Source organism: Telopea speciosissima, chromosome 4 (assembly GCF_018873765.1).
Source record: "Telopea speciosissima isolate NSW1024214 ecotype Mountain lineage chromosome 4, Tspe_v1, whole genome shotgun sequence".
In the NCBI taxonomy this organism is placed as follows: Eukaryota; Viridiplantae; Streptophyta; class Magnoliopsida; order Proteales; family Proteaceae; genus Telopea; species Telopea speciosissima.
In genome coordinates, this window is record NC_057919.1 from 53,346,639 (window position 1) to 53,418,727 (window position 72,089).

General features: G+C 38.8%; 3 protein-coding genes and 1 long non-coding RNA gene across 4 annotated transcripts in view; 2 read left to right on the forward strand and 2 right to left on the reverse strand.

The window, feature by feature from the left end:
* LOC122659663 (heat stress transcription factor A-5-like) overlaps window positions 1–2,514 on the forward strand; it is a 19,960-nt gene extending 17,446 nt beyond the window's left edge. The window contains exon 3 of the transcript XR_006332524.1: window positions 2,085–2,514. The gene's annotated coding sequence lies outside the window, so the exon portion shown is untranslated. The remainder of the gene's footprint in view (window positions 1–2,084) is intronic.
* Window positions 2,515–10,081: 7,567 nt separating this feature from the next.
* LOC122657866 lies at window positions 10,082–29,927 on the forward strand. Its single transcript, XR_006332379.1, has 2 exons — window positions 10,082–10,467; window positions 29,750–29,927. It is a non-coding gene; the product is annotated as an uncharacterized LOC122657866 (long non-coding RNA).
* On the reverse strand, window positions 23,398–24,416 carry LOC122657864 (adenosylhomocysteinase 1-like). Its single transcript, XM_043852659.1, has one exon. It carries the CDS (start codon window positions 24,341–24,343, stop codon window positions 23,642–23,644), a length of 702 nt encoding a protein of 233 aa, XP_043708594.1. The 5' UTR covers window positions 24,344–24,416; the 3' UTR covers window positions 23,398–23,641.
* A 15,488-nt stretch (window positions 29,928–45,415) lies between the features above and the next one.
* Window positions 45,416–48,234, reverse strand: LOC122657863 (adenosylhomocysteinase-like). Its single transcript, XM_043852658.1, has 3 exons — window positions 48,220–48,234; window positions 47,427–48,142; window positions 45,416–46,417 (listed from the first exon to the last, which is right to left on the reverse strand). The coding sequence occupies exons 2-3, from the start codon at window positions 48,138–48,140 to the stop codon at window positions 45,671–45,673; spliced, it is 1,461 nt and encodes a 486-aa protein (XP_043708593.1). The 5' UTR covers window positions 48,141–48,142; window positions 48,220–48,234; the 3' UTR covers window positions 45,416–45,670.
* Window positions 48,235–72,089: the final 23,855 nt, after the last annotated feature.

A 72,089-nucleotide genomic window follows, 5' to 3' on the forward strand; every position in this document is an offset into this window, starting at 1 on the left:
AATCCAATCGTAGGGTCACGTCGGTGAAGGAATTCTTCCTTCTCCATGGGTGAAGGAAAAACTTAATCCATAGGGCAATATGAAACTAAAAGTTCACATTTTTGTACGTAGATGGTGATCTTGTGAGTAATGGGCTTTGATCTCACACTTCTTGCCTCCATTGACTCAGGTAGTCTCATTTGAATTTTTCTAACCAATAGGCACAATAATTTTGGTTTAAAACTGTGACAGTCTAATTGTGTCAAAGATTTAAGTCTATAATAGTCTAATTGTGTCAAAGATTTAAGTTTACGTCATCCATACAAGCTGATGTGGTAGATCTTTTAATGAGACTTGAAGGACATGCTTTTGTAATCTACAAGTTCCTATGTCAATCTGAATAAACAACTGTGCAAGCTCAGCAGCTTTAGAGCTCGATTTCCTTTTCTGTTCTAATTTTGTTTGGTAACCTGGAACTAAACTTGTGAAGTGCAATATTCTGAACTTATTGCCTTTTCTTTTCATCATTTCTGCTTCAAACTCTTATGGTTAAAGGTTAATTGGTTAGTGCATTGAGAAAAGAATGCTTTTGTTTAAATACCTTCTGTCTGTGTTGCAATTTTATGTCTTCTTGGGGTTTGTATCAGGTATAATTTGTAATAGAAGCCCTGACATTACCACAATACAACTCAATTCAACTCATCTAAGCCTTATCCCTAGTAAAAGGGGTCGGCTATATGAATCCTGTTTCACCATTCAACTCCATTATTGCCACACTCACCATCATTTTTCTTGTTCTTAATATTGAAACCATAGTAGTTTTAGGATTACAGTTCATAGTATTATTTGGGCAATCCCCTATTTATCAGTTCAATCCTGTGGTGTACTCGGGGTCTCTAGTCTGACCAGAATTCTTATATTAAACTTGGGAAAGAAACTAAGATATGCTTTGGATGAGAGACTGAGCATCACTTTCCCTTTTTTCATTTACATGACCTGTTAGATATTACTGCTCTCTTGTAACCGATCAGTTCAAGTGCGGTAAATATAGAAGATAGTGCTGACACCTGTTTTAAATGAATTTACAGGCAAACCCATAACTTATTATTATCTCATATTTTGAATTTCACCAGAGAACGAGCTCGTATTTTATTCTTATGGAACCAAGTTTGTGCCACAACATAAGATCACCACTGTTGCAAGTAATTCATGGACCATTGACTACCTTGGAAATTATGAACTCATGACCTAGTAGTCTTACTGTATCATTCCTGTGCTCCAATTGTCTTTCCAATGTACAGAGATCACCAGTACTGGAAGTGATTGATGAATTGGGAATTCAATTGCTGGTTGTGAAGTTTTGAGTGGCTGCCGAGTCATGGTACCAACTGAAATAAACAAGTTGTGTTATTTGCCATGATGTTTCTACTCTGAGTTGACATAATTCTACCAGCTAGGAAAGAGGCTACAGTTTTGTTTTGCAATTGTCTCTGCATAAGTAGCTTCATGCCTTAAAGATTATGACAATCCACTTCCTCTTCCCTGTGATGGAAAAAGGGAAGACAAGAAAATTCTCTTCTTCTTCAGAAGCCTATAATGTTCTAGTAGATCTATTAAATGAATATTCAATAGTTTGATAGTTTTAAAGCACCACTGCCCACCTAGTTAAAAGACAAGTTAGATTGTTTTATTGCCATTTCATAGGGTTCCTTTTGTTCTTTCCCTTGTTTATGTTCCTGTATACAATAGTTGCTTTTGTTTGGTATGAATGTGTTGTCAGGAAACAGATTCAAGTGTCTAAGCATATGTCTTCTCATTGGCATGTAAAGATCATGGTTATAGAGGTTTGACTTTACCTTCACTACAATGTGATGTAAGACCCAAGAAATGGCAGGCTATGTATGCACTGGTAGGAACTCATGCACTTAAATGGCTCTGCACAATTTGCTTGTTTGTTTCCTTTTAACAAAGGAAAAGTTTCCATTGCATATTATTCATCTGTGATAGTGATCAGTTGCATTTATGGATTGCATTTAGTTTCTCAAGAATATGGCCATAATCTTTGTTGTATCATGTGAATAACTTTTTGCATCGATTTCCTACAGTGGGCTGTTGCTATTCTTCATTCAAGGATTAAAGTATATTTACCTATCGCAACATATGTTTATCTTAGGACAGCTGCATAATTATATCCTACCACATTTTGATCACTATACCAGTTTAAGAATTGGGCTGAAGATTGAATTGGAGATGGGACTGAGGAGCTCTTACCAGGTAGCAAGCAGGTTAAGCCTAAAGACCTGCCCAGTTTATCATAACTATTTGTATTTACAAGCCATTATACAGTTCATAAAAAAAACCTGTAGTTGATGAGCACAGCACTGCTTGAAAGTGATGAATGATTCTTTTGTGATAAAACTGAACTCATTTTGGAGTTATGAGAGAGCAAACCTTCAGGTTATATGCACTTGGGATGTGTGGAGCCTCACTCTCCAGTAGGGCATCTACTCCTAAGACTGGCTGAAGCATATTCCAAAATCAGCATGGCAACATTTCCCTCCTTGCCAAATATGGTGGGTGGGAGAAGAAGAAAAAGAAAAAAAAAGATGAACAGACCAATTGAAACCCATCGGCTGCACAGTGTATCAAACCAATTCTTTCACAATCACTGAGGCAAGTTTGAGGGAGTAAAATTGAGTAACAATGTGTACATGGACTGCTCAATGGTTAATATATAAGCCTACTTTTGATGTGGTATGAGAACTTCAAAGAATCACAGAGCACATTAACTACAATCTACTGTACCTATTTTTCTTTTTTTTAGCTCTTTGTTATATTGTTATGTAACTTTTGGTTGTACTGCTGTGTACAATCGTTATATGGACTCAAATCTCAAAGTCATATACTGCACTTATTCAATGTAGGAACATGCTGTCTTTTGCATGGCTGACCAAGGAATTGCAAATCTCATTTAGAAAATGAGAAAACACCATCTCTCAAGAGTCATATTTGAATCAATGTCATCTATTCTGGTATCTTTGGAACAATCAATGGATAAAGACAACATCAACTACAGCAAACAGTGAACAGTACATAAGATCTCCTTTCTGATGATTTACTCTCTCTCTCTCTCTCTCTCTACTGCTATAGCCATGGGAGTCTGCTGGCCCCAGCTCCATGTGCAATGCTGACCTTGTTAATTCACATAAAAACCAATGTCATATGGGAGCTGACCGTGAAAACTAACATATGTTGGACTCAAAGGAAGGAGGATGGGCATCTATTCTATATATCACTAGGGATTCACTCTTAGTCACTTTTGATTATGGATTTGTAGAAAATGCTGATGAAGCAGAAGGACAAGCAATCGCACAAGGCATCCGATCAGCGAAAGAAAAAGGCATCAAGCACTTGACTGTGTGGACTGATTCGGCAAATTTAGCTTTTTGGCTCCAAAAGGATCAATATGCGAACTGGCCATGGAGACTCTTTCATCTCCTTTTTGACATAGTGTCTTTGTACAGTTCTTTTGATAATATTGTAATTAAAAAAGTGGGCAGGGATGTTGTAACGCTCTCAAAACCACCCTAGCGGTTTAGGGACATTGACGGTCCACAAGATCGTTTATGTCAAGGAGATATAAATTGGAGTAGAAACAAAACACAAACACATGTCTAAAATATATAGATTAAGACTTCAACTAAAGTAGGGTAGTTAAATTAAGCTATTACAATTTTCAAATTAAACTTAAAATTCTGAAATAAATGTTACAATCTCCAAAATTAAATTAAACTCAAACAAATAATAAGTTCTTTTAAAATTGAAAGAAAGTGTAAAGTTTCTAATAGTAGTTGTCCTCTTCTAATCCAAACGCTTCGTCCTCTTGGATCTCCTCTTCTAGTACATCCTCACATCCAAATTCGCATTCATAAAGTTGTTCATCTGAAAAGTGGTGAGGGTAAGCTTCGGGAAAAGCTTAGCAAGTAAATCCACAACAACTATACAGGTATGAAAACATGCACAAGTAATACAAAATGTAAAGACTTACAATAATATGTATATATATAGATCCGAAAAAAAACAAAACAAAATGATCATAACTATATTTGCTTATCACCATTAACGTAATGAAAAGTACATTTGACAACAATCAACAAAAGATATATCGAAAGAACATAAAATAACAAACACATCACTCCCTAATGGACTAGTGTGAACAACCTACCATACACTGGTCAAGGCCCTCATGATAGCGGCGTATGAACCCCAGTTATAATCAACTACAACACTGCTATCCCCTCTCAACATCAAAAAATTAATGGAGAAACTAATGATCAAACTTGCCGCAGACCGAGTCAAAGCCCCCGAAGGTTTTACGAACAATGCCCTCCTGGAGAGTTTTTTATCATCACCCCTCTTTCTAGTAGTCCATATAGCTCCAATAAGGGTAAACCCGTACCTCAAAAACTCGTCAACTTATCCTTACCCCAACATATTCACCAATGCCGGTTAGATAAACGACAAAAAAAATAATCAAGGGTTTACTCATAATTTAAAGCTATACATCTAAGTTCGGAACTTAGGGTTAGCAACTCCCCAATTCCACTCCAACACATGCTATTGAAAAGAATAAAAATAAAGTGTGAAAACAGTAACTTTCATCAACATATCAATACATAATGTGAAGAACAATAATAGGGAAGATTGAGTAAAATCTTCGCAATCACTTATCCAACAATAACATCAATGAAAATTAAAAGTAAACCCTAAACAAAATCAGATTTTTATGCATCATCAAAAACATCATGCATTAGGTTATAATCATGAAGAATCATTCATAGACCTTCATCATACTATCAACAAATAAGCTGGATTCATTAGTCTATAAACATGACATTATTAAAATTCTATTCACACATATGTGAATTAAATCATAAGGAAATCATCATTCCTTGTAAGCAATCATGTGTGAACAATTTATTTGAGTAAAAGCATGAATGAAATATGTTTTTTTGCATGATAAATTTCAATCTAAAACTAAATTTCAGATTTAAAACAATATTTCAAAATAAATTTTATATGTAAGAAAAATATCAAGTATAATGGTTGAAGATCTACTCACCTTGTGCGAAGCAATTAGGGTTTCTATAAGTGACCTCAAATCAATGCTTCAATGATGTTGATATATCTCTTCCTAATTCAGAGTCATTTTAATGGAGTTCTATGATTAAGGTAATGATGAAATCAACATCAAGGTATTGCTTAAACTCGGATTTGAGAAACACAGATTTTTGACAGAATGACCTACCTTCAGTAAATCAGTGATATCTCTCTGTTCAAATCTACATTTGGGCTGATTTAAGTTGGGTTGCGAAGATAAGAGATGACACTACGTTTTATTGTGAAATAAGATTTTTTCAATTCGGCTCCGAAAAGGGTCGAAATTAGACATCAAGTGCCTGGTTTCTTCACAGTCCGAATCTCATTCTTCTCCTTCTCCGTCTCTCTTCTTCTTCTTCTCTTCCTCTCTATATAGTCCACGAATTTTCCTCTCTTCCTCTCTCTCTCTCTCAAATTTATGATAAAGGGAATGAGGATTGGGATTTATAGTTATGGGGATTTAATCCTAACAAGAAAGAAGGTGGGAAGAATCCAATTTTGTCTCTAACTACATCTATTTACTTGCCATCGCACCTCTAAATAATAGAACCTTAGACCTCTAATAAATTAAATTAAATGTCTAAGCACTAGGCTAGGTTACTAACTATGAATTATTTTCCAAATCAAATTATATATGTTATAAATAAAACCTTAATTCTATACTTGGGGGTGTTACACTAGGAGACGCTACTTACCATGCATGCATGTGTGCACCTCTAGCTAGTCCAAGTTCCTACACTTCAGTTGCCCTAATCTTGCATTAGGTAAAAGATAAAATTACCCCTAGTCCTAAAATTAGGGTATTATAATTCTCCACCCCTTAACAAAATTTTGTCCTTGAAATTTACATATTTGGATCTCCCCATTATGTCGGGATGTTACAGATGTAGTAAGGCCAGTTCATATTTTGGCAAATAGGGCTAGACTATCTAAGTCTGTTAAATAAAACCCTAATTCTATACTTGGGCAAGGAATAAACTCAAAATAAGGGTGTTACACTAGGACACACTACTTACCATGCATGCATGCGTGCACCTCCAGCTAGTCTAAGTTTCTACACTTCAGCTTGCCCTAATCCTGCATTAGGTAAAAAGATCAAATTACCCCTAGTCCTAAAATCAGGGTATTACAATTCCCCACCCCTTAACAAAATTTCATCCTCAAAATTTACATATTCGAATCTCCCCATTATGTCGGGATGTTACAGATGTAGTAAGGCCAGCTCATATTTTGGCAAATAGGGCTAGACTATCCTTGTGGAAAACCCTCTTCCCCATTTTGTGGATCCTTTTCGGATTACTGTACTTTGATTTGCTCTTAATGCAATTTTCTTTATTTCATCAAAAAAAAAAAAAAACTAACATATGAAATTACATTGAGTTAAGACTAATATGATTATTTCATTAAAAAAAAAAAGATAAACTAATTTGATCATGGAAGAAAGAACACTAACCGGTTGTGCGCCTAGTGTGGCTCCCATGCCTAAACACAGAAATCGCCCTACCGCCTAGAAATGATTGCCTTGCACCCATGGGATTTCCACCTTTTCAAGGGGGTAAGGTGGTCATTTTCAGGCGACAAGGCAATTTCTATGTCTAGGTGTGGGAGCCACACTAGGCGCGCGACTGGTTAGCATTCTCTCACCCTTTGATTATATTGGGTGAAAATAAAGCACTATTAAGTTGGGGAAGAGGGTTTTCCACAAGGACAGTGTAAGAAAGAATCTGCACGCTATACCAATGAGGGTGTCAATGTAGGCCCCGCTATTTATAATGTGAGAACTATATATTTTTGTTTTTTGGTAATGGAAAGTTTTATTTCAAAAGGGGGCAAGAGGAGTACAAGGCATCCTGATTACAAAGATCAAGAAACCAAGGAATGGAATTGGGCCAGCCTATCTTACTTGCCAAAGATAGGGCCTTCCAGGCTAGAGAGTCAGCGACCAAGTTCGCTTCCCCAGGAATCCCAACAACGGATGAAACACAAAAACGGTTATTCAAAACCCGAATATCGTTGACAACGTTTGAGGCAGCAGCCGGGCAAGGCAGAGTGTTATCGTGAAGAATGGACACCAGGCTGAGGTTGTCCGATTCAATCACAATAGACATGATCCCAGTATCCAAGGCGGCTTCAAGCCCAACACGCATTGCAAGGGCCTCCCCTACAAAGACATCACTGAAGCAATCAGGCATGTGAGGAGTATATTGGAATCTGCACAAGGATGGTGCATGTTTCATTCTCCCTTAACTTAGAGATTTGTAATATGTATTTACTTGAAGGCTTCTTTGTTATTCCTTTTCTTCTCCTTAAAACTCTTAATTAAATTTTCCCCTTAAAATAAAGGTTGTAATATTCACATATTGTACCATATTTTTTAATTTGAGTCGTCTGCATGGAAGATATTCCTTGCATTGCCTTGACCCATCATCCCAATATTGAACCCTACCCATATTGGTTTAAAAAAAAAAATTGGATAGGATTCGGAGGAATCACCCACCGTAACTACAATTAAGCTTGATTCTACAAAATAATGGATCAGCCATAAATGCACAGATCTTTCTTTTCGGAGCTATTACGGGGTAAAGGGCGAGCATGAGCATGAACAGCCAAAGAAGTTTTTCCCTAAGAGACTCATGGGAAGCATTTTATTTATTGATTTTTCTTTTTGAGGGAGGGGGTGGGGGATAGGGTGCTACAACTCAGGGAAGCACATATGATAGAAGGGGTGTAATTGCCAGGCCCGGCCCGTTAGGCCCAATCGAGCCCACCCGGTTCAAGCCCGGCCCGATTACTAAATGTGTTGGGCTTAAGCCCGACACGTTTAGTAATCGGGCGGTCCCGGTGTGGGGTCCTAGCCCGTTGGGCACCCGATCGGACCAACCGATTCCAAGCCCAACCTAGACCACTCGGTTACAGCCCGACCCTTTAACTTATAAACGTCCCCTCCCCTTCGCTCCAAATTTTCTTTTTTTGTTTGTTTCTTTGTTGGTCTTTGACATTTATTGGTTAGATACACTTAATGTAGATGAGATGAGACTTTTAGTTTTTAGATCTTACTTTGTTAGATGTGCTTCTATTTGGTGTTGTGCTGCAATTTTTTTATTCCCGTCTACTTACTTTGTTAGATGTGTTTCTATTCGATGTTGTACTGCTATTATTTTTCCCTCTACTTACTTTGTTAGATGAGCTTATATTCGGTGTTGTGCTGCTATTTTAGTTGGGAGAAGCTTTATTTGAATTTGAGCTGAGGTATACCGTGACTGCCCAACGATGTGATGGTTTAAACTTAAAGTTCTGGTTGCATGTCAATTAGTAAGTCCACACCGTTTAGAGACCGATTAGAGTTAAACGGCTCATTAACCTGAATAAGGCTGCCCCGATTAAAGACCGAACACCGACCGACCGAAATAAAATCGTACCATGCCCGCCTAAGGCAAGCCCGAATGCCTAAACGGTCAGATATGGTGCAGCCTGTAAAATTGGTGAGGCCCGGCTAGGCCCGACCGAGACCAACCGAGCCCAACCGACCGAGCCCGACCGGTTGACACCCCTATGATAGATGGCAAGCTGAACTAAAATCACACCACAAAACACAACACCAAAACTTAGAGATCCTCCAACACTACCACGTGTGTAAATATGTCTTATACAGTTATATATATGCCATTCTATTTAGATAAATCATGAATTCAAATCAGGCCCAAGTTGGGCGGAGCAATTCATTCCATTTATTGTCTGCCTTAAATTTTAACAAATACTATTAAAGGTTGCTCAATTGTGATCAAGAGGTCACGGGGTCGAGTCTGGAAACAATCTCTCTGTGAAAGCATTGATAAGGTTGAATATTTTATGACCCTCCCGGATCCTACAATGACGGGAGTCTCGTGCATTGAGTACGCCCTTCTACTATCTAATCCAATAAACTGTTGTTTCTACTATGCTTAGAGTAAGAATTATCTAGTTTACATATTAGTTGTGCCATATGGAAAGCTGATGTAGCAATTTTAACCATATATCTAAGAAATTTTGTTGATTGATCAAGTGTAAAATTTCATATGGAGGGTCTTGGTGCAATGGCAAGATTGCTCCATTATGATCAAGAAATCATGGGTTCATGTTACGATTCTAGAATCTGAGAAAGGGATTCAAGAACCCCAACAGAGAAAATCTCACTATTAGAGTCAGTGAGGGACTCTAAGAAGAGGAACTGAGAGAGACAAACTAAACTAATTTCTTCATTCTTTTCATACTCCTGAATACAAGGAATTCCGGCCCTTTATGGGTAATACAACCAACCATTTGTAACAACAACCTAACTAATCACTAAACAACCTAATTAATCTAATCAACTAATCTAATCATATCCTCTAATTCCACATTCATAACAGTTCAAGTCTAGAAAAAATCTTCATGCGAAAACAGGGCTAAGACTGCTTCGTAGACCCTGCAGTGACAGGAAACTATTAATTTCAATTAAGATTTTTTTTTTAAAACAATTAAGCTGAAATATGATCTGTATATTCACAAAATTTAGCAGTATATGACCCACCACGTGGCATGAAATGTTTGTCCAGGAGTTGATAAAACCTACCAAAGTCAAAATGATTTCCAAACTTGCCAAAGGAAAGTGTATGCTCTTCTTTAATACATTAGTATGCGGTGCCTGACAAGCTTGCGGACTGCAGTAACCTTTCATGGTGGTGGTTGGCCTGACTGGTCATTATCTAATAACCCCAATAAAGCACACAAAGCCCATTAGGTAGTTGATACTGTAAGTCTGTGACCCTTTTCTTATTGAGCCCTAAACTTCCCAAAGAGAAAGAGTGGCAGAGCAAAACCAAATTATTCTCGGAAAAGGATCTTATCCCGCCGTGGCGGGAGCTGCACCTGTGCAGTATTACTAAACGACAAGAAAAATAGGAGTAAGGTAGTCATTTACTACTTCATATTACTTCTGTTGGTGACCCATTTCGTGTTCTGCAATTCTATTCACATTTTAGGATCCAATTGGTTCAGAAACACAGAATTGGGTGTAATGCCGAGGAGGGTTTGCTCTGGAACGATCGTGGAGTGCCTCTCTGCGACAGAGATGGAGATGGAGATGGACTCGGAGTCTAATCGACGAGTTCTGGCAATGCAGAAGAGGTATATCAGTTACGAGACCCTGAAGAAGGACATGATACCGTGTACAAGACCTGAGGCTTCCTACTACGACTGCCATGCCTTGAGACAGGCGAATCCCTACTCCAGAGGATGTGAAGTCATTACGCGCTGTAGAGATACTCAGGAGACGCCATGAGCCTTAAAATGGAAAATCTGTTAAATAAGGTGAGTGAGATGCTTCTGATCCTTGAATTTGATATTTGTTTTTTATTTGGTAAAAAACCTTTTCCTTGTATTCTTTATGCAATTTCAAGCTCGATCTTGGTGAAAAGTTGGGTTTTCTTACTAGAATGGTGGAGTTTTCCCCTGTTTTGCATTTATTTTTTGTGCTTCATGTAGAGGCTACTTTGTTCCATATGATTGGGCTCTTTCTGCATCTAGGTTCGGGAAACCAATTCATGGTTATTATAGTTGCTCTGATTCCAAATGGAGACTCCTTGTTAAGAATCCATCAAGAACATAGAGCAGTCACTCACCAGATGAGGCGCCTGGTGGGCATGGATTAGACTAGAATCCAACATGAATGGGCCAATGATAGGGATCCATGGAGTGGATTGATGTGTGATCTGCTCAGATTTTTGAGCTTAGTGAGTTGCCTGGCATTTTTTGGGTAGAAGAGGTTCTCATATGCATTCTAAACTTAGCTGCTGATGCAGGGTTCTTTGTATCAGGCAATTTATGTCAAGCTGTGGATTGCAGAAGGGCTTCTCTCAGCCATTAGCATTGATATAAAAATTGAGTGGAATGGGAAGAATTGGCTAAATCAGCTGTTCCTTCCGATTAATGTCAATTCCCAAAACCCATTTTGGGATCGCCACCAATGCATTTAGATCCATTTTTGCCTCCTTTAAGTCGGTAAAATATCAGAAAATCAATGGAACATAGTAGCTAGGTATACAAGACTTTTGAATATAAGTTATGGAAATGCTTGCTTCTTTTGATTTCCATTTTCTAGGGCTTTGGCTGATTCTGACCGACTCCTAATTCCTAACTGATTCTGATCCAATTCAAATCGAAATCAATGGAGGCTGATTCTGATTCCAAATTTTAAAAACCTTGGCCATTAGGCTCAATAGCACCCAAGAAATTCCCTTTGTCTAGGCTCCAGGGCTCATTTGCAGACCTAAAACCCTGGTTAGTGTCTCTGCTCTGTCTTGGGACTTCAATTTATGACTTGCCCAGCGGACTACTGAATGTGCAAGCTTTGAGAAAAGCTCAATCTGGGTCTGGGCATGCTTAGAGAAAAGTTTAATGGATGGTTTACTTGCAAAGTTTAAAGGTATAATACTCACAACAGTTGCCCAAGTGATGCATTAGGAGAAAAGCGAGCATGATGAAATGATGAATTGTGATCTTCAAAGAGCCATCGGGTTTGGCCCCTTTTATGGCCTCTATGTAGCTCCACCACTCAGGATCTAATTCTTAAGAATTAGATGGCCAAGTGGATGGGAAAGAGTGTTTTTAATAAGGGGAACAAACTGAGGTTCAGCTCTAATTGCAATATCAATCTATTGTGTTTGGACTTTGGAGTGGTAAAAAATAATCATCTACTCCTGAGATTGATGAAGTGTTTGTCTTATGACAGAAGAACATCTCATTGCAGAAGAAGCTTCAGGAGGAAGGCAGAATTAAGGACTTGTTTTCAGTCATTTCTAGCAAGGTAGTGATGGATACAGATGCAGCAGATATTCCAGGGGCACTCATCAGGAACATGAATCTCCATTTAACAAGTTTGGCATCTTATGAAGGTGGTTTTTATTGGTTTTTTTTTTTAAAATATATCAAAATGTACTCTCATGTTAAAGGAACCTCCAGTACAATAACCTTAAGCATGGAATTGTTATGGTTTTTGTTATCTCAGCAAAGACAAAATTAGTACATGTTTTCATGTTTTCATGTGTTGTTGAGCTCTTGCTTTGAAACCCATGCACACCATTAGACAAAATAATGCTTAGAAAGATTGTTGACCAATCAATATATGGAACAAAAATGCATCTAATCTTAAATCTTATCTATATATCTAAGAGTTGGAATGGCCAAACTAGTTCACCATGTAGAGAAAAATAGATCCACCCATCCAAACTTAGCTGAAGCTTGGTTACTCAGACTATAGTCTTATCACAGTGCAGTTGATTACACTCAAGAGTGCAGTTAACCAATTAATGTATATATTGAAGTGGCATTCACATTTCAGAGCAGGTAATGCACTTGGCAAGGATTTGAGACTAAAATTCCTACTGATACCAACATAATAATAACTGAGTTGGTGGTAAATACAGAATAACACACAAACTGACCTAAGCTGGACCAGTCCAGTGGATTTGAATGGCCCTGAACTGGGCAAGTTTCAGATCATCTTCTTCCCCATGTCTATGGTGACTGCTTCAGCTGAGATGAATGAATCCGAAGATCAAGGACAAACGGAAGGAATGTAAAGATTTCAAACAGTTTGGAATATTCAATAGGTTTGTGCCAAAAATTAGATTTGTATGAGCTACTTTGTGTCAAGTGTCAACCCATTTCATTTCTTGGATAGTAAAAGGAAAGTCCATGCCTTTTGTGGGGGACCCTACCAAGAAATTGAATGACTGATGCTCCTTGAGGGCTTATCAAGACTATCTTGAGAGGAAATATTAGTTATACACAACACAATGAAACCCCAAGAAGGCCTGATTGTTGTTTCTAGATTCGTCCTTGTCAATTAGTTTCTAATAAACATCTTCAAGGTCAAAAACCTATCTTCTAAAAAACCTATCTTCCAGGTCTCCAGAGAAAAATTTTCAGTTTACGAGTAGAACCAAAAAAAAAAGGTAAATATCATCCTCCTCCCCTCTAAGTATTCATAATATCAAATCCCTCCCCCAAGTTTTGAATAATGATAATGCACTCCTTACTTTTGAAAGATTCTATCAACCATACCCTAATCGTTAAGTATTTATAAATTTTTTAAAACCCCATATTACACTTAATATAATTTTATTTCAATTTTTGCCCTCTTCAACCCCAAATAAGTAAACCTTAGATAGGCAACACGAGGTACACACAATACTGACAACTTTTGTTATCTTCTTCTTTTTCCCTTATTATTATTATTTTTTGGGTTTTTTACAATTACCATCCCAAAAACTTTAATATTTATAATTACCCCCTCCAAAACTTTCAAACAACTGTTACCCTCCCCTGTTGTATACTAATCACTAAGTGACCCCCACCATTACAGACCCATAACGGAGGGGGTTAGTAGTGATACTGTGCCGTTGTCATGGATTTTCTAGGACCAAAATGCCTTTTTGGGGTGGTAATTGTAAAAAACCCCCCACCCCATCACCGTGCCTTCTCCTCCTTCTCTTTCTTCTTCCTGCTCACATTAACCGTACAAACCTCCAAGTCATCTATGGGGGGAACTCCATGCTTTTAAGAAAGGAGAGATTCCAAAAAGAAGCTAGTGAAGTGAAAACCAAATTGTCTGTTATGAAGAACGTCGTTGGTCCCTTGAGAAATCCTCCTTGACATGCTGTTTCATGCGTTGGAGACTTGGGTTTTACAAATTGTAATAGTGAAATATACCCTGATTCATATGTATTCCTATTAGGCTTCTCAATAGACAGGTAACCGGTATAATTGTGTCCATTTGCATAACTTCTACACCACAAGGAAGGAGGAGGCTGTTCAGACTCTTTTACTCCAAGTGGGTTGCTCCTACAACCAAAACCACTGCAGAGCACGGGTTTCAGCAGCAGGTTCCTTAGACTATCATCCCTTGTAGTTCCTGAACATTGCACGCTTTTGTAAATATTGTCCATGGATCCCAGTGTTGAATTCCCACCCAAGAGTTGTAAAATGGATCCACTGCAGACCTCAAGGAAGACTGAAACGCATCTCCCATCTCAAATTTTAAACCTTCATCAGATGTAAATCCTTGTTAATTGATCAGGAAAAAATGGTGGAACCGGCAGTGAATGGGACCAAATACATAGTGAATGAGACGAAGGAAGCCGGAGTACGTCAGGTGGTGATGGCGTCATCGATCGGGGTGGTTGGGGTTGCAGAGGAGGAAGAAGAAGAAGGAGAAGAAGAAGGAGAAGGAGCAGGAGAAGGGACGGTGATGAGGTGGGAGTTTTTTACAATTACCACCCCAAAAGGGCATTTTGGTCCTAGAAATTCGTGACAACGGCACAGTATCACTACTAACCCCCTACGTTACGGGTTTGTAACGGTGGGGGTCACTTAGTGATTAGCATGCAACAGGAGAGGGTAACAGTTGTTTGGAAATTTTTGGGAGGGTAATAATAAATATTAAAGTTTTTGGGATGGTAATTGTAAAAAACCCTTTTTTTTAATTTTTCAATGAAAAGAGTGGGACCCACCTTTTCTTTATTCTTCTTCTTCTCGCTCTGAAGTCTCAACCGGTCGGGACTCCCATGACCCATGCGTCATGACCACCACCCCGTCTGTGAACCCCTCCCTCCATATTCATTGCCCAACCCTGAATCCCCGCATTTTGCAAAGTGGCCAAGCATTTTCGTGGAAACCCTATCGCCGGTCATGGAAAGTGACCATGATTCCGGTGCCAGAAACAGAAGCCCTCTTGTGTGATTCGATTTCCCACTGCAAACCAAGAAATGGACGCCTTCTTGTCCAATGAAATTAATTAATATGGGGCAAATGTTAATAATATCGAAATTCCTTTCTCCTTCGACCGGCAACCGACCAAATTATAGATACAAGCGATCGACCAAGTTATAGATACAAGCGTTCCAAAGAAGAATGAATGGAACACTTTGAAAGCAAGTGGAAGAATGTTACATGCACGCATGCACGTGCATCATACACGCAAGATATAGGAGGCGTTATACTTTTGAATTTAAATATGCAGTTATTATATTTAAGTAGTAGAAATATTCAGTTATTATATTATTTAGGGGAAATTTCACGGATACCACCTCTAAGTATTCAATATGTCACAAACTTACCAAACTTGTTCAAAATGTCACAGACACCCCCTATTTTATGATTTTATTTCAACTTAGTCCACTCTGTTAGTCTCTGTAGTTAAGTAGGGATGTAAATGAATAGTTGAAATCCGTTTCCATATCTGTGTCCGTATCTGTTTAGAACTATCCGAATCCGTCCAAAAGCTAAACGGATATGGATACGGATACGGATAGGCTATAGCTATCCCAAAAGCTATATTTACATGTAAACGGATAAAATATCCGATCCGTATCCGTGTCCGTATCCGTTTAGCACTATCCGAATCCGTCCAAAAGCTAATCGGATGCAAATGCGGATATAGCACTATCCGAACCGAATCCGATCCGTTTACATCCCTACAGTTAAGTGGCTGTTAACTCTTTTTAAATGGTGAAATTACCCTTACCTGTGAACTCCCCATAATACCCTTAAGGGTAAAATCCCAAATACAAACCATTCTCTTCATGGGACCCACCATTTCTTCTTCTTCTTCGTTTCTTTCTGCTTCACCGCTGCAACCTCCGACCACCATCAATGTCAATGACTTTCATGGCAGCACCTAGACAGACCATCATAATCGATGCCCAGGCTCACATGTCTATCAACCTATAAATACACTTTACATAGCTCCATCTTCTTCTACTCATCGATTCCTCTTTTATTTTCATTCAATTTCTCTGTTCCTGTTTTGAGTTTTAGTTTCTCGAATCTCAATTCGATTGTTCCAAGCTCAAAGAAGAAGAAGAAGATCTTGGCTATCTTAACAAGACAGTAGCTCATCCACCAAAGGAGCTGCACCCCTGATTCTTCAAGGAGTGCTGAAAAGACTAATCTAATTCCAGAGGAGATTCTCAAGGAGTTCATCTCTTCCCATCCCGGTAATGCCTTTTCCATGGCGTTCAATAGTGCGCTCGCTAATGTTCATCCTGACCAAATCTACGCCCTCCACAACCAAAGGTACCCGTATTGTGCGATTTTATTTGTTGCTTTTGAATTTCTTCCAGTTTAGATCAAAAATCAAATAGATTATTAGAGATAAGAATGAAGCAATATTGAAGACCATTTTGTTTTTTCTGTTTACCTGTTCACAGCCGCCGTCCAACCACAGTCTCTTTCCCCTTCTTCTTCTTCTTATTCTTATTATTCTCCATACACCATAACCGAACCCATCTCTCCACTGAACTTCAAAATTCATCTCTATTTCCCTTACATTAACCAAATATCCATCATCATCGTTACCCACTGCCTTTCCAAAACCCCCAAAACGAAACCCATCTTCCTCACTTCATTCTTTACCCCAACTCAAAACCCCTGCCACCACTTCTTTCCCTGGTTTTTGCAAGTTAAATGATGTTAACGACCTCATTTTGTTTTTCTTAACGTTATTTGATCGGATCAATTTGCAAATTGTATGAAATCCAAACTCTAGGTCTTCCAACAGTTTCAACGGGAAAAATCAGGTGAAATTTGGGGAAATTTGGGGATTGGAGGTTATTTCTTACAATGGACTATGATGATTTTAGATTGATTTTGAGGAATTCAAGGGGTGGATGTCTGGAATTTCTTGGACACGGCAATCTATGTTGACTCTTTGGATTACGGAAACAAATTGAAGGATCGAAGGGATGGAATCGAAGAGCGGCTTTACGGAAACGAATAAACAAATCATGGACACGGCAATTTTGGTTGGGCGGGCGTCACGAGTAGTCGAGGGGGCGGGCCGTTGGAGCAGGTGGTGGGGTGGTGGTGGTCGTGCGGGAAGACGAGGATGTGGTGGTGGCGGCGGCAGTGGTGAATGGTGATGGTTTAGTACCTTAAACATAATTTGTCAAACATTGGATACCCAACATATAATTTTATCAAAAGTTAGGTACCTTAAGTGTCATTTATCCATTTTTTATTTAAATAACCAAGAGAGTAAAATTGATATTTTAACTTTGGGTGGTAACCCTGCTTAACGTGAGGGGGAAAGGTTGCCATTTTAACCAAGTTTGGTAAGTCCGTGACATATTGAATACTTAGAAGGGGTGTCTATGAAATTTTCCCTATTATTTAAGTGGTAGAAGTTGTAACTATATTAGTAGTTGGATGGAAATGGGAATCGTGGGTAATGGGTAGGAGTTGTAGATAACTACTTTGTAGTTACGGATGTTTTCCTATTTATTCTCTATTAGTAAATATGAAATCAAAGTTTTAACCCCCTTAATTTGTTTACTTGAAAGAGGCAGAGCTTCGTCGATAGACCTCATCCTATTATCTCTTAGCCAACACATCCTTCCCTACAAAATAGGTAACAAGAAGAAGGAAACCGTGTATGTACCAGACTAGTATCAGAGCAAGGGAATGGACGACAGAGTCGATCGTCTAGAAGAAGATGTTAAATCACTCAATGAGGGACAGAAGCAAATTTATCCAAAATCGATGGGAAGCAACAAATCCTCAATAAACTCTCCGAGTTTTTTGAGAAAATGGTTTCGGCAGGACCCAACATGAGTACACTTGAGTTGGAAGGAAGCTCAAGACCGGCCAGTGAATTCCCAGGTTTGAATCGTTCTCCCTCTTTGAATCATGTTCAAAGACCTACTTCTACCCAACAGTCGTTTGAACCTAAGCTGGTAAAATTGGATTTTCCCCATTACAACGGCGAGGAGGATACAACTAGCTGGACTTGTCGGGTCGATCAGTTCTTCTGGTTCCATCAGACCCCTGAAGAAGAGAAGGTGGCCTTAGCGTCCTTCCATCTCGATGGATGCTCAATTGTGGTACCAGTTGTATAAACAGAATAACGTTGACACATCCTGACAAGGAATTTGTGATGGGCTACACGTTAGGTTTGGCCCTACACAATTCCAAGATTTTTTTGATAAACTAGCAAAGCTACAACAGACAGGATCGTTACGAGAATACCAATCGAAGTTCGAGAAGACGTTGGCGAAGGTGGGATCCCTACCATCGAGTCAAAAAGTTAGCCTTTTGTTAGTGGCTTGAAGGATAACATTAAGGTTGATGTGCTTGCAAGTCGCCCTTCCACCTTATCGGAACCCATTGGTTTGGCTCGACTGTACGAGGCCCACGACCATTCACTAGAGAGAAAGAGCATACCTCTTGACATAGAACCTATTGATCAAGGTTCCACCTTACCGGTTCGCCGATTCACTTCAACGGAGATGCAAGAGAGACGTGCGAAATGACCATGTTATAATTGCAATGAACGGTTTGTGCAAGGTCACCGTTGTAAGAAATTGTTTTTGATTGAAGGGAACTATGAGGACGAAGAAGATGTCACAGCTATGGCACATCAGCTTCAAGACTTTGGCCTTGAGGACTAGGCACCTCCTTAGGAGGGAGGAATTGTTACATGCATGCATGCATGTGCATCATACACACAGGATATAGGAGGCGGTTATACTTTTGAATTTAAATATGCAGTTATTATATTTAAGTGGTAGAAATATGCGATTAATATATTATTTAAGTGATAGAAGTTGTAACTATATTAGCAGTTGGATGGAAATGGGAATCGTAGGAGTTAGGAGTTGTAGATAACTTCTTCTTTTTATTTTTTTTTATATTTTTTATATTTTTTTTTTTTTGGGAGTTGTAGATAACTACTTTGTAGTTACAGGTGTTACCCTATTTATTCTCTATTAGTAAATATGAAATCAGAGTTTTAACCCCCTTAATTTGCTTATGCGAAAGAGGCAGAGCTTCCTCGATAGAGCTCATCCTATTATCTCTCTCTCAACTTATCTCTTAGCCAACACATCCTTCCCTACAAAATAGGAAACAAGAAGAAGGAAATTGTGTATGTACCAAAGAATACGAGAGGAGAATGAAAGAAGAAAGAAGAAAGCAGTAATTTAATTTGGAAGGAAAACAAAAAATAAGGTCAGGGATTTGATCTTTATTTCTTGCCAGATTAGAATTCTTTCTCTAATCAAGTGGATCGATCTGGGTCAATTCTACAGGTGCTGCTGATGAGATTTATTATCCATTACCTGGTTTTTTTTTTTGATCAAAAAAGAGAAAAATTAGAAATGGGTGAATGGAAGGTAGGGGTGGTAGTGTACCTCTTGTAAGACAACAGAGGGAGGTGATGTATAGTTGGTCATCAGTCCGGTGATGAAAACGGCAACAAAATTCTTTTCTGGGAACTGCTCCATTGCTAGAGACATACCAAAGCCTTCAAGGGGTTCGCAGAGGGGGGTGGTGGTCGTAACGTATGGGAGTCCTGGCCGGTTGTGGCGACTGTGGAGTGAGGGGTTAGCAGAGGGGGTGGTGGTCGTGACGGATGGGTCATGGGAGTCACGGTCAAATGAGAGCAAGAAGGAGAAGGAGAATAAAGAAGGGGTGGTAGGGCATTATCATTATTTAAAACTTGGGGAAAGGATTTGATATTATGGATACTTAGAGGGGAATGAAGGGATGATATTTACCAAAAAAAAAGAGAATTCAAATTAAGTAGCTCACATGCGTTGAAGGGGGATCGTTTGTTGTAAACCACTCAATTCACATGAGATTGGGTGTTATGTGATACCTAAGCTGCTAATTTGGGGTGTTATGATTTTTTTCTTTTGATGAAAAGAAAAGATTATATAACCTAGGAAGGAGAGTACAGAGGAGTCACACAGACTAAGAACTGGGTGTTATGATTAATCATTGATTCATTTCCATTGTTAAATAAATGCAGATGTCAAAGTGCATCACTCGATGGAATTCACAGAAACCTTAATGGGATCTCAGCTTTTTATCCCATCTTCTCCCTATGGAGCGCTTGTCCAAATCCTAATTGTCGATATTCCACAACACTTTAATTCTTTGGTGGGGATCCAACACTTTAGTTTTTGCCAATTTGAGACAATTCTCAACCTTTTGGCTCCCTTCCAATCATGGTTTGAGGAATCAGAATCAGAAGGGTATTGAACTAGAATCGGCTGAGCCAAATCCTAAATCTGACTGATGCAATCCTTGGGTTCCAAAACCCTGTTTGGGTTCTCTATGGGTTCACTCAGATAACAAATAGCTTAAATTTAAGGGTTTTTGCGAAACGCTCCCCTTAAATTGCCCATTTGCACAAATACACCCTTGAAATTTTACTAATTCCAAGCCTAAGATATGTCTTGTAACACATAAAGTAAAACTCGAGTTATTCAAGATGCGAATTACATATTCATTGGAATCATAAAGATTGTTTCTCTAGTGAGCCTGTGCCACTTACAGAAGAGAAATTTTGGACTGACAAAAGGATAATACATAAGAAATCACTATGTAAGTATTATCTCGTTGCCACACTACCACATTACATCCATGTTAGTAAAGTTAAGGGCTCTCGTGACCATGGAAGGCTCTGTGTCGTTTGATCATAGTTGCAGTTACCGCCATGAATCAGTTTCTAAAACTCTATGGGACAGGATTGATTTTCTAATACGACCTCTAGACCAATTTGTTTTAAAAAATTGTGCACATAAAGTTTTCCTAAAAGATTATTAGCCTGTGATTTGTTTTGGTCAAAACTGTTTTTGAATCTCTTTAAAAATAAGGAATTTAATATAAGTTCAAGTGAGAGAATGTTAGAATTTTAATCCTATAGGAATTAATATTTTAATATTATATAGACTAACAGTAAATATCTTAAACCAGGCTAATTAGAGTTTTGGTCTAATTAGGGAGGTCATTAAGTTGTATTACAAGTCTAATGTGGACTGGCTTAGTGTAGGCCAGATAGATTCCTACTAGGATTATGATGAGAGAGGCCCTCTAGGAATTACTATATAAAGAGAGCTAAGTCCCCCCCCCTTTACCCATCACAACTAATTATTCTCAATCTCTATTGAGTAGTGCATTCTAGAAAGAGGGGGGGATATTCAGTGTTCACCTTCCTTGTGCATACGGTATTTTCATCAAGCCAGTTACTTTGGGAATAGAGGGGAAGCACCTAGATCTTTGGTCTTTATTTTTCGTTGCAATCATCGACACTATGGATGCGAAACATGGTTAGTGGTTCTATCCCTGTTTTCTGTTATTTATTTGATTGTATCTTTGAACACCCTATGGAGATCTTGGCTTTTGGAGTTTTGTTCCTATTCGGATCAAATTAATCTATCATAGACTACCATCTTTCCCATTAATTTTCTCTTTTATTAATTTACAAAATCACATGCAATTAGAGAAACATTACTAAAACATGAGTTCTCAATTCAAGCAAAATATTTCATCCATTTCAGATAAAATTTTAATGGAATGAATACCCTCCCAATCTCTTCCACTGCAATCTCCTCCCATTACTTCCATTTCAACACTAAAACACATTGATCTTGCCAAATTCAAATCAGAAATAGTGAAACTTCCAAATAACAGTTGCAGATAAATCCAAAAAGGGGGAAAGTTGTTGGTAGATATAGGGGACCCTCACCCACATGAGTAAATGGGATCTTCCCTCTCAAGAACAGTAGTAGCACTTCACCACCCAATGTATGCACATGGAATGAAGGTCCCTTACAGTAGTAGCACTTCCTCTGAATACTAAATTCACTAAGTTTGACCTTTTATAGGGTGTAGCATACTCTATGAACATGCTGAATTACTCTTGCAAATCTTTATGTTAAAAATCAAGCTGGAGCTAATAAAATTTAGGTGGTCGGCAAATTGATTCAAAATCTTTCTTATTTCCAAACTCTTTAACATCCCAAAATTGAAACCATTCATTCTCTATCTACATTATTAGCGGTGGTGATCTTTCAGTTATGGCCTTACTAAAAGACAGTGAAAGTTTAATTAATGACACCAAATTTCTCAATGGTGCATTGCTCTTTAAGTCTTTCACAAGTATAGTTAACTGACATATAACTCTTTGGTTAATGGTCTTTGTTTAGTTGAGGTTAGTATTGGATGATAGACCTGACAATGCTTCAAATAGATGATGCCTCTCCTTGATGAGGACTTTTAGTATTGTAAATTCTTCATAGACAATATAAAAATGTCTACTTTTGGTGAAGGCACGTGCTGGTCATCATGGTGGATCACTGGAATACATACGTAATGTTGAGTGAATTTGCTACAACACTGCTAATTTATTTGGATAGGTGTTGACGAAATTCTGTTGCTTCCATTGGATTACCACTTGTGATCTATTATTGCTTGTATTGTGATAGTCTTTTCTTTTATTTGTTTATTCTACCTTTGTTTGACATGTAGAATGAAATGGTTGATTGTGTTTGGTATTATCATTGAAGCATAATCTGTGGCATGGTCTCATGGTTACTTGTAAATTTCAAATTTTACTTGTTGGATCTTTAACTCAAATTGGAAGAGCACTTGGACCATGAGGATGTCTTAAGCATGTTCCAAGGGGATGATGATTCGAATTCACCAAGACGGATTTTTATCCTCTCAATTACACTGCCCGTACTTGACGTCAAGTACATCTAATAGAGGGAGGTAGACCCCATGTGGACCCCACCTCGGGCAGTGTGTTCGAGCAGGGGTTAGGATAGTCATTTCTACCTCCTCTGTTAGATGTACTTGACATCAAGTACGGGCACTGTAATTGAGAGGATAAAGATCCCACCAAGACCCTTTTTATTCAACAGTTCAAAGAAGACAATCATGAGCATCATACAATGTTTGCTTCTCTATGTTTTGAAGATGCAAAAATGAATAAAACATTTCCTATTTGTATTCTTTAAAAATTCTGTATTTCTAATCGATCCATAGACTTTTGTAATTTATAGTGTTAATAACATTTTTATAATTTATAGTAACCTATCAGTGCATCTATGTCTTTTTTTTTAATATACATTTTATATAAATTTTTAATAATTTTTAATGTCCTAACATCAGTGACTTCATATGGATTATAATATTATTGGTATTTTTGTAATTTATAGTAACCATTACAAAATGCCGTAGAAACAGGTTTTATCAAACACCTTTACTATACTAAAAGTGGTCTGGATATGTTCTTGAAACAGATTTATCAAACACCATTTTACAAATTATTCTACAAACAAAAACACCAAAATAAGTTTTTAGTTTTTGATGAAAAACGGAACAGAAACATGCGTAATATCAAACGGTACCGAAAAGTACTGAAACGCAGCTTTTCATTCTTTGAATATCATATCCATCCAAACAAACCCACAACCATCTCACCCTTATTCAAAACCCAAGGTCTTCTAGTTAACTATTCTAACAGAGACCAACTTGTTAACTATTCTAAAAGAGACCAATTCACACCCCCCCCCCCCCGGCTTTCTCCTCCCATCTCCAGCCATCACAAAACTACCTTGATAAACTAGAAATATTTAAATTAAAAATAAAAAACAAAATAATCAATGCTTTGAATCTTCGGCTCTCTCTCCAGATCTTAGTACCTGTAGTGTGGAGGCTTGTATGGACCCTCAACAGGCACACTAATGTACTCTGCTTGGTCAGGAGAAAGCTTGGTGAGATTGGCCCCGAGTTTTCCAAGGTGAAGTGCTGCGACCTTCTCATCAAGGTGCTTGGGTAGAACGTAGATCTTCTTCTCATACTTGCTAGTGTTCTTTTCCTTCCAGAGCTCAAGCTGAGCAATAACCTGGTTGGTAAACGAGCAAGACATCACAAAGCTGGGGTGGCCAGTGGCACATCCAAGGTTCATCAGACGCCCCTCAGCCAATATGATGATGCCCGATTTGGTGTCAGGGAAGACCCACCTGTCTGTTTGGGGCTTGATTGTGATCCTCTTCACGCCGGAGAATGTCTCGAGACCCAGCATGTCGATCTCATTGTCAAAGTGACCAATGTTGCAGACAATGGCATTGTTCTTCATCTTCCTCATGTGGTTGACCATGATAATGTCCTTGTTTCCAGTGGTGGTAACAAAGATGTCAGCTTCTGATAGCACATCTTCAAGGGTCAGAACCTGAATACCTTCCATCAAAGCCTGGAGGGCACAGATAGGGTCAATCTCAGTCACAATGACACGGGCACCAGCCTGCTTGAGGGCAGCAGCACAGCCCTTGCCAACATCTCCATAACCACAGACCACAGCAACCTTACCGGCAATCATAACATCGGTGGCCCTCATCAAGCCATCAGGGAGGGAGTGGCGGCATCCATAGAGGTTGTCAAACTGTCAAACAGGAAAGACAAAAGATGATTTTAGGGCAGAAAACTGAATATTTGCGTGCCACTTGCAGCAAAACACAAACAAAATTGTTGGGGAGCTCATTATATCAAAGCAAGCAAGAAATTAGTATATATTAAAATTAAAGAATTGAAGTGCAGAAAATTAAAACCCCTGACAAGTAAAAAAGATAACTCTTGTTGAATAGCATTGTAAATCAAAAGAAAAAAAAAACAGATTAGCAGATAGCCAGAACTACACATGTAGACAAGCGAGAACAATACAACTCGCTGTAGGGGGAACCCAAACTTCTAAAAATCAAGTTCTTTGCAGAGTCAAAGCTAGATCTTAGATATCCCAATTAAACTATTAATCTACTTTTGCAATTCAGCCATTCCAGCAATCGAGAGACTTCAGAAACAACTAAAAGAACAGTTAGACAACCACCACCACAAGAAGTTAAATTAAAACGCGGCACAAGAAATACATGAGATCTTCAAATCAGATCACAAGCAAGAAATTATTTTTCTTGGCAAGGTTATACAATCAACACAAAACTCCTTGTAGGTTCCCCTCCTCCAATGTATAGGAAATATTGTGGTGGAATCGAACTGCCTGCAACTTGTTAAGCTCCTTGTAGGTTCCCCTCTTCCACAACCCCCTCTGCATGTAGCTTGTATTGTGGAGGATATTCTCCACCTGGCTTCTTCCTATTTCACTTCGGTTAGTTTTAGCCATATATCCAGGGAGATTAATAACGTGGCTGACTCCCTGGCTTGGAAAGCCTTGTCCTGTGTGCGTGAGACAGTTTGGCACCCTTCCACTCACTGGTTATCTGAAGTTTGTAATTCGGATATCTCGTGCTTTTCACGCTTGCATAAATAAAATCTCTTTCTACCAAAAAAAAATGTAGGAATATGCTGTCTTGCATGGCTGACCAAGGAATTGCAAATCTCATTTAGAAAATGAGAAAACATCATCTCTCAAGAGTCATATTTGAATCAATGTCATCTCTTCTGGCACCTTTGGAACAATCAATGGATAAAGACAGCATCAAGTACAGCAAACAGTGAACAGTACAGAAGATCTCCTTTCTGATGATTTACTTACTCTCTCTCTCTCTCTCTCTCTCTCTCTCTCTCTCTCTCTCTCTCTCTCTCTCTCTCTCTCTCTCTATACTGCTATAGCCAAGGGAGTCTGCTGGCCCCAGCTCTATGTGCAATGCTGACCTTGTTAATTCACATAAAAACCAATGTCATACGGGAGCTGACCATGTAAACTACCATATGAGATTAAATTTGAGTGAAGACTAACTAATTTGGTCATGGGAGAAAGAACACTAACTGGTTGTGCGCCTAGTGTGGCTCCCATGCCTAGACACAAAAATCGCCCTACCGCCTAGAAATGGCTGCTTTTGCACCCATTGGATTTCTACCTTTTCAAGGGGGGGTAAGATGGTCATTTTTCAGGCGACAAGGCAATTTCTGTGTCTAGGCGTGGGAGCCACACTAGGCGTGCGACTGGTTAGCTTTCTCTCACCCTTTGATTATATTGAGTGAAAATAGAGCACTATTAAGTTAGGAGAGCGTTTCCCACAAGGACAGTGTAAGAAAGAATCTGCACACTATACCAATGAGGGTATGAAGAAGGGTATCATCTATATGAGTCTACATGGTCAGAATAGGAGAGAGTGTCAGTGTAAGCCTCTTTGTTTATAATGTGAGAAGTATATTGGAATCTGCACAAGGATGGTGCATGTTTCTTTCTCCCTTAACTTAAAGATTTGTAATATTTATTTACTTCAAGTCTTCTTTGTCATCCCTTTTCTTCTACTTAAAACTCTTAATAACATTTCCCCCTTAAAATAAAGGTTGTAATATTCACATATTGTACCATATTTTTATGGAGTTTTTTCCTTGCAGTGCCTTGACCCCATCATCTCAACATTGAACCTCACCCATATTTGTTTAAAAAAAAAAAAAATTGGATAGGATTCGGAGGAATCACCCACCGTAACTACAATTAAGCTTCATTCTCAAAAATAATGGATCAACTATAAATGCACAGATCTTTCTTTTCAGAGAGATTACGGGCCGTAAAGGGCGCGCGTGAGCATGAGCATGAATAGCCAAGAAGTTCTTCCCCCAGAGAGACTCATGGGAAGCATTTTATTTATTGATTTTTTTTTTTGAGGGAAGGGGTGGGGGATACAATTTTTATCCTCTTCTGTTACAGCACAGTGCTGTAGCGCATCGTGCGATGGCTGAAAAGCCATGTGCACCATATGGGGCCCGCTATGTTACATGGCCTCTGCAGTACTGTACGATGCATTACAGCACCGTGCTATAACAGGAGAGGATAACGATTCATGAATAGGGTGCTAAAACTCAAGGAAGCACATATGATAGATGGCAAGCTGAACTAAAATCACACCATAAAACACAACACCAAAACTTAGAGATCCTCCAACACTACCATGTGAATATGTCTTATAAAGTTATATATATGCCATTCTATTTAGATAAACCATGAATTCAAATCATGGCCAAGTTGGGAGGAGCAATTCATTCCATTTATTATTTGTCTTGAAGTTTAACAAATACTATTAAAGGTTGCTCCATTGTGATCAAGAGGTCACGGGGTCGAGTTTGGAAACAATCTATCTGTGAAAACATTTTGATAAGGCTGAATACTTTAGACCCTCCCGGATCCTGCAGTGGTGGAAGCCTCGGGCACTGAATACACCCTTCTACTATCTAATCCAATGTACTATTGTTTCTACTATGCTTAAAGTAAGAACTTATCTAGCTTACATGTTAGTTATGCCATATGGAAAGCTGATGTAGTAATTTTAACCATATATTTAAGAAATATCGTTGATCAATCAAGTGTTAAATTTTAGAGGAAGGGTCTTGGTGCAATGGCAAGATTGCTCCATTGTGATCAAAAGATCATGGGTTCAAGTTTAGAAACAACTTTCATGCAAAAACAGGAATAAAACTGTGTACATTATGATCCTCCCCAGACCCCTACAGTGACAAGAGGCTATTAATTTCAAGTAAGATGAAATATGATTTATGGGAGAAAGTTCTCTGTCCGGAAGTGTGGCCTATGTCAGCACTCCCATGAGTTTATCTCTTTCTTTTCCATAAGAAAAGATATATTTGCCCCCTTATTTTGAAGAGGAGAGAGATAGACACATGGAAGTGCTGACGTAGACCACATTCTCAGACAGAGAACTACTTCCCATGATTATATATTCACAAAATTTTATCGCATATGAGTATATGACCCATCACGTGGCATGAAATGTTTGTGCAGGAGATGATAAAACCTGTCAAAGACAAAATGATTTCCAAACTTGCCAAAAGGAAGTGTATGCTATACTCCATTAGTGTGCGGGGCCTGACAAGCTTGCACACTGCAGTAACCTTTCATGGTGGTGGTTGGCCTGACTGGTCCTTATCTAATAACCCCAATAAAGCACACAAAGCCCATTAGGTGGTTGATACTGTAACTCTGTGACCCTTTTCTTATTGAGCCCTAAACTTCCCAAAGAGAAAGAGTAGCAGAGCAAAACCAAATTATTCTCCATGAAGAAGAAGCTTTACTACATCATATTACTTCTGTTGGTGACCCATTTCGTGTTTTGCAATTCTGTTCAAATTTTAGGATCCAATTCGTTCAGAAACACAGAATTGGGTGTAATGCCGAGGAGGGTTTGCTCTGGAACGATCGTGGAGTGCCTCTCTGCGACAGAGATGGAGATGGAGATGGACTCGGAGTCTAATCGACGAGTTCTGGCAATGCAGAAGAGGTATATCAGTTACGAGACCCTGAAGAAGGACATGATACCATGTACAAGACCTGGGGCTTCCTACTACGACTGCCATGCCTTGAGACAGGCGAATCCCTACTCTAGAGGATGTGAAGTCATTACGCGCTGTAGAGATACTCAAGAGACTCCATGAGCCTTAAAATGGAAAATCGGTTAGATCAGGTGAGTGAGATGCTTCTGATCCTTGAATTTGATATTTGTTTTTTATTTGGTAAAAAACCTTTCCCTTGTAAAATTAGTATTTTTTATGCAATTTCAAGCTTGATCTTGGTGAAGAGTTGGGTTTTCTTACTTGAATGGTTGAGTTTTCCCCTGTTTCTCTTTCTGCATCTCGGTTCGGGAAACCAATTCATTGTTATTATAGTTGCTCTGATTCCATATGGAGACTCCTTGTTAAGAATCCATCAAGAACATAGAGCAGTCACTCACCAGATGAGGCGCCTGGTGGGCATGGATTAGACTAGAATCCGACATGAATGGGCCAATGATGGGATCCATGGAGTGGATTGATGTGTGCTATGCTCAGATTTTTGAGCTTTGTGAGTTGCCTGGCATTTTTTTGGGTAGAAGAGGTTTTCATATGCATTCTAAACGTAGCTGCTGATGCAGGGTTCTCTGTATCAGGCAATTTATGTCAAGCTGTGGATTGCAGAAGGGCTTCTCTCAGCCATTAGCATTGATATAAAAATTGAGTGGAATGGGAAGAATTGGCTAAATCAGCTGTTCATTCCGATTAATGTCAATTCCCAAAGCCCATTTTGGGATCGCCACCAATGCATTTAGATCCATTTTTGCCTCCTTTAAGTCAGTAAAATATCAGAAAATCAATGGAACATAGTAGCTAGTTCTACAAGACTTTTGAATATAAGTTATGGAAATGCTTGCTTCTTTTGATTTCCATTTTCTAGGGTTTCGGTTGATTCTGACCGACTCCTAATTCCTAACTGATTTTGATCCAATTCAAATCGAAATCAAGGGAGGCTGATTCTGATTCCAAATTTTAAAAACCTTGGCCATTAGGCTCAATAGCACCCAAGAAATTCCTTTGTCTAGGCTCCAGGGCTCATTTGCGGACCTAAAACCCTGGTTAGTGTCTCTGCTCCATCTTGGGACTTCAATTTATGACTTGCCCAGCGGACTACTGAATGTGCAAGCTTTGAGAAAAGCTCAATCTGGGTCTGGACATGCTTAAAGAAAAGTTTAATGGATGGTTTACTTACAAAGTTAAAAGGTAGAATACTCACAACAGTTGTCCAATTGATGCATTAGGAGAAAAGCGAGAATGATGAATTGTGATCTTTAAAGAGCCATCGGGTTTGGCCCCTTTTATGGTCTCTACGTAGCTCCACCACTCAGGATCTAATTCTTAAGAATTAGATGGCCAAGTGGATGGGAAAGAGTGTTTTTAATAAGGGGAACAAACTGAGGTTCAGCTCTAATTGCAATATCAATCTATTGTGTTTGGACTTTGGAGTGGTAAAAAATAATCATCTACTCCAGAGATTGATGAAGTGTTTGTCTTATGACAGAAGAACATCTCATTATGCAGAAGAAGCTTCAGGAGGAAGGCAGAATTAAGGACTTGTTTTCAACCATTTCTAGCAGGGTAGTGATGGATACAGATGCAGCAGATATTCCAGGGGCACTCATCAGGAACATGAATCACCATTTAACAAGTTTGGCATCTTTTGCAGGTGGTTTTTATTGGTTTATTTTTTTATATATCAAAATGTACTCTCATGTTAAAGGAACCTCAAGTACAATAACCTTAAGCATGGAATTGTTATGGCTTTTGTTATCTCTGCAAAGACAAAATTAGTACATGTTTTCATGGTTTCATGTGTTGTTCAGCTGTTGCTTTGAAACCCATGCACACCATTAGACAAAATAATGCTTAGAAAGATTGTTGACCAATCAATATATGGAACAAAAATGCATCTAATCTTAAATCTTATCTATGTATCTAAGAGTTGGAATGGCCAAACCAGTTCACTATGTAGAGAAAAATAGATCCACCCATCCAAACTTAGCTGAAGCTTGGTTACTCAGACTATAGTCTTGTCACAGTGCAGTTGATTACACTCAAGAGTGCAGTTAACCAATTAATGTATATATTGAAGTGGCATTCAGATTTCAGAGCAGGTAATGCACATGGCAAGGATTTGAGACTAAAATTCCATCTGATACCAACATAAAAATAACTGAGTTGGTGGTAAATACAGAATAACACACAAACTGACCTAAGCTGGACCAGTCCAGTGGATTTGAATGGCCCTGAACTGGTCTAGTTTCAGATCATCTTCTTGCCCATGTCTATGGTGACTGCTTCAGCTGAGATGAATGAGTCCGAAGATCAAAGACAAACGGTATGAATGTGAAGATTTCAAACAGTTTGGTATATTCAATAGGTTTGTGCCAAATATTAGATTTGTATGAGCTACTTTGTGTTAAGTGTCAACCCATTTCATTTCTTGGATGGTAAAAGGAAAGTCCATGCCTTTTGTTGGGGACTCTACCAAGAAACTGAATGACTGATGCTCCTTGAGGGTTCATCAAGACTATCTTGAGAGGAAATATTAGTTATACACGACACAATGAAACCCCAAGTAGGCCTGATTGTTTCTATGATTCGTCCTTGTCAATTAGTTTCTAATAAACATCTTCAAGGTAAAATTCCTATCTTCTTAAAAACCTATCTTCCAGGTATCCAAGAAAATTTTCAGTCTACCAGTAGAACAAAAAAACAAAGGTAAATGTCATCCCCTCCCCAAATTTTGAATAATGATAATGCATTCCTTATTTTTGAAAGATTCTATCAACCATACCCTAATCGTTAAGTATTTATAAATTTTCTAAAACCCCATATTACCGTTAATATAATTTTATGTCAATTTTGCTTCTTCAACCCCAAATAAGTAAACCTTAGATAGACAACACGTGGCACACACAACATCGGTAACGTTTGTTATCTTCTTCTTCTTTCTTTTATTATTATTTTTTTAAATTTTCAATCAAAGGAGTAGGACCCACCCTTTCTTTATTCTTCTTCTTCTGTTCGACTGACGGTCTCCCATGACCCAAGCGTCATGCCCGTGTCCATAGTCGTCGCCCAGCCCTGTATCACCGCATTTTGCAAAGTGGTCAAGCATTTTCGTGGAAACCCTATCGCCGGTCATGGAAAGTGACCATGATTCCGGTGTCAGAAGTAGAAGCCCTCTTGTGTGATTCGATTTCCCACTGCAAACCAGGAAATGGACGCCTTCTTGTCCAATGAAATTAATTAATATGGGACAAATGTGAATAATATCGAAATTCTTCTTCTCCTTCGACCGGCAACCAACCATGTTATAGATACAAGCGTTCCAGAGAAGAATGAATTGAAAACTCTGAAAGCAAGTGAAAGAATGTTACATGCACGCATTCACGTGCATCATACACGAAATATGCACGGTTATACTTTTGAATTTAAATATGCAGTTATTATATTTAAGTGATAGAAATATGTGATTGTTATATTATTTAAGTGGTAGAAGTTCCCTATTTATTCTCTATTAGTAAATATGAAATCAGAGTTTTAACCCCCTTAATTTGCTTATGCGAAAGAGGCAGAGCTTCCTCGATAGAGCTCATCCTATTATCTCTCTCACAACTTATCTCTTAGCCAACAACACATCCTTCCCTACAAAATAGGTAACAAGAAGAAGAAAATCGTGTATGTACCAAAGAATACGAGAGGAGAACGAAAGAAGAAAGTAATAATTTAATTTGGAAGAAAAACAAAAAATAATGTCAGGGATTTGATCTTTATTTCTTGCCAGATTAGAATTCTTTCTCTAATCAAGTGGATCGATCTGGGTCAATTCTACGGGTGCCGCTGATAAGATTGATTATCCATTACTGGGTGTTTTTTTTCCCGATCAAAAAAGAGAAAAATTAGAAATGGGTGAATGGAAGATAGGGGTGGTAGTGTACCTCTTGTATGACAACAGAGGGAGGTGATGTATAGTTGGTCATCAGTCTGGTGACGAAAACGGCAATGGAGTTATTTTCCGGGAACTGCTCCATTGCTAGAGACCTACCAAAGCCTTTGAGGGGTTCGTAGAGGGGGGTGGTGGTCGTAACCTATGGGAGTCCCGACCAGGTTGCGGTGACTGTGGAGTGAGGGGTTTGTAGAGGGGTGGTGGTGGTCGTGACGGATGGGTCATGGGAGTCACGATCGAATGAGAACGAGAAGGAGGAGAATAAAGAAGGGGTGGGTCCCACTCCAAAAGCCTTTTTTTTAAACTCCAATTAAAGCACAATATTGTCTTTTGAATTACTATTTTAACACTGTTAGCCACCTAGGATATGGTTGATAGAATCTTTCAAAAGTTGGGGAGAGCATTATCATTATTCAAAACTTGGGGAAAAGATTTGATATTATGGGTACTTAGAGGGGAGGGGATGATATTTACTAAAAAAAAAAAAGAGAATTTAAATTAAGTAGCTCACATGCTTGGAAGGGGATCCTTTGTTGTAAACCACTCAATTCACATGAGATTGGGTGTTATGTGATACCTAAGCTGCTAATTTGGGTTGTTACGATTTTTTTTTTTATTTTGATGAAAAGAAAAGATTATATAACCTAGAAAGGAGAGTACAGAAGAGTTACACAGACTAAGAACGGGGTGTTATGGTTAATCATTGATTCATTTTCATTGTTAAATAAACGCAGCTGTCAATGTGCATCACTCGATGGAATTCACAAAAACCCTAATGGGATCTCAGCTTTGTATCCTATAAATTGAACACAGACCAGGTTTGGTTCAAGCCACCCACAAGGGACAGGTCAGACCTGACCCAACCCTGGTGCGCATGGGAAGAACCAATTGGGCCTTTTCCTCCCTCTTAGATAGATTCCCAGTGGGAGTCTAAAAGGGGCAGGGGTCTTAGGGTTTTGGCTTTAAATAAAAAGTCTGTTCTTTTCCCGCCTCGTCCTCCATGGAACGACCTGGTCGAATGCTCCTACCATCCTCTTCCCTGAGGGGATACACATGTCAGAACTCTATTAGGTGCCGGTTTTTTGATGTATTAGTTGCCAAGTAGTTGAATCGGACATTCTTACGATTTCTTTATTTGATTTTATATGTTTGATTTTTTTCTAACTATATAATTCTGGTTTTTGAGAATCAACTTCATTTATGCTTTCTGATGTATAATGTTTGTTCAATTGTTGAATCTGTTTTTCATAATGTATGCTTCCTATGTTTCTCTTCTTTGCCAAGCAGTTCAAGTGTTGAACAGAAGATGATTTTTGTATGTATTTAGTTGAGAATTACTTGAATTATTACATCTATACGATTTTTTTTCTCTCTAATTTTTTCTTTCTCATGTATATGACTTTTAGTTTATTTTAGAAGTTAGCTAAGTAGGGTATTTGATTTCCCAATCATTCTTAGTTTCCTTATTTGAATAAGTTTCATAGTTAGAAAGTTAGTCTTTATTTTTGGGAGTCTTTTATTTTTCTTTATATATATATATATATATATATATATATATATTGGGAGTCTTTTATCTCTCTCTCTCTCTCTCTCTCTCTCTCTCTCTCTCTCTCTCTCTCTCTATATATAAATATATATATATATATATATATATATATATATATATGATGTAATTCCCCAGTGTTGGAGGCAGATTTGAAGAATGAATTGAATTTATGATTTGAGTAGCCTGTGTGCAACGGAAGGTTGCTCCATTATGACCAAGTGGTCACGCGTTTGAATTTAGAAACAGCCTCTTTGAGAATGTAAGGGTAAAGTTGTATACGTTATGACCCTCCCTAGACCCCGCAGTGGTGGGAGCCTTGTGCACTGGGCAACCCTTTTAGTAGCATGTGTGCGTATTTTCTTCCCCCCCCCCCCCACCCCCCACCCTCCACCCTTTTTTCTTATGTGATTTCTTCCCTCTCCCCTTGCAACTGTGATTCTTCCCAGCTTCCCCTCTTCTACTAACTAGCCCTCCACCAACTTGGTATCAGAGACGAAGGATCCATCTCCTTCCCCATCACCCTCTCTCATTCCCCTCCCTATCAATTTCTCTCACCTCATTTTTTCTTGTTTCCCGTTAGTGTTTTGCCCTACGACCAGCAACAGTTAAAAAGAAGAAAAAAAAAAACTTGGCAATATCATTCCCTGTGATATTGGAAACCAATCCTCTCCAATTCCCTAAAAGTGTGCAGTGCAATAGTACCTGGTGGAGATGTCGACACTTGGCAGGTCGAACATCCAACGGTGCCGAGCTCAAGAAGAAAGAAAAAAAAAGTCAATGAGCTCGGACCGTTGGATGTCCGAGCTGCCAGGTGTCGACATCTCCACCTAGCATTGCCGCATTGCACACTTTTAAGAATTGGAGAGGATTAAAATCCCATTCTCCCTGACCTCTATAGCACCTCCTCCCTCTATAATCCCACAATAGTTTTCTTCCCATTCTTTTTTATTCCATGGAAACCCTACCCCAACAATCTCCTGTTGTCAAACCTTCACGATTCTCTTAATACCCCCATCCACTTGATTCCTACCATCAAACCCCACTGCTTCCTTCGATCCCCAGCAACAACTTTTCCCTGGTGCCCTCCTTTATCTTCTTTGACTTTGCTCAACATGGTTCAACGAGTGCAGAGAAAAAAAAAGAAACAAAAGAAAAAAAAAACATTACATACCAAGTTCAAAGCTTTCCATCGCAAGTTACCCTCCATCGAGGTTAACTTTCTTTGTTGAAGTTGAAGACCAGAATCCACGTAGAAGCCAAACTCCTCGGTGTCGAACTCCCAAGTCTGGTCCGACTTTAACTCCACCCGTGAGTCTTCCGCTGGTAGAAGATAGTGCCGACATGATAACACTTCTGTTTCTGGGAAACTTTTTGTATTCGAATTTCTGGGGAAAAAACTTGTTTGGTAACTTGTTTGGTAACGCATAGTAAATTCTATTTCTAGGCTAGAAAAGAAATAGAAATGTTTTTGTTATGTGCAGTAATTTCTATTTCTAGAACATTGATAAATTTTCAAAAATGCTATTGAATACCCTAAAATTCGTTGGCATGAGGTGGTGGTGGTGATGTGGTGGTGGTGGTGGTGGTGGTGGTGGAGGTGGCGGTGGAGGTGGCGGTGGTGGTGGTGGTGGTGGTGGTGGATGAAGTGGCGGTGGAAGTGGTGGTGGTGGTAGTGGCGGTGACAGTGACAATGACGATGGAAGTGGTGGCGGTGGCGGCGACGGTGGCAGTGGTAACGACAGTGGCAGTGGTGACGGTGGTGGATGTGGCAATAGTGGTGGTGGCAGTGGAGGGAGGAGGCTGGTGGTGGAGGACGTGATGGCGGTGGTGATGGTGGCGGTGGAATCTCGCAAAGATGAGAGTCGTGGAGATAGGTTGAACACCCCCACCCCCTTATTTTTGGAATAAAGAAGTTCCAAATTGGAGCTTCTTTTTTTCTATTTCTCAGCTACTTTTTTTGTCCTGTTTCATTCCCAGGAACAAAAAAATGAACCGGTGTTAACAAACAAATTTCTTCTATGTTTTTTGTTTCCAGGAACAAAAAGGCAGAGAAATAGAGAAACATAAGTGTTATCATGCATGCCCTTGTCCCCCTCTTTTGTTCGATTAACTTAATATCCCCTTTTCCCCTTTTGTTCGATAAACTTAATACCCCCTTTTGCCCCTTTCTTTTATTATCTTCTAATTTTACACCCACTCCCACCTTTTAAGACGTAATTGATTTTCTGGTTATTATTATTTTTTATTTTCCATAGTGCCCTACCCCACTCTTTATTTCGTTTAAACTCTTATTCTCATATTTTTCCAAGTTTACCCTTTCCCACCCATTGTTACACCTACCTTTCTTTTCTTCTCTAGTTTGCAGTCTAATAAATTTCAATTTTTCCATTGTTATCATACAGCCATTGTGTCATGGAGATTGATCAATATAATTTACTCTTTCAATTAGTGATAGGTTTCATAAATTGCAGACAAAACTTTCTTATTTGAAGATAGGTTTTTAGGAGCTTGCCAGTATTAACAACAACTTCTATGATAAGATGTCAAGCATGATACAATCTCTAGAAGGAGGATCAGAAGTGGAAGAAATTGTGGACAACAAAAGCAACGATCAAACTAAAATACATAGTCTGATCCAGGTTGCAATTGAACAATTTATTGATGGTCTGATTTCAGTTGTGCAACTCCACGATCAGATTCCCATCAAAGAAATGTCGTTTGCCAACGACCATCAGATGATCGTGACAGTTGATCATGAGATGCGCAGTATCATAAGCCCATCAATGTTGATTGGATGGTGTTGATTCTCTCATTTTACAAAACTCGTGGACAAGTTTTTCTCAACAGTGGGGGAATTGATGCAGATACACTACCTTAGACGGTCCCAAACCTAGTTGCGTATCTAGAAAAAGATGAACCAGATCCAATTTGAGTTTTTGGAGTCTAGTAGAATTTTAAGAATTTATCTTATAGAGCGCGGGCCTTGGTGCAATGGTAAGGTTGCTCCATTGCGACCAAATAATCACGAGTTCGAGTCTGGAAACATCCTCTCTCTGAAAACAGAGGTAAGGCTGCGTACATTATACCCTCCCTAAATCCCGCAGTGGTGGGAGCCTCATGCACTAGGTATGGCCTTTTTATGTTATTTGGGGAACTAATGTATTTTAGTTTATTTTATTCTATTTTTTTTAGAAGGTAGCTACATAGGGTATTTGGTTTCCCAATTATTCTTAGTTTCCTTATTTGAATAAATTTCCTAGTTAGAGAGTTAATTTTTATTTTTAGGAGTCTTTTATTTCTCTTTATATATATGATGTAATTCCCCATCATTGGAGATAGATTTGATGAATGAATTGAGTTTGTGATTTGAGTAGTTTACGGGGGCTATGTGCGAGTTTTCAAATCTGGGAAAGTTTGTGGAGGGCCGGTTAGGAGAAGAGGGGAAGCTGGGAAGAATCAGAGTTGCAGGAGGAGAGAGAATAAATCACATAAGAAGAATGGGGAGGGGAGGAAAACTCACACACAGCCCGCAGGTTACTCAAATTACTAATTCAATTCCTCTCTTACTAGGAAGTTTATTCAAATAAGGAAACTAGGAATTATTGGGAAACGAAATATCCTACGTATCTAACTTAAAAAATAAACAGATTAAAATAAACTAAAAGACATTATTTCCCCAAATAAAATAAATTCCTAAAATTCTACTAGATTCCAAAAACTCAAACTAGACTCGGTTCATCTTCGTTTGGATACCCAACTGGGTTTGGGTTGGTCCAATGTAGGGTATCTTCATTAGTAGCAAGCCCATGCAAATTCTCTTCCAAACCAAATATGGGGTATGATGTCCAGATCTATGAGTTGATGTTGATGGCAATGATGCATCTCTATTGTCCAACCGACTACATAACATATGGTATGCCGTTTTAATGGAGAAAATACCATTTCTTGCTCCCCCCCCCCCCCCCGAATTTTTATCCTCCCAGGTTCCCTGACCGGTCAGGTTCATAGGTTCCTCTCATAGGGAGGGCAGAAATGACGACTTCACCCCACCCGATCAGTGTGTTCAGGCAGGGGGTGAGGTCGTCATTTTCGACCCCCTATGAGAGGAACCTACGAACCTGACTGGGCAAGGAACCTGAGAGGAGTAAAGTCACCCCTCCCCCCGCGTAATCATTATGAGGAAATAATGCTAGCTTGATCATCAAGATCACACTTCTATCAATTGGATGAAAATTGCTATTAAGAAGTTCCACATTCAACACTCTATTTGCATGATCAATGAGCTTCGACACAAGCTGAATATTGTGGTTTCCTTCAATAGGGTATTGGATCTTGAAGTTTGGTGAGGTAGGTAACCAACAATCCTCCCATATATGGATGTTTTCTTCTATACCGAGAACCCACAATAGGCCAGCTTTAAGGACTTTTCTTCCCTCCGATAAACTATGCTAGGCCCATGAGCTGCATGAGCCTAGGAAGGCCTTCATGAAATCTCGATTAGGAAAATAGATTTGTTTAATGAACTTATGCCAAAGTGAAATCCAAGGCTGGCCTTTTCTTTTGATCTACAAATACTATTATGATTATCTTTCTCCCTCCAAAACAAATGCGTTAATGCTTATTTAAGTTTAGCATGGTGGGAAGCGAAAAAAACGTTCATAGTGAGGGCCACTAATTTTAGCATGACTTCCTTCCCTAGATGGGATAAGAACTGTTGCTTCCACCCATGCAATTTGTTCAGAACCTTGTCGTTAATTGATCTATATAACTCAAGTTTAGAGGTTCCAAAGTTGGTTGGTAAGATGAGATACTTATTGGGTCATTCTCCATGTGGGATATGAAGGATTCGCGAGAACCATCTTTTGAATCTCGTGGCAATGTTTGGGCTGAAGGTTAAAGCATGATTTCTAATAATTTATTTGTTGGCTGTTAGCTTTACAGTATAGCTCCAAGCTCGCCTTATGATTGTGCACCACTTGTAAATTAACCTCCAAGAACAAAAGGATATCATCGGCAAATAATAAATGGGTCATAGGGGAAGATCTATTACGCACCTTAATACCATGAATCAACCCATTTGCTTGGATAGGACAGTAGTAAGGGCTTGTGAACATAGAAAAAAACAGGTGGGGAGAGCGAGTCACCTTGTTGGATGCCCCTTTGATGGAGAAAATAAACCACGAATAGCCCAATTAACTAGTACTTTATATGTAACTGATGAAATTCATGACATAACCATTGATATCCTTGCATTGGATAAACCCATACGCCGAAGGACTTGATCCATAAACAATCATTGAGGCGATCATATGCCTTTTTCATATCAAGCTTCATCACTATGAATTTTTTCTTCTCCTTTTTCTTATGCTTTATATAGTGAAATACTTCATGGGCGATTAGGATGCTAGCAGATATTGATCGGTCCAAGATAAAAGCTGATTGGGTGGAGAAATCACTTTGTCTAAAACCATCTTCAATCGGTTAGCAATGATTTTTGAGGCAATTTGAACAGATACATTTCCCAAACTAATCGATCAGTATTGGTCCACGGTTTTTGGCTGGTCCACCTTTGGTATGAGGTATATATAAGTTTCATTTGACAAATTTGGTAATTTACCAAAAAAAAATTTTCTTGGATAAAATTTATAATTTCAGCACTCACAATATCCCAAAATTGTTGAAAAAAATTTGGAGGAGTCCATCTGGTCCCAAAGATTTCAGCAGCTCCATTGAGAAAACATCATTTTTATTTAATCTCTTGAAGATCTACTACATAGAGGAAAGAGCATTTTTAAGTTCAACTTATGAAATTTTTATAGAGATCCTCATTGGTAGCAACAACTATCATTGGGTAGATTGATTGCATACCAACTTCACTATCAACACCTTCAGAAGCGTATATAGATTGATACTGGCGCAGAACTTCATTGAACACCTCTCCTTCGAACCTAGACCATCGGCTTGAAGCAAGCTTTAATCTTCGAATTTTATTTCTTGCTCTCTTATGCAACACCGAAGCATGAAAAAACTTGGTATTTTTATCTTCACTTTTTAACCACAAGAGTCTTGATTTTTGTTGCCATAGAGGCTCCTCAGGATGCAACTCAACCTCCAAGAGCTTGGAAATCTCTTGTCATATAGTTCTGATTTATAGTAGATTGTGGTTGGACTTGTAAAAGCTCCATCTCCTTAAAGAGCGCTTCAATTTTGTATTGCACATGACCAAACATTTCCTTGTTCCACTTGCAGAAGGTGGGGTTACAATTTGACACCTTTTGGTAGAGAACTTCACTAGCAAACCCCGAAGGATAGACAATGCCTTGGCCGCAATATTTTCGCATCCCGGATGGGTAAGCCACATAGCTTCAAATCTAAATGGTTGCTTTCCTCAAGATTTACCCCCTTCTATATCCACCATAATAGGGAAATTATCTGAACCCACCTTTGCTCTTACAATAGCAATGGCATCACCGAATTCTCTCCTCCAAGCCTAGTTTAGATGACTATAAACTTTGTTATACTAGGAATAAAAGTAATAGAAGTAGGCTAGGGATAGTGGTGGACAAAGATTAAAAAAAATGATGTTGTGGATGTTAAAAGAATTGGTAATAAGATTATATTCTTTAAGCTTATTTTGGAGAAAGTTTAATTATCAATATAAGTAGTGCTTACGCATCTCAAATAAGAGTGGATGAAAATAGTAAGCTACGATTTTAGGAACACGTGAATAGATTAGTTCAATGGTTTAGCCAATGAGAAAAGATTGTTATAGAGCGAGATATAAATGGACTTGTTGGAAGAGATCGTAGAGGTTATCAAAGAGTCCATGGAGGATATGGTTTTGGAGAAAGAAATGAGGAGGAGACTTCAGTTTTAGATTCTGCTGTGACTTGTGATTTATCCACAGTAAACACATAACTTGAAAAGAGAGATGGATATTAAGGAACATTCAAAAGTGGGCGAAATAGTAGCCAAATAGATTTTGCTAACTAGAATGACCATTAAGATCCTAACCACACAACATAGATTAGTGGTCATAGATGTGTCTCAAAACGCCGAATTGGAATAAAGGTTAGATTATTTGCCCTAGGATAAGATGGTGGAGCTTAAAAGGGGAAAGCTTTAAAACATTTGTTAATAAATTGATCAAAAAAGGAAAATTGGAATTTGATAGTGACATTAATACGATGTTGAACAAGATGAGTATTTGTATTGAGAATGTTGCAAAAGAAGTCCTAGGGGAATCTAAAGAAAAACAAAATTCATCTAGGGAAACTTGGTGATTGGAAGATGAGGTTCAAGTAGCTATTAATGCTAAATGAAAATCAAATTCATCTAGTTTTAAGATATGGCAAAGGACTAAAGACGAAGAGTGTTAAAAAGGTATAAATTTTTTAGAAAGGAAGCTAAGAAAATTGTGGGAAAAGGAAGCATTTTTAAATATGAGGATCTTTATAACAATTTGAGTACCAAGTAAGGGGAAACGGATCTATAAAATAGCCAAAATGAGGGAAAGGAAGAATAAATCAACCATGCTAGACGCATTAAACTAAAGATGATAAAATTTTGATATGTAATGAGAATACTAAAGAGAGATGGAGAAACTACTTCTACAACTTACCAAATGAACACATTTTCAAGTAATAGTGTTTTGGAAGGTTGCAATAACCATCAAGATAACACATGCCTTAAATATATATGAAAAATTAGGGTCCTTAAAGTAAAAGAAGCTTTAAGGAGGATGAATACAAGTAAGTAGGGCTGTAAATGGATAATCGAAAATCCGAATTCAATCAGCATCCATATCCGTTTAGGGGCATCCGTATTCGATTAGAGATTTTTGAAGATTCAACATACTGAATCCAAATACTTAATTATAAAAAATTAAGTAAATAACTCCATCAAAAAAAAAAAAAAAAGTAAATAACGATCTTGAGGATTTTTGAAGATTCAACAGGTTCTAGAATATGAGGAAAAGATAATCATGATCTAAAACTATGGATTGAGAGTGAATTGTATCCACTAGGGGGAGGAAGGTTTGGGTTACACAAGGCAAAGGTGTAAATGGATGGTCGAAAATCCGAATTCGATCCGCATCCGAATCCGTTTAGAGGTATCCGTATTCGACTAGGAAATATCCAAATCCAATTACATCCGAGCCGTATCCGAGCCGAATCCGATCCGTTTACAGGCCTACAAGTAAGACAACATGTTTGGATGGGGTTCCAATAGAGGTGTGGAAGAGCTTAGGAATCTGTGGCTTTCGTGGTTAATAACGTTGTTGTCCCTCCATCGTCTAGGTACTCTATAATCTCTATGACCCTTTATTCTCTGCAACACTCTCTTCTCTACAACTCTATCTCTCTCTGTCTCTGGTTTGATATTCTTCAACAGAAGCCTGCTTGTTGATTTTGGCCGCCCTTATTGGGTTCAACGATGAGAGAAATGCCCCAACTCTGTAGATTTGGAGCATTTTCCCCTTCATTCTTCTCTAATCAATAGCCCTAGATTTTGTAAATCTCTAACTGCTTCTCTGTTTTTATAATTTGGCAGTCTCAGTCGGCACAAAATCCTCCTCTGATCGCTTCAAACCCTCTTTAATCCCTCTGGTAATCTCTCTGCGGCATGACCCCCGCCCCGCGTTCCTCACTTTGTCCCTATCTTTCCCTGCTGCAACAACTAGAAGACAACAGCGACACTTGAACATCTTTTTAAGAACTCTACCAAAACTCAGATTGGATCTTCACTCTGTCCTCCCTGTTGTAACAGTCTCTGTGATTTTCTGGTCACTCAATGCTTTCTTCATATTATTTGTAGCTCAATAAGAAACATTTCTGTATGGTTTTGCGCCTGTCTCTCCTTCCTTCCTGGTAATGATCTTATTGGTTGATTCTTCAACGAGTCGATTCTTAGAGAGGTGGGCACATTCTGTGTTGATTAGTTTCTGTATTACGCATCACGTCTATGAGTGTTAGCTAATCTTTTGGAAGTGTTAATTGGAACAAGTTGAGATTTTCCAATTTTTTGATAGACTTTTATAGTAGTGAGAGAGGTTTGACAAGAGTAGGAGTTGGACTCTTCTGCTTTTACTGTGAATTTGAGGATTTACAAGTGAAGGTTCGAATTCTCTTAAAATAGCAACTAATGCAACAGATGAGCGCATTGCTAACAGGCTGGAATTCAAAATCCATATTACCAACACAGTTGGGAAGGGAAAAGACATGTAATGTTGGTTGACTGCTCATGCAAGAGGGTTTGTTAAAATAACTATGCTCATTCTCAGAACTTGGTTCAAAGAGAAGCTGAGGCAGTTCGAGATGGTTTACCGTTATGCCAATGTAACTGAGGAAGGCTATAATTAGAATTCTCTGTTCATGATCAAAGCTTTAAAGGATATATTGATCCTCTCCTTAAGATCATGTTATTGATTCTCTGTTCTCTTTTACTTCTTAGTGTTTGTGTTCTTCCTTTCCTCCCCTCCCCCCCCCCCCCCTCCCTCCCTCCCTTCCTTTTTTTCTTCATTTTTGGGGCCTCTTTGGTAGAAATACTTTTTAACTTGTTGATAATGGATCTGTATTCCCATTTGATACGTTGAACTACACCAGTGTGTCAATATATTCTTTGCAAAAGACTCTACAATCTTTGCTCTTTCTTTAGACTGCTGAACACCTAAGCTCTCCCCATTCAAAGTTTCAAAGAAAACCCACCACAAGCTTCTCCAAATCTGATCACCATTTCTTCTCTCTTTTAATTCTCCCTCTTTTGTTTTTCCACTCTCAATATATCTCTCTGTTATCCATATACAACCTTCTTTCCCTTTAATTTTCTTTTTTATTAATTTATAAAATCACTTGCAACTAGAAACATTACTAAAGCATGAGTTCTCAATTCAAACAAAATATTTCATCCATTTCAGATTGAATTTTACTGGAAGGAATGCCCTCCCAATCTCCTCCACAGCAATCTCCTCCCATTACTTCCATTTCAACACTAAAACACATTGATCTTGCCAAATTCAAATCAGAAATAGTGAAACTTCCAAATAACAGTTGCAGATAAATCCAAAAAGGAAGAAAGTTATTGGTAGATATAGGGGACCCTCACCCACATGAGCAAATGTGATCTTCCTTGTCATGAACAGTTGTAGCACTTCACTACCCAATGTATGCACATGGAAGGAGGGTCCCTTACTCCCTGGCCACTTATAAAACCTCTTAATACCATATTCACTAAGTTTGACCTTTTATAGGGTGTAGAATACTCTATGAACATGCTGAATTACTGTTGCAAATCCTTATGTTAAAAAAATCAAACTGGAGCTAATAAAATTTAGGTGGTCGGCAAATTGATTCAAAATCTTTTTTATTTCCAAACTCTGTAACATCCCAAAATAGGAACCATTCATTCTCTATCTACATTATTAGCGGCGGTGATCTTTCAGTTATGGCCTTACTAAAAGACACTGAAAGTTTAATTAATGACACCAAATTTCTCAATGGTGCATTGCTCTTCAAGTCTTTCACAAGTATAGTTAACTGACATATAACTCTTTGGTTAATGGTCTTTGCTTAGTTGAGGTTAGTATTGGATGATAAACCTGACAATGCTTCAAATAGATGATGCCTGTCCTTGATGAGGACTTTCAGTATTGTAAATTCTTCATAGACAATATAAAAATGTCTACTTTTGGTGAAGGCACGTGCTGGTCATCATGGTGGATCACTAGATTATATACATAATGTTGAGTGAATTTGCTACAGCACAACTAATTTATTTAGATAAGTGTTGACAAAATTCTGTTGCTTCCATTGGATTACCACTTGTGATCTATTACTGTTTGTATTGTGATATTCTTGTCTTTTCTTTTCTTTGTTTATTCTACCTTTGTTTGACATGTAGAATGAAATGGTTGATTGTGTTTGGTATTATCATTGAAGCATAGTCTGTGGCATGGTCTCATGGTTACTTGTAAATTTCAAACTTTACTTGTTGGATCTTTAACTCAAATTGGTAGAGTACCTAGAACAAGAGGATGTGTCAAGCATGTTCCAAGGAGATGGTGATTCAAATTCACCAAGACCTTTTTTATTCAACTATTCATAGAAGACAATCATGAGCACCATACAATGTCTGCTTCTTTGTATTTTTTATTTTTTTAATGTTCTTCCTATTTTTGTTAATAGTTTGAATGAATTTTATTGCTTCTCTAGTTTTGAAGATGCAAAAATGAATAAAACATTTCTTATTTGTATTCTTTAAAACTTTTGAACATCTAATCGATTCATAAATTTTTGTAATTTATAGTGTTCATAAAATTTTTGTAATTTATATTAATCTATTAGTGCATCTCTATTTCTTTTTCTTTAAGATACACTTTATATGAATTTTAAATAATTTTTAATGTCCTAACATCATTAATTTTATATGGATTATAATATTATTGCCATTTTTGTAATTTATAATAACCATTACAAATGGCCGTAGAAACAGGTTTTATCAAACACCTTTACTATACTAAAAATGTTCAGGATACGTTCTTGGAACAGATTTATCAAACAGCATTTGCAACCCGAAACGTTATTCTGGAAACAAAAACACCAAAATACATTTTTTATTTTTGGTGAAAAACGAAACAAAAACACACATAACGTTATCAAACGGTACCGAAATGTACTGAAACGCAACTTTTCATTCATTGAATATCATATCCATCCAAACAAACCCACAAGCATCTCACCCTTATTCAAAACCCAAGGTCTTCTTGTTAACTATTCTAACAGAGGCCCATTCACTCCTCTCTCCCCCTTCCTTCTCCTCCCATCTCCAGCCATCACAAAACTACCTTGATAAACTAGAAATATTTAATTTAAAAAAAAAAAACCAAAATAATCAATGCTTTGAATCTTCGGCTCTCTCTCCAGATCTTAGTACCTGTAGTGTGGAGGCTTGTATGGACCCTCAACAGGCACACTAATGTACTCTGCTTGGTCAGGAGAAAGCTTGGTGAGGTTGGCCCCGAGTTTTCCAAGGTGAAGTGCTGCGACCTTCTCATCAAGGTGTTTGGGTAGAACGTAGACCTTCTTCTCATACTTGCTAGTGTTCTTTTCCTTCCAGAGCTCAAGCTGAGCAATAACCTGGTTGGTGAACGAGCAAGACATCACAAAGCTGGGGTGGCCAGTGGCACATCCAAGGTTCATCAGACGCCCCTCAGCCAATATGATGATGCCCGATTTGGTGTCCGGGAAGACCCACCTGTCTGTCTGGGGCTTGATTGTGATCCTCTTCACGGCGGGGAATGTCTCGAGACCAAGCATGTCGATCTCATTGTCAAAGTGACCTATGTTGCAGACAATGGCATTGTTCTTCATCTTCCTCATATGGTCGACCATGATAATGTCCTTATTTCCAGTGGTGGTAACAAAGATGTCAGCTTCTGACAGCACATCTTCAAGGGTCAAAACCTGAATACCTTCCATCAAAGCCTGGAGGGCACAGATAGGGTCGATCTCAGTCACAATGACACGGGCACCAGCCTGCTTGAGGGCAGCAGCACAGCCCTTGCCAACATCTCCATAACCACAGACCACAGCAACCTTACCGGCAATCATAACATCTGTGGCCCTCATCAAGCCATCAGGGAGGGAGTGGCGGCATCCATAGAGGTTGTCAAACTGTCAAACAGGAAAGACAAAAGATGATTTTAGGGCAGAAAACTAAATATTTGCGTGCCACTTGCAGCAAAACACAAACAAAATTGTTGGGGAGCTCATTATATCAAAGCAAGAAATTAGTATATATTAAAATTAAAGAATCGAAGTGCAGAAAATTAAAAACCCTGAGAAGTAAAAAGATAACTCTTTTTTATTAGAATTGTGAATCAAAAGAAAAAAAACAAATTAGCAAATAGCCAGAATTACACATGTAGACAAGCGAGAACAATACAACTCGCTGTAGGGGGAACCCAAACTTCTAAAAATCAAGTTCCTAGCAGAGTCAAAGCTAGATCTTAGATACCCCAATTAAACTATTAATCTACTTTTGCAATTCAACCATTCCAGCAATCGAGAGACTTCAGAAACAAACAGACCAACAAAGATGAAGATCGCATCAGTAGCAAGACCAGCAAGCTCACATTCCAAAATGAACGAACGGAAAACAAAAGAGGTTAATAAAGACAAAGTTGTGAAACTTCCGTATGAAGCAAAACCCGACATATCTGGATGCGGAAGCAAAATTCAGTTTTCAGAAACTACACGTGAAAATTTATGAGATTCCGAGAGAATAATTGAATTTTGAAATAGAGAGCATTCTGAAACTTGAATTCGAAGCATGTCCGTAAAGATCTGAACAACTAAAAGAACAGTTAGACAACCACCACCACAAGAAGTTAAATTAAAACGCCGCACAAGAAATAGATTAAATCTTCAAATCAGATCACAAGCAAGAAATTATTTTTTCTTGGCAAGGCTATAATTCTGAGTCGAAATCAGTAGCTATTGTTTTTCAGATGCGGTACCACCATACAGTACAATGACCAGCATTAATTGAACATTTTCAAAATGTACAGAAAGGGAGAGAAAGACAAAACAGATCATATAAACCCTAGATCTGGATCGTATAAACAAAAATTCGAAAACAAAATGACCTGATTAATGAGATATAAAAGAAGAAAAAGGGTACCTTGCTCTTGGTAACAGAGTCATTAACATTAATGGCGGGGAATAGCAATGTGCCGTTAGCTTGCATCTGATACAGTCTCTTGACACCGGTGGTGGTCTCCTCAGAAACACCAACCAAAGTCGACTTCATCTTGCGATACTTCTTTGGGTCAGTCTTCAACCCATCCCTAATAATCGTAAGCACGATCTGAAACTCAGCGTTATCAGTCGAGGCCGGATCTGGCATCTTCCCGGTCTTCTCGAACTCCTCCTCGGCTTTCACTCCCTCATGGATGAGCAAAGTAGCATCACCACCATCATCAACAATGAGATGTGGACCACCATTAGGACCCCAATCAAGAGCCCTCTCAGTGCACCACCAGTACTCCTGAAGGGTCTCACCCTTCCACGCGAAAACGGCAGCACTGTCACGAGCGATGGCGGCAGCGGCATGATCCTGTGTAGAGAAAATGTTACAGGAGCACCAGCGAACCTCAGCACCCAGAGCAGTTAAAGTTTCGATGAGAACGGCAGTTTGAATGGTCATGTGAAGGGAACCAGTTATTCTAGCTCCTTTAAAGGGTTGCGCAGAGCCGAATTCGGTTCTGCAAGACATCAAACCAGGCATCTCGACTTCGGCGAGCTCGATCTCGAGGCGACCGAAATCGGCTTGAGACATATCTTTAACCTTGTATTCCCGACCTGATGAGGTCTTCTCTGCAACGAGCGGCACCATTGCCATTGCTTCAAAGCCAAAAAACCCAAGAATTAGATCTGAAGCTTCTGGTAAAGAATAGGGCAGAGAAGGGAGTGAGTGTGCGAAGAGAGGAAAGAAGGGAAGGAGTTTTTATAGCTGAAATGGGCTGGTGTAGATCTGACGGGTTGAGATCCATCCGATGCGGGGGACTCGGGAGTGTTAGGGGGTGGGACCCACATTCGATTTTTCTATTACGGAATTACCCTTGAATCTTGTTTGGAATTACAGTGTTTGAACGTAAATCGAATTTTTAAATTGAAAATATCTGGAAATGTAGTTGGGAGGTTGGTGTGTGTGGGGAGACAGGGAGGGAGGCAGCGTGAGGTGCAGTGATGTGAACATATCGCGATTCACAAGTCCATATCAAGTGAAGTAAAAAATGAGGATTCTTCAAGGTTCGTGTTTTATTGAACTTGTATGTCACAAACACTCTTTTTTGGTCAGGAGCGGTTGGTGAGCAAGAGATACAAGTCAGTAAATTTGGATTCAGCCAAAAATATGGATCATTTACGGTCAAATTGGGGAATTGAAAATTAATTAGGCAAGAGATTGCTTCTTGTTCGCATGGTCCCTCCACAACCACACGTCAGTGTAAGGACTGAGGACATCAATATGAATGTGATTTTTTATTTCATGGGGGTAGAATGATAATATTATTCGTTTCTATGTTTGAGCACAGGAGGCACATGATTAGGCAGATTGTGTGGCCCTTATAGTAGCACAGGGGCCAATGAAAATGTGTGAAGGCATCTAATAGGGGTGGGATTTTATTTATTTCACAAGGGGCAAGTGGTCATTTTACCTTTCCTGAATCTATGTGCAGGTGCCACACAGCCTGATAGCCTTCTTTTTCTTAAGTTTTAATTCGTAAATATAAGAGTATTTACTCGTCGTGATCTTGGGCCTCTTGGCCCGTCGCAAGCTCCACTTGTCCTTGGACTAGGCACCTCAGCTCATTGTTGATGATATACTGGTTATTCCTCGTTGTTTTTCGTTTATTTCTTTTATTCCATTTTTTGTCAGGGAGGCTCATCTGTTAGCTTGATATGGCTCCTAATTTTTTGTATCTCATTTTTGTTGGTTAGACGACCCTATTTTTCTGGCCTTGTACCTTTCCCGGGCCCGTGCTTTGTTGGACTTGGTATAATTTAATAAAATTCAGCTTCTGACCCAAAAATACAAAGGAACGGGGGGGGAAGGGAGGGGAGGGGAGGGGAGGGATACCCCCCTCAACTATGGCCTGTTTTTATGTACACCCCTCATCTTTAAAACCTTTCAAACACACTCCCTCATCTATTGAAAGTAAGTAAATTAGTCCATCAAACTAACTGCCATTAGTTTTAAACGTTAATACTCACCCAATCATTTTTTAGGACCAAATTGCCCATATTAAAAGTTTGAAGATGAAAATACCCTTTAGGGGTAAATACTAAATACGAATCATGCCTTTTTTTTTCCCTAGTTTGCCTTTAGATGTCCCTATATTTCCCCCCCCCCTTTTTTTTCCCTTCTCGTGATAGTAGTAATACAAGGAAAAGATCCTCCCGACTCCGGAGTCCCATGTCGGACTCCGAGTCGGATAAATGATCAAGTGTCACGACCATGATCATTGCGCCATCGTCGGATTACAATGAAATAGCCCGAGTTCGATTTGAGACTCAGATAAATGATTGAGTGCCATGCTCATGACACTGCGCCATTTACGAATTACGATGAAATTGTTGTGCCAATCTCGATCGACATCTATCCCATCATCTGAAAGGTACCCAACAATCACGTGATGCTGACGAATCGGTCAGGGGGCCCCAGCTTATCAGGTAGGTAAAGATCATAAATGATCAATTGTGTATAGCATTCTCGTTCTAGTATTTACCTCTAAAGGGTATTTTCATCTTCAAACTTTTAATTTGGGCAATTTGGTCCTAAAAAAAAGGGTGGGTGAGTATTAACATTTAAAACTAACGGCAGTTAGTTTGATGGACTAATTTACTTACTTTCAATAGATGAGGGGGTGTGTTTGAAAAGTTTTAAAGATGAGGGGGTGTACATGAAAACAGACCATAGTTGAGGGGGTGTCCTTATATTTTCCCCAAAACAAAAATGAGAGGCTGATATATGATTAATAATTTTTCTTAAAAGAATTTAGGGTTTTTTACCATTACCACCCCAAAAACTTTACTGTCTACCATTACCCCCAAAAACTTTGAAACAATCGTTACCCCCTGCTTTGCATACTAATAACCATAGTGCTGCCATTCGGACCGTAACAATGGGGGTTAGTCGTGAGGCTTACCGTTGTCACGATTTTATTAAGACCAAAATACCCTTAGTAGTGAAATAAACCATTGTCACAGATTTGTTAGGACTAAAATGCCCTTAGTAGTGAAATAAACCCTTGTTCAAAGGATATCTTCACTTTCTCTTCACCTCATCCGCTTCACTTCATCCTCTTCGATTCAAGCTGTTGCAAAGCAAACTGGAGGAAGAAGAAGAACTTGCTCACCCTCTTCTCGGCCACCATTTCTTCCACCATATAGAGAGGTGCCACCGTTAAAGGAAAAACGAGTTGATTGCTCTCGAGAAGGGAAGAGAGAAGTGAAACCGGAGGAAGAAGAAGAACTTATCTCAGCCCTCTTCTCAGCCACGATTTTAGCCTCTCTGGTTTAACTATCTCCATCGTCTCGGGTGACATTGCAATTTCCGTGAAGTTAAGGTAATACATTCATGTCTTCTTCTCCTTATTTTCTCTCTTCGATTAGGGCATAAAATCACAATGTCTTGATGTACCCTTTTGATGTTTGTCAGAAATGAAATTACCCACCCATCTAATTAGTCTTCTACTCCGGTATCCTTGTCCTTGTTTTTATTAATGAGAAATTGAAAACACTTCTTAATGGTTTTCTCTTCGAACCCTACCATGAAGATAGTGATTTTTAAAGTATTAGACATTCGGCACACTTTAAATTGAAGGCATTTTTAGGATGCATACTTACTGGGAATTGTGATTGACTCCATCAATATTAGTTGAGCTAACAAATGTATTTATCTCCACCATTGGAGTCCGAGAAGAAGTCCCATGCTTAAGATACAAACTCATTAGTAAACAAATTTACACAGACTAAAATGTTATACAAGCAAGCTTCTTTACAATTTCAGTAGCACTAGTGAAGAATAAAGCCTCGATTTTCCGGAAAGATGGTCTCCTTGGTGAGGGACACAGAATGGGCAAATCCCTTGATGCCTTCGATGGATGAGTTAAGGGCATCACGGATAGTTTCATCAACCTAGCATACAAGCTCATAACTAGTTTTCTCCTTAAATACCTTGAGCAATGTGGTTGGTGGACTGGATCATTACTTTTTGGATTGTCGGTTATTGTAACGGACTTGTCTAAGAATCAAAAACTACATCAATTACACTTAAACCCGATACTCGCAAGGTAAGGTGCATTCTACACAAATAGAAAGCAAACAACAATTTTATCACACCGAAGTAAAAGTAAATGAGGGATGGAAGTAACCCCACACTATTGCGGAATGGTATAAATACAAGATAGTAGAACCCATCTCTCAAGCTAAATACTAAAATGAAAAGCATCATCTCGAGAGATGATTCCACAATTTTATCTAACTTTATTGTTGTGTTTCCCATCTGAACATCCAAAACAAAAATGTTCGCGGTAAGATGTCATCCGGGAGTGTGAATAGCGGGCCTGCAAGGTGGGTGAGGTTCCAAAGCGTGGAATGTTATTGTCGGAGGAGATCGCTATGAGGATATGAGTCAATGAACAACCCGAGATAGGCTGTATTATATTTGTTTCAACAGAGATAATGGTGGTTGTAGATTCTTGGATGGGCGTACCCATTGGTGAAACAAGCCAACTGCTGCATGCTAGTGATGCACCAAACAATGAGGGTGAAATAGAGCAGAGAAGTGAAGAGATTGGCGATCGAATATTAGATTGAATCGTGGAGAAGACCGTAGCAAGAATGAAGATCACAAATCAAGTAGTAATAGTTCGATTGTATTGCATCGTATTTGGAACGTAGTGATTTAAGTCTGGGAATATCAAAGTCATTTTGTTGAAGTCTATTTTGGTTAGTCTTGGGTTGTAATCATGGATGTTTTTAGTTTTGGGTTGTAATGATGGATGTTAATTATGGTTGAATATTGTAGCAAAGTAGCATCTTGTGAATGTTTCTGTTATTAGAATATGTAGTAAAGTAGCATCTTGTGTAGTAAAGTTGCATCTTGTGAACTTCTTCCTGCAGCCATTTTGCCCACTTTAATGTCATGAGAATCAAAAGATCAGCCCCGATGGAAGTGCATTGTGCTACTGATTTAAAGAGGGGCAAGAAAAGGGAATATGCCTCAACTTTGATCAAGCAAAAGAACAAAGTGCGATGAATCACTACCACTAACGTAGGAAGTAAATTTCAAGTTTTTAAAAATATAAACAAATAAGGTGGAATGAATACAAAACAATAGAATAGGAAATGCATTGCTCAGAAATACACATTTTCGGTCAAAGATGGATCAACCTAGAAAATGCATTGTTAAAGAATAAACAACCTAGAAAAATGCATTGTTGCATGAAATCTGTTTCACAAAGATGTGAAATCTCATGTCCTATTCCCTCAAATCTGTTTGGAAATTTTCTGCGATTTTTCTTCTTGCAATTAATCCAAATCTATTCATATATAGATGGGCGTACCCATATACAAGCAAGACCTTTTGCTTTGAAGGTTCCTTATCGAAGGAATCTGTAGTACGTATTGGTCATATGTGCACTTTCCCTCTTTTAGTTTTGATAAAACAATAGATCTAACAAAAAAAGTGTAAAGGCAGAAAAATGTTCTCTTTGGAGGGTTAAAAATAAGTAATTATAGTCTCTCTAAAAAAACATGAAAATCAACAGCTCAATTCATGATTGTCCTTGAACAACAAATAAAAAACAGCACAAAGAACCTTAAACACAGAGATTCACAAATAAAGTTTCAAAATCAAGTCCAAAGGGCAGGATAGCAATCAAGCCCCAAATAAGTTAAGAACCCCAGAGGGAGTACATGTAAATAGTCTCTAAAAAGTCACAATGAAATTACAAAGACTCATTGTACTTAAAAATGTTACAAACAACCTATGACCCCGCACCTTAATACCAGCCCAACCCCAAGACATAATTGTAAATGAAAGACATGGTTGCAAACATCTCATTGAAGTTGGCTCATCACTCAAGATCACCTCACCATACCTACAAGTGATGAAACAAATTCCAAGTGACCAACTATACTTAAGTAAATGTTAAATGTTTGTTTTAAACAAATCAAGTTAATCAAGTTTTACACCCCATTGATAATTAGTAGGACTCATACCATTATTGTTGAGGGTTTGCTCTTCCTGAATGCTATAACCTTTGAGACTTGGCAGCCATTTTTCCCTTCACCTTCTCTTGTGCACACACAATGTCTAAAGTTGTAGTAGATTGCCGTGAGGACCTCTGTGAGGACTGGTTATCCTCGTGTAGAGGTAGCATCATCATCCCTGTTGTTTCTCTTTCTCTAAAAAAAGACAAGAACAAAACATTACATTCTACATAGTTTTATCATGCAAAACTAAATATGACATTGAGTATGTTATCATGCCATACCTTAGGAGCACTGCGAGAAGTGGATGGCCTCTTGTCTTTATACTTGCAAGTCCTCTGTTATGATCGCACCTCCACGAGTTGACATTTGATACTCCTTCTCTTCTTCCTTGAAATGCATGGGGTTGCCTCATCCGGTTCTCTTCTCCTACTCATACGAGGTCTACCAATCCCTCTCTTTAATATTGGAGGAAGCAAGTCGGTCTCTTGCAGTGTACTAAGATCACTCATTGGGTAAATGATTTCTTGATAGGCCATTAAATATCTTTACGTGGTGTAAGTGGATCACAATAGTCCTCTAAAGTTCCCCTATAATTTGGAATGCAAACTCCAACATGTTTACAAGGTAACCCCGTTGCTACCCACACCCCACACTCACAAGTTGACTCAGTCATGTTAACAACATATCTTAGGCCAAATCCATCTTGTATCTCAAACATCTCTCTACTCTGAAATAGGTACACAATGCCTCATACCCTAATCTTGCCTCCGATTTCTCACACATTGTTGAGTCGCCTTGTGACACTGGTTAAGCCACTCTCTCATACATTTTATGTAACCTTTTCATCATCTTCACTCTAAGATCATCCACCAAAGTAAGGATAGGCTTACTCCTCAAGGGCCTACCAGTGATTGAATGACTCAAGACAGTTTGTTGGTGATGTGGTCACTTTTGGCTCTATGATCAAAAGCATGTCTTGCCCAAATCGGTCAGATGTGTCTTCATCAACCAATCATAGGCCCCTTCATTATCTTCCTTCATTTCATTCATAGCCTTTTGGAATCCATAGGCATTATATGATTTGCATGTAGCCAGTAACCGACTCCTCAATTGAATGCCACTACCCCATCGTGACTTGAAGTTCCGTATAGGTGTCTCATGCAATGCCTATGGTGTGCCTCGGGAATAATTTTGCAATAGCTTCAATAAGACCCTATATATGAAAAGAATATTTACTAGTCAAAAACCTAAATATCATGCCATAAAATCACAAATATAATGTCAATGATATTAGTCATACCTTCGTTTATCTGTCATAAATGTATATGGAAGTCCCGTAGGTGTGGATGGACCTATGGCATCACGTAAGCAACGAGAAAGAATAACCAACCGTGTGGATTCATTCTCAAGCACACCGTAAGAAATCGGATACATGCCATTATTTCCATCCATTGAAAGCAATGAGATACAAGAACTCCCCATATATTCCCTTCAAATGACATCCATCAAGGCCCAAGAATGGCCTGCATCCCTTCAAAAACCTTGAACACAAGCATTAAAACATACAAACAAACGCCTGAATTGACAATCTACTTTGTATTCATCTCTGAATAATTCACTCTCTACGACCCATGTTGGAATCCATTCGATATTCTATCGCTACTTGGTTCCCAACATTTGCTCTCATTATCCCGTCTGCATAACTTTCAGTCTCCTAAATGCTTTTTTATAACTTGAACTATCTTCCCCTAGGGCAATCCATTTAGCCCTATACAATTGCATACTGCAGTGTCCAATGAATAATGATCACTCAACAGATTGTTCCATGGTTTTCGGACTCATATCCGGGTCCGATCTAATTTTGGACCCAATCTTTCCTGCTATCCAACGTGCACTTACTCCCTCATTTCTAACCAATTTCATACATGTGTGAGTGGGAGTAAATGTCTTGATAGCAAATGTAATGCCATCTTTTAAATGTGAAGCATATATCTTCCATGGACACCCTTTTCCGCACAAATTGCACTCACCTTTTTGCCCTCATTTTTTATCTTCAATGTCTTAAAACATTCTTGCACTTCATAATCCTTCAAAACTTCTCAAGTGCTGCCCATTCCTGAACAATTGTCCAACGTCAAATGGATCCTATTGTTTGGATCCTCGGTATATCAGATGAGTATCATAATCCTCTTCCTCACCATTTGATCCTCTTATCGTTCTCTTCCTTTTCGCATCACTTCCAAATTCTTCATAATCTTCATCACAACTCTTTGAATTGTCACTTAAATCATCGATTCTCTAGCTACATAATCGAATCTGATGTGTCATTGTTCACTTCCTGTTCCTCACCCTCAAGTACCTGCTAGCCGATGGATTGGTTGGATCGGATGATGGAATGATTGCATCATTACTTCCCAAATCTATAGTGGTAGTAGTAGTTGTAGTAGATCTCACAATACTAGCACTCCTACACCTACTAGACATACCAACTTCAGAAAAGCAACCCCACTATCATGCATAATGCGAACTCCTATTGTCAAATGTGACTCGGTTATGAGATGCACTAGTTGACCCAAGAATGCATGATCACCGCTATTATGCATCAAAATAGCACCACCCTTCCGAACATTCATGTCACCATCCCTTTGAATATTTCGCCACCATCCCTTTGAGGATTATGAGGCCACCCTTCTTATATTAGCTTTTGGCCTAGTACTTGTAGACATATTAGTAAGGGGAATAGCTGGATATGGTGCTCCAATCTCCTGGTCTATTTCTTGCAGATCACCCACAAACTTGATATGGTGTCCATTGATGGTACTGATATAGGTGTTGTTACCAACTTGGACATTGTAGACATACATGTGGATACAATCCACGAGTACCAAGCATGTCTACCATTTCCATCACATCTTTATCTGCCTTCACTACCATATCTTTCATCTTGTCAATCGTCATATATTTGACATTGAAGTCCACAGATCTCCCTTTGGGAACAGTACTCAAAAGTGAATTATATATGTGGATATCATATCTAGGTAACCAAATCGTTCAACATCAATAATCTTTGTAAATGTCCCTTGAAGATAGTGGTAATGCGTACTTGAGCTTGTTGTCATCTTGAAGATTATAGACTGTTTGTGCATGGTTATGGATTTTATAGAAAAGTGGGAGAAACATCACATTTGTCAAGAAGCAGTCATTAAAATTCAAGTTTGACAAATTACATCCAAGTATCAATATAAAACTTACAGAAAAATCAGTCACATGATGTGAAGCTTATTAATGTGACATCTTTTAATAATCGGGGACCAAAAAAGAAAATATTAAAAAGATGAAGTAACATGGTTGGACTTCCATTTGATGAGCTATTATGAGTGAAAGATATGCTGCAAGGTTTCTTGTAGAAATTGGAGTACTTTCATGAGTGGTTATATTGAACATGCATGAAAGAATGGCTCATGCTTTGGGAATGACACATTAATAGGGAAAATATGAGATCTCAAAGGCAACCAACCAACCAAGCCCTCTATGGGCCACATATGCATGGAAACTAAAAGATAAAGGTTTTGCAAGTAAGGTAAGGGGAGAAGGCAATCAGAAGGTCATGTAGCTGGTCCACTATAAAGAGTCAAGGACTGCCCCATAAGATTCTGTTGGGTTTGTTCCCCTTGGAACCACATGAAAAGGAAAGCATCCATCCTTATGCTTTAATTGAAGGTTACTATAGCTATTGCATACCCACAACCATCCCTAAAACAAGACAAACCCCAACACTTTGATAGAACTACTGTGGAACTCTAGAAGAGAAAGTTATGAGCCTCCAAAAGTTCAAAGTTTCAGATTGCTAATGCGATTATTAATGCAGAGAACACCAGCCTAGAGACAATGAATACATCCGCTTGCTTGATCTATTCACATCAGCCCAGCATACAGAGAAGGTAATCTAGACCACTCTCTACATTTTATATTACATTTTAATAAATGAAGAAAATTGTTACATATCTACACCGGAAAAATAAGTTACTTTGGTTTTTTTCGGATGAGGCATAATTAAAACCCGAATATACCCATGATTCTTTTATGGATTTAAAGCACAAATGCAAATCTCTCCCACTTGGTGAGGAAGACTAGATATTGAATTCTTTAGCCACAGTTGAGATTCTACTAATTCTCACTCTCACCTTGCCAAAATTTTGGACATTATTGGATCAACTAGGGTGCTCTGTTTCACGAGCTTAGACAGTAGCTTTGACGAGACCCAAAATCAGTTGGTGGTGGGAAGGGGTTGAAAGCTATACTTGGTGGACTAGAGGAACTTTGGGATCAATCACAAGACACAGAGGAATACAATCTCAACCAGTTTCAAGCAAAGCTTAATGGAGCTTAACTGAATCTAATCACACCAATGTATAATGTGTATTAGTTGTCCGTTGGCTCTCAATTTTGTCGTTGTTCCCTAATTCTTTTTTTTTTTATTTTTATTTATTTAATGTTTGTAAATGTTCACGATTTGTGGAAACGCTGAAGAGGAAAATGCGGCTTTCTAAATGTTCACCAAGTGGATATATATCCTGTTCATTGGAAATGCGGGAGGGCAAGAGGGGGAGGGGGAGGGAAGGAAATAGAAATTTGTATTCTTTGCATATTGTATATACCATCGCCTTCTCTTAATGTAGTTGCACCCTCTTTAATCTTTCATGAAGACACTACATTTTAGGCAAATGGTTTTAGTTGAGAATCGAAGGTTAAGATGTTGACAAACAAGCTATGACTCAGGATCTCTATCTACAACAAATTGATAAATCGTTTCCCTATCCATACCCATCTCCCAATCCCCATTACCCTCCTCCTCCCCCCCCCCTTTTTCCTATGACGCGGCTTATGATGCAGAGACATGGTAGCAACAAATTGACAGAATCTTTTCAAAAAATTCAAAATGAATAGAAATTTGAGTCGAAAAACCTTAGTTCTTAGCGAGTTTGAGCCGAAAAATATACCTTTGTGCCCTTTCTCGGTTCTCTCTCGCTTCTTAGAGAGCAATCAAGTGCATTTTTTCCTTCCTGTCCTACTCCGAGAGCTTTAACGGTGGCACCTCTCTATACAATGGAAGAAATGGTGGCTCGAGAAGAGGGCTGAGCCAAGTTCTTCTTCTTCCTCCGGTTTGGCAGCAGTTGAATCGAAGAGGGTGAGTCAAGTTCTTCTTCTTCCTCGGTTTGCCGCATGCTTGAATCGAAGTGGTGAGCAAGTTCTTCTTCTTCCTCTGGTTTGCTCCAACAGTTGAATCGAAGAGGATGAAGTGAAGTGGATGAGGTAAAGAGAAAGTGAAGATATCCTTTGAACTAGGGTTTATTTCACTACTAAGGGCATTTTAGTCCTAACAAATCTGTGACAATGGTTTATTTCACTACTAAGGGTATTTTGGTCCTAATAAAATCGTGACAACGGCAAGCCCTCACGACTAACCCCATACATTACGGGTCCAGAATTGGCGGGGCCGATTGGTTATTAGTATGCAAGCACGAGGGGGTAACAGCTTGTTTCAAAGTTTTTTTTGGGGGTAATGGTAGATAGTAAAGTTTTTGGGGTGGTAATGGTAAAAACCCAAGAATTTAAAGGATAAAAATTTTTAAAAATTATTTTTCTTTTCTATATGAGAAATGTTGCAGACAATATGAAAACCAAACAATCTATTCATCACTTAATCAATAAAAAGAGTACATTCAACCAAAAAAAAAAAAAAAAACAATGAGTGCATGTATAAATATCAACATGAAATTAAAATATATATATTTCATTGCGTAGGGTAGAGAAGTATCTATACCATGCAAATTTATTGCCATGTTCAAGTTAGATGCGAGTGAGTGTAGACGGGCAAACATTAAAATTTCCTCTTCATATATCAAGTTTTAACCTAAATGGATAATTTAAATGAAAAATAATGTATTGAAAATTTTAAGACACTGAAAGGGTGCATACACTGTATGCCATCGCATGGACGACTAAAAAGTACACACATACATAGAAATATATGAGACGATATTTGATTGAATTTGATTTTAAAGTTTGGCATGTGGTGTATACAGAGCATTTTTTGCATATCTAAATATCAAAATTGCTATTTAATTCTTCGACATGGCACAAATAGATGTGCAAAAAACATGAAAAAAAAAAATTATGCCCTATTAAAGATTTAGAGTAGGAAACATTTGCAAAAACAAAAATGACATTTAATGACTAAATGCACACTATAAGAAAACTCAGATGAAAACAATTACCATATTCAACATTGAAGTCATTTTTCCGGAAAAAAAAATAAAATGGTGTGGGCAATACATTCTCCCCTCTCTCTCTCTCATTTCACGGACACCCCTTCTAAGTATGCAATATGACACGGACATGCCATACTTGGTCAAAATATCAACTTTTCCCTGACGTTAAACACAGTTAGCATCCAAAGTTGAAATGTCCATTTTACTCTCTTAGTTATTTAAATAAAAAAGGTAAATAACACTTAGGGTACCTAACCTTTTGACATTTGTAACACAAGTACCTCTTCTTCCTCTTCTTCTTCTTCTTTTTCCTGCAACACCACTGTCCCCCCAACCTACTGCAACCCAACAGTTTAACAGGACCACCACCAGTTTGGCAGATTCAACCACCAACGCAGTGATGAGCAACACCGATTACATGTTCCAGTCGTCAACAACGATGAACCATGTTTAGTCCATCCCCTTTATTTGATGGGGATTTCATGAATTCTTCTGAGTTACAAACTAGAGAGAGAGAGAGAGAGAGAGAGAGAGTAGGGAATCACATTCATTGTCTTTTCATTAATCAGTCTCACAGGGTGCAACCACACACCATTGTGAGGAAAATCTCAAGCTTAAAAATATACAAGTCCAAGTTATCTGCAAAAAATGTTCAAGGGTTTTGGGTCAATATCATTGTAACAGAGGAACCCACCAACACATCACAATGACAAAAAAAAAAAGGGGGGGAGGGGGGGGGGGGGGGGAAGGGAAATCTCTATGTGTAACATCAAAGATGGCTGATGAGTGTTTGATTCCTCCTCCCATTCTCTGCAAATTTGAGTTCCAAAATATCAGATTTTGGTAACGGGTTCTGCAAATTTAATGTGCCGCTTCACAGGAATTGTGGTTTCAGGAAGCCCACGTTCCCAAAGCCTATTTACTTCTTGTCTCATCATTTTCTTCTTCTCCTCTCCTTTCCAACTCAAATCCATCGTCGACTTGCAACCCAAATCCCTCTCTACAACTCAAAGACCTCGTTCCATCGTCGTTCTGCAATTCAGACATAAAACCTAAAATGGTTAGATTCAAAATCGATTTGAACTGAAACCCTAACAAATCGTAGTCTTCTTTTTCCGAAGCTCTGAACCATCACAACCACTCCAAAATCCCCAATCATATTCACCGTCGGGCTCTCACCATTTCAAATCCCCAGTCCTATTCACCATCGCAAAGAAGAAGGGAGCGATGGAGTTTGAAGTACCGAATTAGCCAATGATGGGCCGAACCGGTCGGGTGGGTTTGATTGGGGTTCAATATGATTCAAATTGGATCTCATAAGGTTTTCTAAATATTTTGGTAAGGGTAATTTTGCCATTATAAAAGAATTAACAATCACTTAACTGCACACACCAAATGGAGTAAATTAAGTTGAAATAAAATCATAAAATAAGGGGTGTCTAATAATTTTTCAAAGTTTGACAAATCCGTGACATATAATACTTAGAGGAGGTGTCCGTGAAATTTGCCCAATGTATAATGGCAAAAGTTTTCATGCAACCCAGCATTAGATGCAAGCAATGAAATGACATAAAAGCTACTGTACTTCGAGTTGATAGGACAATCTCTCGTATACAAATTCCTTCCCCATAAATATAAGAGAGTAGGTGGAACTTTTGTAAAACCAAACAATGAATCAATTGGCCTTATCTATCATGTGACAATTTATCTGGGTCTAAATTTAGTACCACATATACAACCATCTAATGTACCATACACACATCGATCATGATCTTATCCAATTAAAATAAACACAATTTAACTAACTGCCTCGGTCCATCATGCATCCCATAAATGATGCATGGGTGGGAGATTGGTGGGGAAGTCAAGGAAATACAAATTTTTATCCTCTCAGGTTTCCTACCTGGTACAGTTATCCGATGCCTCTAATAAGAGGGGGGTGGACCCCACTTGAGCAATATGTTTGGGCAGGGGATAAGATCGTCATTTCCATCCCCTGTGAGACGAATCAGACAACTGTACCGGACAGGGAACCTAAGCGGATAAAGATCCCGAAAATGCCATGCAAGCACATGCACCATTCAGGTTGTACAAAAAAGATGGTTGAGGTTGCATGGGTTCATACTACTCAGGGGGAGTTATCTGTCTCCAAGTATTATGCTACCTTGCGCAATCTCTGACAACAATTGGTAATATGCGATTAATGAAGTGGACCATAGGAAGAGAGGCCGGGGTAAGACCATAGGATGTAACTTTTAAAGTTAAGGATAAGAACATTATGTCAGTAGCATATAGTACTGCTTATAAAGCCTATAATACTAAATAATGTGCTAATGTAAAAAATATAATGTACAAGACTTCTTATTTTAATGTTTTTTTTTCTCCTTAAAAAGAAAACCAAACTAGTGATTAAAAAATTGTAACCTTATTTTATTTTTTTGCCCTTTTAAAGTACCATATTTTTGTTCTTCAATAAGAGTAACATAACTATTTTATTTAAATATTGCATTAAATAATTTTCATTTTTGAAATCTCTTTTTACCCATGCATTAAATAACTTTTGAAAATAAACCGTCTTCTCTCTCACTTCTCCTTTGTATTGCTAAAAAACCATTTTTTACTTTTTCTTTTTTTCTATCACTACCGTGAACATGGACGGAGTGTGGGGTTGGGAGTTGGGACATCTCTCTCCCTTCTTCCCTTGGCAATCTAACATTCTAACCCTTACCTATACTTTTCCTATCTGCTTTTGTGCGTGTTCTCCATCCGTCATTGTACGTGTTCTCTGCAAGTTTGAAATTCATCATTTTCATCCACTTTTGCAATCATTGATTATGTTTGCATGAATAAGATTGCATGATTATGGCTTCATCTTTATGGCCAAGCCATGGCCACTTCAATCCTCATACACCGCTCCTTCCCCCTGACCGTTTGCTTCGTCATTGTGTGCAATTTTATGATGTAAGCACTTCTCATCGATCGGATTGTGGCTCTTCGGAATTGGGAGAGTGCTCTACAAGACCTACATTAAGATTTTATGGCTTCATCTTCATGGCCAAACCATGGCCACTTCAAACCTCATACACCACTCCTTCCCCTGGACTGTTTGCTTCATCGTTGTGTGCAATTTTATGATGCTAGAACTTCTCATCCATCGGATCGTGGTTGTTCAAAATTGGGAGAGTGCTCTACAAGACCTACATTTGAATTTTATTCCTCTTCGTGTGGATTTAGTTCGACATAGAGACAATTGGAAAATTCACTGTTATGGTCTTCTTCTGCCCATTCAAATGACTGACGATCAACTCCGATAGTCTACGACAGAGAAGGTGACAGTTCTTTTAACTGTCAAGATGATATTAATGTTGCATCACGTGTTTCCCATAATTCCTATCCACGTATGGGTTCTCAACTGTTGCCTTACCATGCTGGTAACCGCAAATCTGTCTATGAACTGATGACAAGAATTGATGATCCGGCAGCATCAACTATAGTGCAAACTGAAGACTTTTAGTTTTTATCTTCATACTTTGTTGCTTGTAATTTTAACTTTATTCCAAGGGATATTCACAGTGTGGTTGTCTCCCTGGCTTGGAGGGCTCTGTCGATGACATGCATGTATGAAGGTTTGGCTCAATTCCATTCCATGGATTTTGGAGATGTGTTCTTCTCTTTCCATGAGTTTTACATGTTGACTATGAATAAAATGTTTTCTAAAAAAAAAACTTTTGAAAATAAGACAAAGGAGAATTAAAAGAAAGTTACAACTTCTTACTTCACCATTTTTGTGACAACAAGTGCACCCTTTTCCAATAGTAGGGGTACAAGCGACAAATATTCTTCTCCAAATGTTGTCACTGACAATGAGGCAATTTTTTAGGCAAATAAAATGCATTCTTCTAATGTAGAGAAGGTTTTCGAAGAATTCTTGGATAGGTTGGACTAGCAAAATCCACCTGATCGGGACAAATATATTAATTTTCCAGCTCAACTTCTGAATAACTTTTCTATAGGATGGAGTTATGGAAGCCATAATACCTTTTTGGAAAGGGCAGCCAGTGCTTTACAGGTCATCCAATATTTAATGAACTTTTCGGAGCCAAATTCGCATGTTTAATGAGCATACGTGCCTTCAAAGTTTAGTGTGTGATTTTAGGATATTTGTTTTCTATTTTATTTTTTTTTATAATATTTTGTTTCTATTTATTTAGGTTTCATTTTTTGTAAATCCTAATTACATTGAATTCCATGCATCAACTCTTTTTGCTTTTGTCTTGTAAATTTTTTTATTAAGTTTTATAGATTAATGGAATGAATCGCACACAACAATGTAGAAACATCTCTCAAGCAGACTTATTACATCCTCTTTTTTTTCAATAAAAATGGAAGTACATAGTACATAGTTTGAGGCAAAACTATAGAGCTACAAGTAGGTAAGTACAACAGAGTGAGGGGTACAGAACCATGGGGAACTTGGGGATCGAAGGAGGGAGAGGGGGTGAGAGAAGGAGGGAGAGGATCTCAGGGAGAAGAGCACAACCAACTCCTTGGCATCAACCATTGGTATTAATCATTTAGAATATAGCATAGCAGTAACACATAGAAATAGTCATATCATGGTATAATTTCATCAAGCAATTGATAAAATGGTAACTGTGGAAATCTGTGAAATACTGGCTTGGGAACAATGTGCTCACAACCTCTTTATTTATAATATGAAGGGGAACAATCTAGAATTGATACAATGGCAATAATACTCATATGGACAATATAACCCTTGTACCCCATTACAACACTCTCCCTCAAGTTGGTGTATATATATCAAGCATATCCAACTTGCTAACTATAGAAGAAAAAGACTTATAACAAAGACTTTTAGTAAGAACATCAGCCAACTTGTAATTTGACTGAACAAATGGGACACACACAACTCCTTGCTCCAGCTTCTCTTTGATGAAATCCCTATCAATCTCCACATGTTTGGTGCGATCATGTTGGACTAGATTGTGTGCAATGCTAATGGCAAATTTATTGTCACAATAGAGACGCAAGGGGAGATCAACTAGAATACTTAAGTCCTAAAGAAGACTCTATAGCCAAAGTAGTTCGCAAACTCCATGTGCCATAGCTTTGAATTCAGCTTTTGTACTTGATCGAACAACTACTGACTATTTCTTGCTTCTCTAGGTAACTAAATTTCCTCCAACAAAGGTACAATAACCTGATGTAGATCTCCTGTCATCTGGGCAGCCAGCCCAATCAACATCAAGATATGCTTTTACCCAAGAATGATTATGAGAGTATAAAATGCCCATTATAGGAGAAGACTTCAAGTATCTCAAAATTCTGTAGGCAACCTCCAAATGTGAAGAGTGAGGATCATGCATGTATTGACTAACTATGCTCACGAAAAAAGGCTATATCTGGTCGAGTGTGAGATACGTATATCAAGCGACCAACTAGCCTCTGGCAACTGCCCTTGTCAACTGGATCTCCATCCTTACTCTTCAGACGTGTATTTGGCTCCAGAGGAGTATCTGCAGGTTTATGACCTAGCATTCCTGTTTCACTCAGCAGATCAAGGGTATACTTTCATTAGGACAGAGAAATGCCATGAGCTGAATGGGCAACTTCAATTCCCAAGAAATATCTGAGTCTCTATAGATCCTTCACCTCAAACTCAGTTCCCAAGTAATTTTTTAAACTTTTCACTTCTTTAGTATCACTTCCAATAACCACTATGTCATCAACATAAACTATTAACACAGTGATATACTTCCCCACTTTCTTTATAAATATAGTGTGGTCAGTGTTACTCTGCTTGTAGCCATTCACCATTACTGCTTTGTGAAATCTCCCAAACCAAGCTCTTGGTGACTGCTTCAAGCCATATAGAGCTTTCTTCAGATGACAAACTTTCCCTTCAGTCTTTGAAGTAGCAAACCCAGGTGGTATTTTCATGTAAACTTCCTCTTCTAAATCTCCATGGAGGACGACATTCTTTACGTTCAGTTGTTGAAGTTCCCAACCTTGGTTAACTGCACAGGAGATTATCACTTTGACTGTGTTCATTTTTGCAACTAGCGTAAATGTCTCCTGGTAATCAATGCCATGGGTTTGGGTAAATCCTTTTGCAACTAATCTGGCCTTGTATACCTTTCAATAGACTCATCTGGCTTCTATTTAATGGCAAAGACCCATTCGCAGACTCTTGGTTTCTTTCCAAGTGGGAGAGATGTCAATTCCTAGGTTTTGCTCTTCGCCAAAGCACACATTTCCCCATTCATTGCTTCTTTCCACTTTTGTTCAGCAATTGCCTCCTACCAAGAGTTAGGAATAGAAACAGAGGATCGAGAGGAGATAAATGCATGAAAGGAAGGGGATAAGGACTCATATGACACAAAATTGGAGATGGGCTGTTGTGTGCAACTCCTTTTAGGTTTTCGAATAGCAATAGGTAAATCAAGGCTAGGATCATGAACAAACTTACCAGGAGTAGAACTCGGAGCAGGAGTAGAACTTGGAGCTGGTTCAGTGGTGGTTGTCGTTTTATGCCATGTTCCTCTGGAGAAAGTCTCCTTGAAGCTAGCATATTTTTCAAGCTTCCCCTGAACCAAAGGCTGCTCAAATTCTCCTTGGATTAGCGGCTGCTCTTGTTCTTGTCCAGTGATCCCTTCTTGGAGTTCTATTTCTATAGATGACTTTTCAACAATGGGAACATCAACTTCTAAAGGCTCAATGAGAGGAGACACCTCTTCACAGGCTCCCCCCCTGAAGAGGTGTTGGGGGTGAAAAATAAACCTTGGACTCATGAAAAACAACATCCATAGTCACCAACATCCACCATGTAGGGGGTGATAGCACTTGTAACCCTTTTGAGTGGCAGAATATCCCAAAAAAATACACCGTAACCCTTATGATCAAACTTACCAAAAGGATGGTGGTTTCGGGCAAAGGCAACACACCTAAATACCTTTGGATGTACAACAAAAGAGGAGGCGCCCAGAAGTACTTCAAGAGGGCAGCGAGCATCCAAAGCACATGTAGGAAGCCTATTAAAGAGATAGGTGACAACAAGCACAACATCCCCCTAAAACCATGGAAGGACACTCATGGTAAATATGAGGGACCAAGCAACCTCCAATAAGTGGCGATTCTTCCTCTCTGCAACACCATTTTGAGTTGGGGTGTCAAGTCAGGAGGTTTGATGGATTTGCCATGAGAGTCTAAGTAACTGCGAAAGTGTTTGTCCATGTACTCCTTCCCATTGTCGGTACAAAAAATCTGCAATTCGACATCAAATTGAGTCTCAACCATCTTGTGAAATAGTTGAAAACATGTAAAAACATCACTCTTTTGATTCATCAAATAAACCCAATCGATCCTACTAAAGCAATCAATGAAAGTGACAAACCACTGGTACCCAAAAGTCGACACATAACGTGTAGGGCCCCACACATCCGAGTGAATTAAAGCAAAATGGATTAAACTTCTATTATCTAAAATAGGCTAAATTGCTCTAGTTTGTTTTACAAAGGTGTAAGAATCACAAGTAAAATTATTGGGATTACATCGTTTAACTAAACAAGGAAATAAAGTATACAACACTCCAAGTGACGAGTGACCAAGATGACGATGCCATTTATTAAGTTCAGCAAGAGCAGAATCCAAAGAACCAGATGTAGAGGCCTGAGAAACCAAAGCAGATTATTCGAGAGTTGAGTCTTCAAGCACATAAAGACCACCAACCACCTTGCCACTACCAATCAAACGACCTGTGTCCAAGTCCTGAAACAAACAATGAGTAGGAAAAAATATTACTTTGCAATTTAAGTCCTGAGTGATACTACTAATAGACAAGAGATTAGTAGAAAATTGGGGACCATGTCAAACGGAGGAAATACTCATGGTAGGTAAAAACTGGACAATCCCCTTCCCAGAAATAAGGGAAAGAGAACCATCAGCAATACGAACTTTTGAATTACTAGGTAAAGTAGAGTAATTCAAAAAAATGGAGGAAGAAACTATTATGTGATCGGTCGCTCAGGAGTCAAATACCCAAGAGTTGGGAGCAACAAAAGAGCAACTAACACTAAAAGAAATACCTGAACCAGAATTTTTGGGCAAGGAAATGGTAGAGGCAGCCGTAGTTGTAGAAGAAGAACTAGAAGTATCCAGCTTGGTCATCAGAGTGCGTAGATGCTGCATCTCATCCTGGGAAAGAGGGCTGAACTGATTAGCAGACTGGTCATCAGAGGATGCCTGGTTAGCCCGGACTGTGGTAGAACGATTTGGGCCACGCCTAAGAGTGTCGGCAAGGTGACCATGAAGCTTCCAACACCGATCCTTTGTATATCGTTCCTTGCCATAGTAATCACATTTCACTGGAAGGCGATCAGTGGTCATACGATCACTCCCAGTATTGCGAGAAATATTACCACGGGGCTGGGAACCAGATAGAAGAGCAGAATGCTCCTGGGGAATAGGGTGAACCATGGCTGCCTGGCGATTGTCTTCAATAGCAATAATGGCATAAGCCTATTCCAGAGTAGGAAGAGGATCACGAGTGAGAACTGTGGCCTGGATTTGGTCAAACTCAATGTTCAGCCAGACAAGAAAATCAAAGACGTGTAGGTCCTCTTCCCATTTCCAAAATGCAGTAGTGTCCATCTCGCAAGTAGTAGTAAAAGTCCCATAGAAATCCAGTTGTTGCCACATGGTACACAACTTGGAATAATATGGAAAAGAGACAACTTTAATTGCTTTGTGGACAATATTTTTTGACGAAGTTCATAACGGGAGGCAGCATTGCCTACTTGAGAATAGGTATCTTTGGCTGTTTTCTAGATCTTCGCAGCCGTATCAAGAAGAGAATAACGCCTAACGATCTCTTGATCCATAGAGTTAATGAGTAGGACATGATAAGAAAATTGGACGTCACCCACTTGTCTTGGGCCGGTCCAACATCAGAAGGCCTCACGATTGCTCCCGTGATATAGCCAGAGAGACCACGGGAACCGATAGGGAAGAGGCAGGAGCGCGAACACATCAGATAATTGCCTCCATTTAATTTAGTGAAGCTGGTAGGAAACAGAAGAAACTCTCATTGAGGTGTTCCGTCGTGTCCATAGGATGTGGTTGTAATATCAGAGTCTCCTAGCATGGCTGGTAAGCAGAAAACACACAATAAAAATCACCGAGTAGAGAAAGGATGTCGTTTAAGGCATAGTAGGCCTCGACAACCCTTGGTGGGAGTCAACTCACCACCAAGGGTGGGAAACAAGAGGCGATAGCAGCAGGGTTGGGGAAACCCTCCCACGAGAATAGAGAACCTCGGGAGGGCCTCAGGAAGTCGGGAAAGGGGTGGCGGAAGGCTAGAGGGGTGGGCGAGACATTTGGAAGGCGGAAGGAAGGTGTGGCGGAGGTGGAGGGCTGGCGGAAAGGAAGTGGAAGGTGGGCGGAGGTGTGACGGTGGTGGTGGGGCTAGATAACTATCGCAAGAGAGAGAGAATGGGAGAGGAAAACCGAAAAAAATATATCTTCTAGGATTCCCAGATTGATTCCCGCTCTAATGCCATGTGGAATTCTATGAAATACTGGTTTGTGAACAATGTGTTCACAGCCTCTTTATTTATAATATGAAGGGGATCATTCTAGAATTGATACAAAGACAATAATACCCCTATGGACAATATTACCCTTGTACGCCATTACAACAAAAATTAAACTAGCTGGATAGAAAATGAATTTACTTTCTCAGGCAAGGCATATTATTCTTATCAAATCTGTTCTTTCCTCGATTCCAACTTATCAAATGGTATCCATATCCTTGGTGGATTATCCAACAATTAATGGTTATATGGTATGTATAAAGCCAGTGATAACACGTAGGCATGCCAGGAAGGACCATGTAAGATGTAGCATGTAATTGGGTGTCAATAATTTGCCACAACTCTTATATGCTTAGGGTCAAAATCCACCGTTTTTATTTAAGTAAAAAAAAGTTGGTTCAGTTTTCCTTCACCATGCGGTGAAAGAATTGTACACCCATCAAAGGTCATTAATGTCTATTCCCTATTTAGGAATGGTTGACGCTACTCTCCATTGTTGTGCAATACCCTCTCAATTTTATCCAAACCCCTCATTCTCCCTTGATTGTGGGTGCGGGAAAACTCAGTCTAAAAAGATAATGAACTTTAGATGACATTTAATATTTAGGGTCAAGCTATGGTATGGAGGTTATTCTTAATCTCCTATGATTAAGGGTGTCAATGATTAAGGGTGTCAATCAGTTTGTTTATTTAGTTCGATTTTTGTTGATTTAAGTTACAAAATGTAAAAATCAAAATCAAACTGATCCGAGAATATGAATGTATTTTCCAAACTAAAACTGAATTGATTCGATTCGGTTTGATTCAGTTTTTTTTTTTGTTTTAATTTTGTTTTAAATCCAATTTAGATTCTATTTTAGGTGTTTGGGCAAACTTTTTACATCTTCACCAATAAAAAAAAAAAAACCTTTATTTGTTAGGTTTATAATCCACCAAACTATTTTCAAACACTAGACGTGATAGAATTTAGGGAGGACTGAATTGATTGATGAGTTTCTCCGATAAGCAGGCAATAATTCAAATTCCACTGAGTTTGTTTCCATTGGAGGACGTTCTGGTTTGGGGAGGTGCTATAAATGGGCTTTACTCCGTAAAGTCAGCCTATAATGTGATTTCAAATTCCACTGAGTTTGTTCTCATGCTCAACGCACAACGTCAACATCATTATCGTAGCATCCCTGGGAACCACCACCCCCAGGTTATATGAAATTAAATTCTAATGCTTCTCTTCATCCAAATTTGCCAAATGGTGGTATTGGTTTCCTGATCCATGATGAGCAGGGTCGCCCTCTACGAGCTGTCTGATAGAGGCTCCTTCAATACACCTTTTTTGGGAGAGGCTATGAGTATTCGCATGGGGCTGCAACATGCTTTATCAGCTAGTTTCAGACGAATCCTAGTTGAATTAGATAATGAGGAGGTCATTCGTTGCCTGCAGGACACTAGTTGTTTACCTCCAACTCTTGCGGTGCCAATTCTATGTGATATTAGGACTCTTTGTCAGTCTTTTGATGTATGTTCTTTCTCCTGTATTCCAAGGGATAGCAATGCTGTTGCTGATACCCTGGCCCGAAAGACTCTGTATGTTGCTTGTCTAACAGTGTGGCCTGTTTCCACTCTCTGGCTTCTTCTCCTCTGCGAAGGGGAAGTGTCGGGCATTTCAAGCAGTTCTCATCAATAGATAACCGTTCTACCAAAAAAAAAAAGAAAAAGTGGTAGAATTTAGGGGAAATTTCCTAGATCTACTAGATAAAAAAATTAATTACAAGGTCAGTAGATTTAAAATTTATTTTACATTCATTAGTTTCTATTTTGAAAAGATTTACATTATCCCCACAGTTACTTATTGCTCCTTAAAAATAAAACTGAACTTCCTAAAATACCCTAACATTACTTCATCTTCTCGCCATGTTTTTTATTTTTTTTTAATCACATTATATGGGACCCACCACCTCCTCGGCTCCTCCTCTTCCTCCGAACAGCGGTGGCTCTCGCAGACTGGGGTTCCTGTGACCTTGTATTCCCATGAAATCTCAAACAATGACAAAACAGAGGAAAGTACAGGTTGGAGTTGCAGACTTGCAGCAAAGTCAACAACATGAGAATTCAAGAACTCAGAGCCGTGTACCCACAACCCTTTAGCTTTACCATACAGAATATACAAGTAGGATGAAGGACGCAAATCACCATATCCTCAGCAAGAAAGGGAATTTCTCCAAAGCCTTGAATTTACACAAAATAAAAAGCTGAAAAGCTCAATACGAACCAAGCTAAAGCTTGAGCTATAGGAAAGTAAAGGAGGGACTAGTCCCTATTCTTCTCATTTGCTCTATCTCTAATTAAGTCGGTGCCATCAAACTCTAAAACCACAACTTGCAGAAACAGAACATAGAAACAGCAGCAAAACGGAAACTTTGAAACCCGCACCAATCTCAACATTGTGGATTCCATCTTGAATCTGACGACCAACAAGAATCAAATTGGCATTCGTTGGATCCTCATTGATGAGAAGAACCCGTGAGGCACAAGCGACTATCCGCCTAATGGATGCGACAAAGAAAAACAGAACAACAGCTAAATGTATCGAAATTGAAAGTGCTTAGAAATTTATATATTGTCAGATATCCATTACTGAAAGTGATTCGCCGGTGGTAACAGAGAGGAAAATTGTGAGTCGGT

What these genes read in the sequence shown, in the direction of transcription:
- LOC122657864 (XM_043852659.1), bottom strand. Translation starts at nt 24,343, where the DNA reads ATGAGGGCCACCGATGTTATGATTGCCGGTAAGGTTGCTGTGGTCTGT.
- LOC122657863 (XM_043852658.1), bottom strand. Translation starts at nt 48,140, where the DNA reads ATGGTGCCGCTCGTTGCAGAGAAGACCTCATCAGGTCGGGAATACAAG. An exon ending in ACTCTGTTACCAAGAGCAAG is followed by an intron (nt 46,418 to 47,426) that starts GTACCCTTTTTC and finishes CCTGTTTGACAG; the next exon opens with TTTGACAACCTCTATGGATG.